General features: G+C 46.0%; 5 protein-coding genes across 9 annotated transcripts; all 5 read right to left on the bottom strand.

The window, feature by feature from the left end:
* Positions 1-14,415: 14,415 nt before the first annotated feature.
* Positions 14,416-16,197, bottom strand: LOC125537906 (F-box/LRR-repeat protein At4g14103-like). Its single transcript, XM_048701231.1, has one exon. The coding sequence runs from the start codon at positions 15,991-15,993 to the stop codon at positions 14,416-14,418; it is 1,578 nt and encodes a 525-aa protein (XP_048557188.1). The 5' UTR covers positions 15,994-16,197.
* Positions 16,198-18,404: 2,207 nt separating this feature from the next.
* LOC125534115 (phospholipid scramblase family protein C343.06c-like) lies at positions 18,405-22,538 on the bottom strand. Its single transcript, XM_048697411.1, has 11 exons — positions 22,033-22,538; positions 21,538-21,624; positions 21,369-21,416; positions 21,209-21,253; positions 19,991-20,056; positions 19,847-19,903; positions 19,712-19,773; positions 19,479-19,596; positions 19,042-19,134; positions 18,843-18,955; positions 18,405-18,682 (listed from the first exon to the last, which is right to left on the bottom strand). The coding sequence occupies exons 1-11, from the start codon at positions 22,393-22,395 to the stop codon at positions 18,658-18,660; spliced, it is 1,077 nt and encodes a 358-aa protein (XP_048553368.1). The 5' UTR covers positions 22,396-22,538; the 3' UTR covers positions 18,405-18,657.
* Positions 22,539-25,812: 3,274 nt separating this feature from the next.
* LOC125539764 lies at positions 25,813-31,571 on the bottom strand. Of its 5 annotated transcripts, XR_007297012.1 has the most exons (4): positions 31,330-31,411; positions 26,574-28,851; positions 26,037-26,153; positions 25,813-25,964 (listed from the first exon to the last, which is right to left on the bottom strand). XR_007297012.1 is itself a non-coding variant. In XM_048703274.1 (3 exons), exons 1-3 carry the CDS (start codon positions 31,337-31,339, stop codon positions 26,126-26,128), a joined length of 2,316 nt encoding a protein of 771 aa, XP_048559231.1. In that variant the 5' UTR covers positions 31,340-31,411; the 3' UTR covers positions 25,813-26,125. The 5 variants fall into 5 exon arrangements, 4 of the variants coding, with proteins under 4 accessions (XP_048559231.1, XP_048559234.1, XP_048559233.1 ...); XM_048703274.1 differs by having other exon boundaries at positions 25,813-26,153; XM_048703277.1 differs by having other exon boundaries at positions 25,813-26,167.
* Positions 31,572-45,790: 14,219 nt separating this feature from the next.
* LOC125539765 (starch synthase 3, chloroplastic/amyloplastic-like) lies at positions 45,791-55,533 on the bottom strand. Its single transcript, XM_048703278.1, has 16 exons — positions 55,365-55,533; positions 54,858-54,921; positions 52,967-54,769; positions 52,493-52,707; positions 50,092-50,362; positions 49,462-49,637; positions 49,279-49,386; positions 48,739-48,848; positions 48,045-48,147; positions 47,656-47,826; positions 47,421-47,549; positions 47,109-47,291; positions 46,888-47,019; positions 46,693-46,804; positions 46,484-46,607; positions 45,791-46,365 (listed from the first exon to the last, which is right to left on the bottom strand). Exons 1-16 carry the CDS (start codon positions 55,452-55,454, stop codon positions 46,233-46,235), a joined length of 3,924 nt encoding a protein of 1,307 aa, XP_048559235.1. The 5' UTR covers positions 55,455-55,533; the 3' UTR covers positions 45,791-46,232.
* A 4,657-nt stretch (positions 55,534-60,190) lies between these two features.
* Positions 60,191-60,842, bottom strand: LOC125539766 (leucine-rich repeat extensin-like protein 5). The gene has a single exon (XM_048703279.1). The coding sequence runs from the start codon at positions 60,769-60,771 to the stop codon at positions 60,364-60,366; it is 408 nt and encodes a 135-aa protein (XP_048559236.1). The 5' UTR covers positions 60,772-60,842; the 3' UTR covers positions 60,191-60,363.
* Between the last annotated feature and the right edge of the window lie 10,347 nt (positions 60,843-71,189).

Below are 71,189 nucleotides of genomic sequence, written 5' to 3' on the forward strand. Positions count from 1 at the left end.
CAAGACTATTTGCTAGGTCTTCAAAGCCAAAGTTCTCAGATGCTGCACTCAGACTCATTGCTTCGAAGCCACCCGTGAAGATGTGGGTGGCTAAGAAAGCTTAACTCTCTTTTGCAGGGAAGGGTCTCCAGCCAAAAATCAAATTCGTCTGAAGCTATTGCTGGGGACCTTAAACATCTTGTAGGGCGCAAGATCAAATGCCCAAATGGTCTTATTATGTATTTTGTTCCCGAGTCGCTTGCTACTTGCCCTATTAGTCCTAACCTCGATCTAAGCTTTCATAATCCACTTGCTCGTCAAATGTTTATGCTTCTTCGTGAAGCCTATCCCCCTAACTGCACTGTAGGGTATGACACCAGCTGCTTCAGAATTGATTATTGATTGTGGGTGTACTAATCACATGACTGGCAAGCGAAGTCTTCTCATGGACTCAACTTTACGTCCATCTGACAAGAGTCACATCACATTTGCTGATACGGGTAAAAGCAAGGTATTGGGTCTAGGTAGAGTTGCAATCTCAAGGGATCAACACATGGATAGAGTGATGCTTGCTGAATCCCTTGGTTTCAACTTAATGTCTGTCTCAATGCTTTGCGATTTAAACATGATTGTGATATTTGGAAAATATCGTTGCCTTGTTCTAATGGAATCTGACAAGTCTCTAGTCTTTGAAGGGTATCGGAAAGATGATTTGTACGTGGTAGATTTCTCAGTAGGACCACAGCTTGCCGTATGTCTTCTAGCAAAAGCTTCAGAATGCTGGCTCTGGCATCGGAGGCTAGGGCATGCTGGCATGAGTAACTTGCACACTCTTGCAAGAAAAAGCATATCATAGGCATCGAGGGCGTCAAGTTCAAGAAAGATCACCTATGCGGTGCCTGTGAAGCTGGAAAGATGACGAGGGCCAAGCATCCCTCGAAGACAATCATGACAACGACTCAACCCTTCGAACTTCTACACATGGACCTCTTCGGTCCCACTCACTACTCAACTCTTACCACTACTGCTTGTCTCTATGGCTTCGTCATTGTTGATGATTATTCAAGATATACATGGGTGCATATAATCCTCTACAAGACTGAAGTGCAGGATGTCTTCAGACGCTTCGCCAATCGAGCCATGAACAACTATGGGGTCAAGATCAAGCACATCAAAAGTGACAATGGCACTGAATTCAAGAACACTGGCCTCGACACTTATCTTGATACTTTGGGCATCACTCATGAGTTCTCAGCTCCGTACATGCCGCAGCAGAATGGCGTCGTGGAACGCAAGAACAGAACACTTATTGAGATGGCCCGAACGATGCTCGATGAATACAAGACTCCAAGAAACTTCAGGCCTGAAGCCATTGATACTGCATGCCATATTATCAATCGTGTTTATCTTCACAAGCTTCTAAACAAAACATCCTATGAGCTCCTCACTGGTAAGAAGCCAAATGTCAGTTACTTCAGAGTATTTGGTGCCAGGTGCTGGATCAAGGATCCACATCAGACTTCAAAATTTGCACCGAAAGCACATGAAGGTTTTATGCTTGGATACAGAAAGGATTCGCACTCCTACAGAGTCTTCAACCTCTTTCACTATAAAGTGGTTGAAACTATGGATGTGCGGTTCGATGAGACTAACGGCTCACAAAAAGAGCACCTGCCAAATGTGCTAGATGAAGTTCCATCAAGTGAAACCATCAAGCTTATGGGAACTGGAGAAATCATACCGTCTGAAGCTCAGCCTGAAGAGGAATTCATCATCTCTGCACCTGATCAACCTGAAGACAATGCTCAGCCTGAAGACAATCCTTCTAACGATGAGAATGATCGGCAAGAGCAAAATCTTCGTTCTGTTCATGGAGCCTGAGTGAATTCAAGCAATGCAAGAAGAGATTCAACAAGTTGAGCTGAATAATGTGTGGGAACTGGTCAAGCGTCCTGATCCTCATAAGCACAATATCATAGGCACTAAATGGATATATCGCAACAAGCAAGATGAGCATGGTCAAGTTGTCAGAAACAAAGCTCGTCTCGTTGCTCCAGGATACACTCAAGTTGAAGGAATTGACTTCGATGAAACATTTGCTCCTGTGGCTAGGCTTGAAGCTATACGCATACTGCTGGCCTATGCAAATCATCATAACATTCTTCTGTATCAAATGGATGTGAAGAGCAATTTTCTCAATGGCAAGATTGAAGAAGAAGTGTATGTTGCACAACCGCCTGGCTTTGAAGATGCAAAACATCCTGACATGGTTTATAAGCTCAACAAGGCACTGTATGGCCTCAAACAAGCCCCTCGTGCTTGGTATGACACACTCAAGGACTTCCTGAAGAGCAAAAGCTTCAAACCTGGTTCTTTGGATCCCACACTCTTCACGAAGACATATGATGGTGAACTGTTTGTGTGCCAAATATATGTGGATGACATTATCTTCGGCTGCACCAACCAGAAATACAGTGATGAGTTTGGATATATGATGCAAGAGCAATATCAGATGTCCATGATGGGTGAACTGAAGTTCTTCCATGGTCTTCAAATACGACAGCAACGCAACGGCATCTTCATATCTCAAGAGAAATACCTCAAAGATTGCCTGAAGAAGTTTGGAATGCAAGACTGCAAAGGTTACACTACGCCAATGCCAGCTAAACACCATCTGGGTCCCGACGACAATGGTAAAGAGTTCGATCAAAAGGTATACCGCTCCATGATTGGTTCTTTGCTTTATTTATGTGCATCTAGGCCAGATATCATGCTTAGTGTTTGCATGTGTGCCCGATTCCAAGCGGCACCAAAGGAATCACATCACCTAGCTGTGAAGCGAATTCCTCGATATTTGGCTCACACCCCAACACTAGGATTATGGTATCCAAAGGGCTCAGAGTTTGATCTAGTTGGATTCTCAGATGTTGATTATGCTGGTGACAAGGTGGATAGCAAGTCTACATCAGGCACATGTCACTTTCTGGGACGATCACTTGTATGTTGGTCTTCAAAGAAGCAGAACTGTGTATCTCTCTCCATTGCTGAATCTGAATACATTGCTACTGGATCTTGTTGCGCTTAGGTTCTATGGATGAAGCAAACACTCAAAGACTATGGCATTCATCTGAAGCAAGTGCCACTCTACTGCGACAACGAAAGCGCCATCAAGATTGATAATAACCCAGTTCAGCACTCGAAGACAAAGCACATTGAAATTCGTCATCACTTTCTCAGAGATCATGTCATGAAGGAAGATATTGATATCATACACGTCAACACTGAAGAGCAACTGGCAGATATCTTCACAAAGCCCTTGGATGAGAAGAGGTTTTGCAAGTTACGGTGTGAGCTAAATATCTTGGAATCCTCAAATATCCTGTGATCAGGCACACATCCTAACACTTATGCATGTTGATGACTTAGATGTGCAACACACGAAGTAAAGTATGCCTTCAATCAATGAAGACTTACATTCTGAGTGTGAATACATTAACGTGGAATTTGACTTCGGAGCGCCACGCTAATTGTGCGCCATGTCTGGGTCTAATACTTCCTATACGGTGGGTAATGCCACCACCAAATTCTTCCCTTAGAAGTGTTTTTCACATGGCGTTACATTTGCAAAGTCTTCGCATTTTGTTTGTCTTCGATGATTAACATAGCCTCATGTTTATCTTCAATTTAGTTTCTGTCCTCTACAGCATTCACTTATAGCTATGTCTTCACGTTGAATCTTTTGAACCAAGTGAATGTGATCGGACCCTAACCTCTCTATGCTTTCGCCTTAAGTCCCTCTATCCAAATCATATGCATTCTATTGAAACTGTCAAAACGTCTTCTCTGCGTCCTTGTCAGCAGAAGACACAGAGACAAACATTAATCTGTTTTCAATGCTCAATCCTTTTTGCCTGAAACCTGGAGAAGTGGGCACGACCACCCGACAATCCAGGTGTGCGTGGGAACACGGAACAACCTCTCATGTGTTGCATGATCGCCACGTGTCCTTCAGATGCGAATCGCCAGGGGCACCTGTGTAATAACACTGTGCCGTCCTTGTCCCTATAAATACACGCCTCACCCCAGTCATTATCTCTTCTTCCACTCTTGCACAAACCCTAGCGCCACCGCTAGCCCTCGACGACGCCGGTGATGAAGCGCTTAGCTGCCGCGACCTCACCGACGCCGTCCTCACGCCGGCCGCGGACATCGTCTTCTCCGCCGTCGCCGTAGGTGTCCTCCGTCGCCAAGTTAGGGCACGGAAGATCGAACTGCTCGGCCTCCTCTCCCACTCTGTCTAGCAGTTCCTCATGTGGTAAATAAAACCTCCTTTTTACAGTCTTTTTGATCCGATAGATTCATCCTTTTCCACCGCAAGTAGTTTCTGTTCACACAAGTTGGATCTATCTCATACTGCATCTCATAACATGCCTAGTATGTTCACTTATGCTTCACAAAGTAGTTAGATTCCTCACTTGTACTTATTCGTGGATTCGTACAAATCTGGAACCAACTCTCTACCTATGAGTGAATGTCTTCGCACTATGAGGTCAATGTCTTCTAAACTGATTTATCTTCAAAATCTTCTGAGAATGCATATGACCTCTTCCCCTTCCCTCGCACCTTTAATGCTGTCACAGGTACATGTCCGTGGGAGAATCCCTTGGTTCTCATAGTCTGCATTCATTTGCAGAGTTCATACAGCATCATATAAATTCTCCTGAAGCCGGTTCTTGTCTGACCAGTAGACGGAAGACTTTGACAGTTTTGAAGCCTTTCAGTCTAAACTTCATGGCAACAGAGAAATCTGCAAGGTAGGGTGGCAGACAGCGACGTGGAAACACCTCAAGAGATTTGCCTCCTGACCTCTATGAGTTGTACAAGACAGATCCAGAGGAGGACTACAATCAGCGGAAAACTCGAATCCAATGGATTCGAAGATATTGGGAAGAACAATGGTACAAGTACAGGTTCGTGACCCAGGAATATGCTGAGAAGAATGCCATCAAGCGACCGTGGGGAGACATCTTGTACAGAAATCTTCAACCCAGGTCCAGAGCTAAAGCCATTGAACAAGGCTTCTATCCTTGCATGGTCCGTGGACCACGGCCTGCAGATGCAGACCCATCTTCATTACTATGGTGCCGTGACGATAATCTGTTCAAGTGCAACTTCCAGTTTGCCAAGAACTCGGCCAAAGAAAACAAGAAGTCACGGGGATTAGACTTCAATCCAGGTCCCTCTGCTCCTCGTGCCGATGGCACTCGCGAAGCTGAACCCAATCTTGTTGGGCCCTTCTACAACCTAGATGGTCTCATCTCTCATATTATGGTTCAAGGGGCAGTCGTGAATCAACCTGCAGACGACGCTGATTCTGACGAAGCGCCTGCACCACCGAAGCCAAAGAAGCTGAAGAAACCTAAAGCTTCGAAGCCTTCCCCTGTACTAAAGGTTTCACGGGCGAAGCCTCTGGCCACTGCACCTCCTGAAGACAGTGTGCAGTCTGAAGATCTTTCACGCATCTCTAAGCCCGCCCAAGGGAAGAAGCCCATGCAACCCACTGGTTAAGCACTGACCCCTGCTGCTGTTTTGCGAAATGAAAATGACGCCATTGATCTGTCCAGCGACGACGATCTTGGCGATGACGCTCTTGAGCAGTTGATCAAGAGCAAGCAAGAGGCGGAAATCTTCAATGACCTTCCTCTCTTTGATGTGGAAATCTTAAACAAGTTCATTGATGAGTGGTTTGACAGCCCAAATGTCAGCTTTGATGATCTTCAGCTTCCCATTGGCTGCAGCGTCGCCTTCCACGGAGCCATTGCTGCTGAGCTGGCTCTAGCTCAGAAAATTGTTGAGCTGAAGCATAAGATAGATTATGAAAAGGCTCAGTTCAAGAAGCATATGGCCAAGCTCAATGTTGAAGACATTCAGAACTTCCAGGTCATGATGCATGAGCTCAAGGAAGCATTCCGCATGAAACGCGAAGAAGTCAAAGGTTCTCGTGAGCGCATGAAGGATCTTGCTGCTAAATGTGTTCAGGGATACAATGAAGCTGAAAAGCGCAAGGCTTTGGGGCGTCCAGGCATCGACTCCCGAATGGCGGCCAAGAAGAAGAAGAAGCCATCTGTGGCAGAACCAGAAGCGTCAAGGCAGGAAGAACCTCGCATTGTCTTCCCAGCCAGTATGACAGACTCGAAGCCTAAGGTCCCCACAGTGGCTTCAGAACTCAAGAAAACGAGGACAGCTGAAGCCGAAGCCAGAAAACGCAAGACCAAAGCCACCACTGATGATGCTCCCCCAACCAAGAAACGGAAGACCAAGAAGAGAGATCGGGCTGCTCCCACAGAGCCCCTTGAGGTCGAGCCAATCTCTGTGGCTCGTCCTGCGTCCAAACACCGAGAGCGCCAGTTGATAGTTCATGAGCCTACTTCCACAGAGGCTCCTGAAGCTGAAGACAATCTAGCTGTTGACCCCACCACAGCTGAAGACATTGGTCCTCATGACAATGTTGAAGATGATGAAGTCCTTCCTCAGATCGAGCACAATTTGGTATCATCGCCTGTGCTCACGCACAGCGAACTCATCAGCATTGGTCGTCCTCTGACGCCAACTGCTCAGGATGCATCGTGGGCTGATCACCCACAACACCAAGACACCCCAAGTGCTCCCCAACCACAAGATGATGATGACTTTGAGGCCCGGCCGACTCCATCTCCACAAGCGTCGCCAGCATTCTGCAGGCTTCGCAAAGGCTCAAGGCCCCAAGTCCCTCCAACTGTGCACGTCTCTGAGTCTGAAGCCAAAATGGCTGAAGACATTCCGGCTGCATCAGCCAATGAAGAAGAAGAACCAAGAGTTGAAGTAGAAAGAGTTGCTACACCCCCGTCCCACCAAGACGTTGTTCTCGAGGAGAACGTGTCCGACCCTCCAGCTCCTGATGTGGAGGTTAACAATCCTGAGGCAGCCACCAACATCAACACTGAAGCCAATGACGTTGTCATGGCTGAAGCTAATGTGGTGCCTGAAGCTCATGTGGTGCCAGAAGTGCATGCACCTGAAGCCACTGCAACGCCCGAAGCCAATACTGACGCACCTGAAGCCAATGTGGTCGTTGAAGCCCATGTCAACGCCAATGCCAATGCTCCTGTACCCCCTCCAAGACCTCATACAATTGAGCTGGCATTTGATCGTGGTCAGCCTGTTATGGTCTGATGGCCCATTCTGGTTCCTCCACCTGCTGTGGGTCCATAATTTGACTATCATGTCGAGCACAGACCTCAAGTCCAGAAGCCCAAGCCAAGACTTCCAAGATTCCCAGGCACTGCAACTTCACCTGGGGTCTTCAATGTGAATGGCTTCGTGGCACATAACACCTTCTTCAACAGCGCCAAGAACCCTTACACCAAACCCCATATTTCCTCAGATCGGTTCTGGAGCTATCAGCAGCGCAGCTACTATTCCTGCGTCTTATACAATCAAGGGCGCATATTTCCCCATATGCGTCTTGACACTGAAGCTATAGCTGGCCTGCCCTGTCTAGAAGAAGCGTTGGATTGCTTCAGAGACGCTGGACTCCTGCAGTTTGTCACAGACAAGGAACACTGGAATGAAGAGCTTCTGTTACAGTTCTATGCAACTCTTCACATTCGCGGCTAAAACAGAGATCCAAAGACTTGGGTCCTTGAGTGGATGACAGGCAATGTCCATAATGAAGCCAAAGCTCTTGATATCATTGAGCTCACACGCCTGCCCACTCCTGGTGAATACTATGAACCAGGTTGTCAACAACACCAGAATGCTTTGAAGAGCATTTTTCAGAAGCCAGAACCCAACATGAGCCAAATGTTGAGCATGATGAAGCCTTTGCCTCACGATGTTGACTACCCATCTGAATTTTTTATTGAAGACCTAGAGTATTTGCCTCGCACCATTTATCATATCATCAGAAAAACTCTATGGCCTGTCAAAGGATATTCATCTGCAGCGAAGCTTGAAGGAGCAATGAAGACTTTGGTTTTCTATATCTTTAATGGCATCAGCTTCAATGCTCAAGACTTCTTCATCAGGCAGTTGGCCGCATCTGGCTCCGACATTTTTGGTCTGAAGTTCTATGCTCCATGGGTAATGCGCCTTATCAAGCTTCACTCTGCCATCAACTATCAGCCGTATGCGCGCAATCATCTTGTATTCTTGCCAGAGGTTGATCTGTCTGTTGAAGCTATTTACCCAAAGCCTACTAAGGATCCCATTTATCTTCACAATGTTGATCACCAAAGCTTCACCCAGCCCATTGAAGGAGTTCAGGCAGTCTCGCGTGTTTATCCCTTGGCTGGCAATACACGTGCCCCTCGCGCTCAAACTGACGCCACTGGAAGCACCATTGCCCAAAGACCTCGGATGCGATCTCGTGTTCTCAATGACCGACAGCTTCTCGTCGCGCTTCATCAGAAATAGGACAAGCATCACAACTGGCTTAAGCGTCAGATGCAAAGCCTCTTGGTGGATGTCAATCGCATTCGCAATCTTGCCACCAAGAATGCCTTTGTTACTCATGAAACTTGTCGGAGGTCTTGGAAGAGTTTGACATTGCTTCGTGCTAAAGCTGATCTGCAGGACGATGGCTTCACCAAAAGATTCAAGTTTGACTCAACTCCTCCAAGGAATGCTCACTTGCGTCGGACTTCCTCACCTGAAGACTCTGACTATTCATCCTCAGCTGCGACAGTGAATGCCAGAGTCATCGATGACCAAGATGATGCAACTTCACCTCCTCCAACTTCAGCGTGTGTCGACACTGCACCAAGTTCTTCTGCACCACCGGACCTCAACGATGACCCTGCTGCCTCGCCTGCACCTCATGGGAACGAGTAGGCGCTCTATGTCTTCAAACCTTTTTGGTCCTTACTGACAAAAGGGGGAGAAGCATATGAGTTGATAGTCTTCAAGCGGGTCCACATGGGTGGTTGCTTTACTTTTTGCTACTTTTGCCAAGTGCTTACAACTCTCGCTTTTCGATACATTTGGTTCTTTGAGTTGTAACACTTAAACTCGATTGGTCGTCTCCTACTTATTTGCTATTCTGTGATGCGATGATAAATTCCGCATGTGCGATGATAACTTCCGCACTTAGGTCATTTTGCAGACGTCCATTTTTCATTATGCATGTCATTATCTTCGTTACATCAAATCATGCATGATGAATTGTCATCATAAGTTGAAGAGGATCTCCACAAGTACAACCTGCCATGTGCATTTGCATTCCAAAAGCAAACTACTTATATGCACATCTTCATGGGGAGCCTTTGCCACTTATGAAGACAATACCCTATCCTTTACAATTTCACATATTTTATTCCCCGCTGAAAACTTCAACCAGTTTGTCATCAATCACCAAAAAGGGGGAGATTGTAAGTGCATCTAGTGCCACCCCTAGTTGGTTTTGGAGTAGTGATGACAAACCTGGTTGAGGGACTAATGTGTTTGTGAGAATTGCAGGATAACACAGGTAGAAGTCCCTCATTGATTCGGCTTTCCTACCAGAGATGACCCCCACAAATGTATGAAGACATTGAAGTCAAAGGTGGTATGTGAAGACATTCACATTGATGACTATGACAAGAGAAGACATCGCGTGAAGACTATGGAGCGCGAAGACTTAGTTGTTTCGTCGTTCTTTTTCTTCTTTGTTGAGTCATAGGAACCACCGTACTGTTAAGTGGGGTCCAAGTGAACCAGTCAGAATGACTGAAGTGATGTTAACCAAAATCCTATGTCTTTGAGCGAAGACAATGAGAGTAAATCTTATCCAGAGCTGGATAAGTCAGCTTTGCTTGTAGCCCAAGTAAAGTTGACGTGTGTGTTTGAAATCTAACCGTTGGAACACGTGTCAGTTCCTTAGTGACCCAGGGTCATTTCGGACAAATCAGGTCGGTTGCCTAGTGGCTATAAATAGCCCACCCCCTACAACCATAAATGGTTAGCTGCTCAGAGTTAGTGTACGGCTTTTGTCATTTGAGAGCAACCCACCTCGAAGCCTTTGAGAGAGAATTCCTTGCGAGGACAAAGCCCTAAACACCTAGAGCCAAAGAGTGTTAGGCATCACTGAAGTCTTCCTGTCTATGTGATCTGAAGACTTATTACACTTGAGGACTGTGAATCCTCCAGCCGGTTAGGCGTCGCGTTCTGAGCATCCAAGAGTCATTGTGGATCGCCGGTGAACGAAGTCTGTGAAGGTTTGGAAGTCTACCTTGAAGACTTACCAGAGTGATTGGGCGAGGACTGGGTGTCCTTAACTCAAGGGGAATAAGGTGAAGACGCGGTCTACTGAGTTGAATCTCAGCCTCCCTAACCAGACGTACAGTTGTCACAACAACTGGAACTGGCCCAACAAATCATTGTCTTCAACGAGTCACTAGTTCCATTCTTCCCATCTCTTTATTTGCAGATTGGTCCTTGTGAAGTCATTGCCTGTTTGCATTATCTATTTGTCTTCACTGTGTGACTGCTTGTTCTGTTTGGCTTCGTACTATCTTCCATCCTGATCTATACTGCCTAGCTGCTATTAGTCTTCGTGCTTTCATCTCATTGAATACTTGACTATGGCTTGCTTAGTGTAGTCTACCTTCCGCTGCATGGTAATAGACTTGTTTCTATCGTTTGTCTTTGAAACTTCCAAGTTTTGAAGACTTTCATAAAAATCACCTATTCACCCTCCCCCCCCTCTAGTCGATTACTAGCACTTTCAGGTTTGTCTTCTTCACTTGTGGTGTCATGATGACATTCACAGGAAGATTCTTCAGACACCTTTTCGGCACCCAGAGTTTCTTCATAGGTGGCTCATTCCTGCAGTTAGTACCAATATACCTGGCAAACACTTCACCATTCTGATTCTTAAACAGTTTATAGTTTGCATCAAAGGATTCATCAATAACAATGGGATTAGCACAAGTGAAGCCAGATAGGGTGGATGGATCCACTGAAGGTTCCGTTGCAGCAACCCATGTAGTTTTGGGGTACTGCTCAGGTTTCCAGTAAGAGCCATCAGCATTCATTCTCCTTTCGAACCCAACACCCTCTTTCCTAGGGTTTCGGTTCAGGATCTACCTTTTGAGGACATCACATAGTGTCTGATGTCCTTTGAGACTTTTGTACATCTCTGTTTCAAGCAATGTCTTCAACCTAGCATTTTCATCAGCAATAGCAGTGGCATCCTCAGCAGAGGGGTTAGTTACCACATCAACAGTTGAGGATATTGCAACAGTAGCAGCAGTAGAACATCCAGCAACAGAAGTAGCATTGTAATGCTCAATGCATTTAAGACATGGTGGTTCAAATCCTTCTTGAGCGGAACTGATCTGTTTGGCGCGAAGTGACTCGTTTTCCTTTTGAAGATCTTCATGAGCCGCTCTCAATTTCTCAAGATCTTGCTTCCTTTGAAGATAATCATAGGAAAGCTTTTCATGAGTTGTTGAGAGCGTTTCATGACGACTTTCAAGTTCCTCATACTTAACGTGAAGATTTTTTATGTCTTCAATTAAGGACTAAGATTGTGTCATTTCAGCGTCTAACAGGTCATCGCTTTTGTCTAACAGTTTTTGAATATGTTCCATAGCTTTCTGTTGTTCAGTTGCAATTTTAGCAAGTGTTTTGTAGCTGGGTTTGGAACCACAATCAGAGTCATCTTCACCGGATGTTTGATAGTGAGTAGTGCGTGAGTTTACCTTGGCACCGCGTGCCATGAAGCAGTAGGTGGGAGCGGAGTCGTCCTGGTCATTAGCATCGGCGTCGGTGATGGAGTCATTGTCTTCAATGTTGAAGATGGACTTGGCAACGTAGGCTGTAGCCAGACTTGCAATGCCAGAATTGGACTCCTCCTCAGACTCCACCTCCGCCTCCTTAGAAGCAGACTCCTCCTCTGAATCCATTTCCTTGCCAACAAACGCACGAGCCTTGCCAGATGAGCTCTTCTTGTGTGATGAAGACTTTGATGAAGACTTGGAAGAAGACTTTGAGTATTTCTTCTTCTTCTTGTCGTCAGAATCATATTCCTTGCTCTTCTTCTTCTTGTTGTTCTCATTGTCCCACTGCGGACACTCAGAGATGTAGTGGCCAGGTTTCTTGCACTTGTGATATGTTCTCTTCTTGTAGTCATGAGCAGAAGCTTCATCATTCCTTGAGCTAGATCTTGAGGACTTTCTGAAGCCTTTCTTCTTGGTGAATTTCTGGAACTTCTTCACAAGCATAGCAAGCTCCTTTCCAATGTCTTCAGGATCATCAGAACTGCAATCAGAGTCTTCTTCAGATGAGGAAACAGCTTTTGCCTTCAAAGCATGAGTTCACCCATAGTTGGGACCGTAGATATCTCTTTTCTCAGAAAGCTGAAACTCATGTGTGTTGAGCCTTTCAAGTATGTTAGACGGATCGAGTGTCTTGAAGTCAGGGCATTCTTGAATCATCGGGGCTAGGGTGTCAAACGAGCTGTCAAGTGATCTCAGGAGTGTCTTGACGACTTCATTCTTGGTGATCTCAGTAGCGCCGAGGGCTTGAAGCTCATTTGTGATGTCAGTGAGTCAATCAAACGTGAGCTGAACATTCTCATTGTCGTTTCTCTTGAAGCGGTTGAAGAGGTTGCGAAGGACACTGATTCTTTGATCTCCTTGGGTTGAGACGCCTTCGTTGACCTTGGAGAGCCTGTCCCAGACTAGCTTGGATGTTTCCAAAGCACTAACACGGCCATAATGTCCTTTGGTCAGATGACCACAGATGATGTTCTTGGCAGTGGAATCCAGTTGAACGAACTTCTTGACATCAGCAGCGGTGACACCTTCACCAGCCTTGGGGACGCCATTCTTGACGACATACCAGAGGTCGACATCAATGGCTTCAAGATGCATGCGCATCTTATTCTACCAGTAGGGATATTCAGTTCCATCAAAGACTGGGCACGCAGCGGAGACTTTGATTATCCCTGCAGTCGACATAGCTAAAACTCCAGGTGGTTAAACCGAATCACACAGAACAAAGGAGTACCTTGCTCTGATACCAATTGAAAGTGCTAGTGATCGACTAGAGGGGGGGTGAATAGGCGATTTTTATGAAAGTCTTCAAAACATGGAAGTTTCGAAGACAAGCGATAGAAACAGACCTATTACCATGCAGCGGAAGGTAGACTACACTAAGCAAGCCATAGTCAAGTATTCAATGAGATGAAAGCACAAAGACTAATAGCAGCTAGGCAGTATAGATCAGGATGGAAGATAATACGAAGCCAAACAGAACAAGTAGTCACACAGTGAAGACAAATAGATAATGCAAACAGGCAATGACTTCACAAGGACCAATCTGCAATTAAAGAGATGGGAAGAATGGAACTAGTGGCTCGTTGAAGACAATGATTTGTTGGACCAGTTCCAGTTACTGTGATAACTGTACGTCTGGTTAGGGAGGCTGATATTCAACTCAGAAGACCGCGTCTTCACCTTATTCCCCTTGAGCTAAGGACACCCAGTCCTCGCCCAATCACTTTGGTAAGTCTTCAAGGTAGACTTCCAAACCTTCACAGACTTCGTTCACCGGCGATCCACAATGACTCTTGGATGCTCAGAACGCGATGCCTAACCGGCTGGAGGATTCACAATCCTCAAGTGTAATAAGTCTTCAGATCACACAGACAGGAAGACTTCAGTGATGCCTAACACTCTTTGGCTCTGGGTGTTTAGGGCTTTGTCCTCGCAAGGAATTCTCTCTCAAAGGCTTCGAGGTGGGTTGCTCTCAAACGACAAAAGCCGTACACTAACTCTGAGCAGCCAACCGTTTATGGTTGTAGGGGGTGGTCTATTTATAGCCACTAGGCAACCCGACCTGATTTGTCCGAAATGACCCTGGGTCACTAAGAAACTGACACGTGTTCCAATGGTTAGATTTCAAACACACACGACAACTTTACTTGGGCTACAAGCAAAGCTGACTTATCCAGCTCTAGATAAGATTTGCTCTCATTGTCTTCGCTCGAAGACATAGGATTTTGGTTAAGCACACTTCGGTCATTCTGACTGGTTCACTTGGACCCCACTTAACAGTACAGTGGTTCCTATGACTCAACAAAGAAGAAAAAGAACGAGAAAACAACTAAGTCTTTGCGCTCCATAGTCTTCACGTGATGTCTTTTTTGTCATAGTCTTCAATGTGAATGTCTTCACATACCACCTTTGACTTCAATGTCTTCATACATTTTTAGGGGTCATCTCTGGTAGGAAAACTGAATCAATGAGGGACTTCTACCTGTGTTGTCCTACAATTCTCACAAACACATTAGTCCCTCAACCAGGTTTGTCGTCAATACTCCAAAACCAACTAGGGGTGGCACTAGATGCACTTACAGATGATGTTGCGAAAAGAACTTCTGCAACATGGATTCTGAGATTGTTTCATCGGAGATCACAGGAAAACCTTTTCTGCATCGGCCACCAGCCAGCTCTCGATCTCGTTCTTGAGCTTAGACTGCAATGCCAACGTCCCCTTCACGAGGACGACGCACATTCTCTCAAGCACAAGCGCGTTGCCGAACAGCAGCCTGGCCATCATCCTCTGTGTCTCGTCGCCCACGTAGTGCACCATGTTGATCTCCTTCACTCGGTGCCGCAGACATGGCATCGAGAAGCTCGACTCGTCAAGAACCATGGCCTCCTCATCGGGAGCTACCGACGAACCATCCGCGTCATTCTCCTTCTCCACTGCGTCATCCTCATCATCTTCCTTGCCCATGGACAGGTCCATGCCCATGGTAACATCTTTCTTTTTCGTGTACACGACATGCTCCTCCATGTACAGCGACAGGACCTCCGGGTTCGGGGTCTGCTCCAGGATTCTACCCACCGAGACGACGGTGGCGCAATTCACGAGTGGGCCTTGCAACACGAGCCTCGTCAGGATTGAGAACAAAGGGAAACCTGAGAAGAACCTTCCCTCCAGTTTACGATGGTGCAGATGGAGGTGCTTGGCATCACAGATTTTTTGCATGAACACCCTAAACCCCGTAAACCCTGCATCCTCGGGGAGCACTTTGCAAAAGTCCACCGTGCACGAAGGGACTCCCGGCAAGCCGTGCAAGGACAAGAGCGGCTCAGTCGGTACCGTGCCGCAGTAGTCCAGCGACCTCAGCTCCGACGCGTCGATGTCGATAGACTTCATGTTGTGACAACAGCGGAGGGCGAATCTCCCGAGGCGTTGGTCGAGCATGGATACTCGCTTCAGGCGGTGGACAGCTTCCAGCGTCAGGTCGACGAGGCGGGGGCAGCCGGAGATCAGCCGCTGGATGCTCCTCCCACCATCGCTGTGGGGAGCCGTGATGCTCAAGGTCTCGAGGAGCGGCAGGCTGGCGGCCGCCGGCAGCTTCAGCCGGCAATAGGCGACGCATAGCGTCCGTATTACCCGGCAGGTGAAGAGCCTTGTCGGGAGGACGTATACCCACCGCCTCCTCAGCTTGGAGGACTCGTCCTCGTCGTCGGTGTTGTCGGTGCCGCTGTCCACGGCCTCGTCGTCGCAGATCGAGGCCATGGAGAAGCGCAGGTCGAGGTGGAGCTCCTGGTGGCCGTGCCGCAGCATGTAGACGAGCCATTGGTCGACGTGCACGAAGTTCCAGTGGTGGCACTGGTCGAAGGCGAAGCGGAAGCTGCGCAGCGGCACGTGGTGGCCGGCGGTCCGGTGGCGGCAGAGGAGCGCGGAGCAGACATCATCGAGGAGCGCCCCGCTGCAGCTCTTCTTCTCCTCCGCCTCGTGGTAGAAGGTGACCCAGTCGTTGGCCCTGGCGCCCCAGCGCTCCCCGAAGGAGACGGCATGGACGTTGCAGAAGACGCCGCGCCACCGCCGGGACAGCCCCGCGGCGCGGCCGGCCTCCTTGTTCGGGAGGAAGGAGAGGACGTGGCCCAGCAGGGTGTCCGGGAGGTCGCTCAGGCGATCTCTGCTCGCCGGCCTACCCATCATTTCCTTTTGCGGCGACGACGACGGCGAAGCCATGCCGATCCGATCCGTTCCGGCAATCAAGCCATCGATCTCGGAAAGATGGCCGCCGTTTGCAAAGACTTTAGGGTTTATATAAGAGCATGTCTAGTAGAACCCTCAAAGCCTTAAAGCAGTTTTAAGGGTTGAGAAGTGCCAGCTTTTGTCACTTTTTAGGGTTGAAAAACAGGGGCTAAGACTAAACCCTCAAACCCAACCCTTAAACTGCTTTAAGGGTTGAGTTTGAGGGTTCTATTCTTTGCCTCAACCCCAACCTTTAAATCTATCATTTGACATCTCACAATTTATGACTACAAGAACACAATCAACCTCAAACAAACTACCAAATGACAATCATTGATGCATGGTTTAATAGTTTACATCACAAAATCATCATCTTCCCCCTCTCATCGGCACCATCACCAAAAAGTTGCACCTCGGCGCCATCTCCTAGACCACATTCGGGCTCCATCAAGCATCTCCATAGGCGCCGGCGGAGTCGTCCACACCGCCATCGCCACAACTACTCATCGGAGTGTCACCTCGAAAAGTAGAGGACGCACCACGGAACATCCTCTTCCTCTCCGTGATGTCCTCCTTGTAGTCCTTCCACCATTGCAATTGGTCTTGATCCATGTCCTTCTTGGACATCATCATGTGCTCCTTCTCTTCCACCATGAGTTCCTTCCATAACTTTGCCTCTTTGAGCTTGATCATCCTCTCCTCCAAGTCGGCCTTGCGCTTTGCTTCTTCACACTTTGCTTCAACTTGTGCAAGCTTGACCTCTTTCTTTTTCTCGGTGATAAGAAGCTTCGTCTCCAATGTCTTCGTTGTCAATTCCTCTCTTGCCTTCATCATGTGCTCCATCTTCTCCCTTAGGCTTGACACCTCTCCTTCCATCTTCACCCTTAGCTTGCCCTTCTTGTTTCCCTCGGGCTTGCCCAAGTTCCTCTCCTCCTCATCTTCACTATCATCCATCCTAAGCATTGCCGACTTCTTGGGTGCGGTCTCTTGATCCCTCAACTTCCACTTGTCAAAGGTTTAAAGAATTGCCCAAGCATGCTTAAACGGGAATGGCTTGCCCTTGGAAGCGGCCATCTCCTTGTACCTCATGCCGGCAATTGTCTCCTATCAACCACACATAATCACATAAGAACCCACCAATAGCATAGTACACACACATAATCAAAATAGTGAAGAGATATGTACTCACATAGTCACTCTCCACGGTTCCACTAGGTGGTGCATCCCTCACTTGGTCCATGGCCGCACTCCAACGAGCACAAGCGGGCTTCATCAACTCCCACCGGCCTTGAAGCGACCGGTAAGTGCGAGAGATGAACCCACTATTCTTCGGCTTGATCCTACAATAGGTGTCCTCGATCCTTTGCCAATACCGTTTACCGGTTTGATCGGCGCCGGTGCTTCCCGACAGCTGCCCAAGCACAAACCAAGAGGATATCTTCCGCCTCGGTGTAGTTTGTCGACCGCGCGTGTGGGCGGGAAGCGGTGGTGAATGCCTCCTCCACTATCTCGGCCACCTCCTCCTCGTCATCCCCGTCATCTTCCTCATCTTCCTCATCTTCCTCCAAGTCGTCACCAACCCTAAAGGGGTCTAGAGGCGGAGCTCCAAGGTCCACCTCCGCGTTTTGGAGGAGGTCCATGAACAAGGATGGGGTTGCCATTTCCTCGAACACCTCGTGCGCGGCGGGAGGAGGTTCGGCGACGGTGGTGGGCGGGGCCGCGGGCTTCTTCCGCGCCACGGGCTTCTTCCGCGGCTTGTTCACGGCCGGGGACGAGCCGGCGACCTTGGAGGCTGCCCCTCGCGGCCCATGTGAGGCCGCCTTCGGCCGGCTCTTCTTGGGGGCGGGCGCGGCGACGGGGGCGGGCGCCGGGGCGGGGACGGGGGCCGGGGCGGGAGCCGGGGAGGCGGGAGGAGGCGGGGCGAGGCCCGCCCGCCGCCGCTTGGCCCCGACGTGGGTCGCCGCCACCACGTCGGCCACGATCGGGGCGGGGGCGGGGGCGGGGCCCGAGTCGGGCGCGGCGGCGGAGGCCTCCATGGCCGGCACCGGGCGAGACGGCGGGAGGAGCCGGGGAGGCGGGATGAAACTTCCCTCCCGCGCGAAAAGAAAGAGGAGTGCGGGTTGGGGGGGAGTTTTTCCTCTCAACCCTCACTTCTACAGGTTGGGAAACAGTTTGAGGGTTAGACCTCTAAATTTTTTTACAGGTTTGAGGGTTTAGAGGTTCTAGTCTACGGCTTTTTCTCGACGAAAACTGTAAAAAAAAGCAATTATTTTTAGGGGTTTGAGGGTTTGAGGGCTCTACTAGACTTGCTCTAAGTGGACCAAACCTCATGACGTGACCGACTAATCACGCACCGTTTTTTCGGGTTATATGTTTGTTGGCAGCCGACTAAAATCAGAACTGGATTTGCTGGCAACCGACTAATCACGCATGTTTTTTTTTAGCAAGAACATTCACAATACCGTTGAGATCAGTTCCAGAAGCATCAGCAGGGCACAATTCTACGTCTGCCATGTACAAAAAGAATGATTGAAAGGGCAACAGATGCAGGGAAACACTAACTGGAAAAACATTGTTCCACCCAGAAGGCAGTTCCCTGAATCTTGGGATCCGATGATCGCCTCTCTGCCCCGACAGCGGGTGTTTTCTGCAATTCCCTCATGCTCCTAAAAGGCGAAGAACCCTGAAAGGAACAAGCATTTGAGTTAATTCTATAGCAACAGGATGTGAACATCCGCATTACATATCAGCAATCCACAGGACATAACTTTGACTTAAGCAATCATTTCTCGAAACAAAAAAGTTGGCTAAGCAATCCTGAAACTAGGGGAGTACACACATACCAGCCCAATCGTCTCCTGGAGAAGCAGTCATGGTCCAGAGACACTGCAAGAGCAAGAGCCACAGCCCTCTCGGGTAAATCCAGCGGGAGAAACACGCGAAGGTCGTTCTGGATCTGGAAGCACCAATGAAATTTGATCTTCAAATCAGCTTAACAATCAGGCAGAAGCTTTTAAACACTCATCAAGGAAGAACACTTACATCTTTAGCGAAACAAAAAACTTTATCGGTGCCTTTTCCAGCATCACCAAACCGAACTTCATACTGGGAAGCATTCGTGAAGTGCTGCATGCACTGAGCATGAAACCAAAGTTATGCTCATCAGTCCTTACTCACTAGTACTCGCAATCCATTCTTTCTACATTGATAATAGCTTAACAAACAGAAAAAATTAGCAAAAGATATGGGATGCAAAAGATATGTATCACAAGCACAAAGTGGACTCATCCTAAACCAAAATCGTATCATTCTCAAGTGGATGTGCATGTGACATATCCCCGCGCGCAGAAGCAGTGTCAAGCAATAACATCATAGCGCGTATATGCACGGGTCACATCACAGCATGGGGTATCCTCTAAATATCATAAATATTGTAAACTGCATACTAATATTTGGTTGTCCAGTCAAAAGGACATTACCTCCCAACCAACTCCCCTAACCTTGCGGTCAATTATGGCTACTAAATTATCATCCTCATCAAGCAGGGTAAAGGACCAGCTCCAAAATCCAGGATTCTCCACAGCAAACTGCCTATTCCTGATGAACAGAAATGTTGGCAAATTAAAATGTCAGTCAGTATAGCAAGACTAGCGCCTGCAAAAAAACCAAGAAAATTGACTAAATCAGAGTTAAGGGAAGAAGATCATGTTACCCTAAGTACAAGTCATAATTTCTACGCCAAAGATGCCAACGACTGTGGACTACACCTACCTCCTGGCCAAAGAGAAATCATAATCACAACCATTGCTGTATATCCATAACAATCAAGTAACAAATATCTCTGTACCTTGCCATCCACTTCTGCATAAATGGAGCTGTTGATCCACCTAAAAGGCCGGCGAACCTAAATCCAACAAAAAAATTGAACTTAATCTAATGTATATTGAGCGTATTCACAATGGTACAAAGCAATGGGTTACTGAGATCTTACCGTGAATATCTCATTACCCTTGGCATCAGTAAATTCTGCAACGAATGGTCGCCTTGTCCAAAGTAGCTGAAACATCAGCAAAAAGTATCTGGTAGTCAATTATATTACAAGGCAGTCATTTACATCAAGAGAACAATGAATAAATAAATACGAAAGATAATAAAATACATCCCCACTCAGGAAAAGAAGAAGATAACAAAGACCTTTGCTTATGAGGTTTCATATTTTTCCTTGAGAAGGAATAGTACTAATTTCATGATTGTGTACAGTTATTTTTTTCGTGTTTGGATCACCAAAATATTTTAGTCGCCACTAGCTAGCAAGTGTCACAATCCTTCCACTTTCTCATGTTTGGCACAACTAGTTGCTTGCTCACTGTGAGTCTGTGATACATATAACATGTGACTTCACATTTGAGAGGTGCTAAAAACTAGTCGGTGATTTAACTCGCTAGTAGTACTAGTAGCATGCCAAAAGTTCCCTTGAGAAGAGGGAAGTGAGAACATATGCAAGAACTACATACATGGGCAGTTGTGGCCGAATTGCTCAACTCATGGTGACCATTTTTTATGGACTTCAGCGAAAAAAACTTGATCATGAGGTTTTCTAGTACTGGTGGGAGTAAGTTAGATTCTCTAACCTTTATGCCATACCACAGTTAGTACCACGTGGATGGAACACATCGTACATACCAAATTCTGCATGAGAACTAATATTTTTTCTATTGAGGAAACCTCCATTGAATCAAAACAGAAACAGAGTACAATAATATAGTCATTTCAAAGCATCCCAATAACTAGTCAATACGGTAACATACTTATTCCCCACCAACACCCCTGTCCAGCCAACAAAAAATAATGTAATGGTCCTCTAATGAAGAAAAAAGTTCAGTTATCTGTCGAACTGATGAAACATATGACCAGTACACATGATGCATGGTCCCATGATGATGATTTATATGGAGAAAAACAATGCAGGGAGTATAGGGACTACTCCAGTTAAATAGATTGTGTCATACAACAGAATACAGCAGTCAGCAGCATAACTAAAACTGAGAAGTCCAACTATTATGACACAACTTATTTGGTATTTGGAACAGTGCATTATATGTAAAAGATATCATGTGACCACCAAAATTTCTGATCTCAGAACAGAATCTTTAAAATCAGTATGATGCGGTACAAATATAGTTAGAACCAACTGAATGCACAAAAGTACCTGCCTAAGGATGACGTTGCTTTTCTCTCGAATTAAACCCACAGGCTGGCATTGGAAGAATAAACAAGCCAACCGTTACGGCCTAGAAAACGGAGCAAAAATAGTACAGGATAGTACATGAATGGAACCTCTGGTGCAGTCAGGAAAGAGAGACACTCACAGTTTTTCTCCGAGGAGTGCGTGGATCCTTTATGATGTATCTAGTCTCCTGAGGTTCAGATGACAATAGTGATAACTGAGTAAGTTGACTGAGAGAAGAAAAATACAGGGAGCACGACTTGGGGAATTCTCTTGGGCTATGCAGGTGAAGTGGGTTACAGATACATCACCTGCGCGTATGCAAACATGATACTTGCCCATTCTACTTTCCTGGTAATGATTAGTCTGGCCCTTGAGAGCAGAGGCTTCAGTTTGGCCTATAAATATGCACACAGAGAAGCAATCTCGATCATTCCAACAGCTATGTATGTACACATTGATATATTGAAACAGCTACATCACTACAGCAGGATGAAGCATCAACCATCAAGTAGACCTTTTAACTGAGTGGCCAGTATCCTACTATTATCCCCACCAAAATGGTGTACATTTCACACTCTGCCTTCAGCATTTTCCCCACCAAATGTTGTACATTTTACACTCTCTTCAGCATTTTCCCCACCAAAATCGTTGTGCAACACGGCCTTTACCACCATTTCCAAGCAAAGCTCACGATTCCTCGAGCTCATCAAGTACTCTCTTTGATAGACTAGTTTTAACAATTAGACAGCGTCAGACCAAACCGGGCATAGGAAGTTGCGGTGGGAAACTGAGAATCCGCTTGCCTGTACGCGCGCGGTGTCGAGGTCTTGATGCAGGCAGATCCCCGACGGCGCGTCCTCCTCGCCGGCCGTTCCCCCGCCGCTCTCCAGCGCTGCCACATTGGGGTCGACGAACGAGGGAGCGGCGTCGCCGGGAGAGACCTTGCCGTCGCCCTCGGCCGCGCGCCTCCCCGGCCTCTTCGCGGCGCCCCGCTGCTTCTTCGGCTCTCCGTGCCACAGCCCCCGCAGCCACGCCCACGACCACGGCTGGGGCGCCGCGGGCCTACGTCCGCGGCGGCCGCCGCCGGCGCTCGCGAACCCGCGGCTGGCGGTGGTCCTCGCCGAGACCCTCCCGGCCGCGGCCGCCGCCGCGTGGTTCCAGCTCATCGGAGAGGGAGGGGAGGTGGGGAGAAGTGCGGAGGTGCTTGGTCGAGCTCACCGGCGGGGCGGCGCCGCTGGGGAGGGTTTTTGCCGTTTTGGGCAGCAAAGGTGGTGCGGCGGCCCTCGTACGTGAGCAAAGTTGCTGCATTTTGGGTGCTCCCCAAAATGTTGAGAACCCGCTCCGCTCTTTCGATTTTCCTGGACCCGCGCAAAATCGCGAAACCAGCTCCGGGCCGTACGGATGGATGATAGGCCGGCCTGTTTGGATGGGCTTTCAGCCCAGTTCGGTACGAGACAATAAATACTCCCTCCGTGAGCGTTCACAGATCACTAAAGTAGTGATCTATCTTTTCTTAAAAAAGAAGTAGTGATCTATCTCTCACAAAAAACTAAAGTACTTCCACCGTACCTCTCTAAAACGGAAAAAACATGTTTTCTTTTTTTTCTTTCGCAAGAAGCACGTTTTTGCTTCCGCGAGAGACATGGCCGTGCCTCTCGAAAACGAAAAAAATGTGATTCTTTTTTTTCTTTCATGAGAGGCATGTTTTTTCTTCCGTTAGAGGCATGAATTTACTTCCGCGAGTCTCGGAAACGGAAAAAAACATTTTTTTCTTTCACGAGAGGTATGGGTTTACTTCTCGTGGAGGCATGAATTTGCTTCCGTGAGAGGCATAGTCGTGTCTCTTTCAGAAAGGAAAAAAGATGTGCTCTCGGTTTGTTTTTTCCTGTAAAAAAAGTTCGTCAGAATATATCAATATGGTATCTAATTTTGAAGATCTCGACGCGAGGAAACCAACAGTGAAAACAATTCAAGATTTGGACACATGGTTTAACAGACAAAACATTTTAAATAAATGGATCTACGAACAAAGGGAAACTCTTAGGTTGTGAAAGTGACTCACATACAGTGTGCAACTTATCGCAACCTGAGAATGTGGGCGTGACTTTTGCAAGGAATACTCCTTAAACTTTTGCAAGGAATACTCCTTAAGAGTCTGGCTGGATCTCAATCGACTGAGACTTAAGCAAGTCTCAGTCAAGTAACACAACATATAAAAGAAAGAAATAAAAAAATTAAAGAAATTTTTAGACAGAGACTTCATTAAGTTTCAGTTGACTGGGATTTAGCAACCCCATTTTTTAATTAGTGATTTCAAGTGATCTAATAGCATCTACAGCCGGGCGCCCCAACCCCATCTCAAACACGCAGGCGGACGACCCAATCACTAAGAGCAAGGCCAACGCGTAGCCCCAAACCAGATGCCCCGCAGGCCAGCTAGGTTCGGACTCCACCGTGGAGCAAAACCAGCAGCCTCGCAGGTGTCAGTGCTGCTTCTGCAATAGGCGGGTTGTCAAGGGAGAAAGAGCAGTGGTCCTCCATGCAAAAGTGAGGAAAGGCAAAAAGGGAGAGACAGAAATTGCTTGGTTACTCGTCATGGGAGAGGCAGCACGTCGGAGGTACATGGGGTAGCTTCAGATTTTAGCAATGGGGGATGAAAACTCCATACCATAGCCTCACTCCTTTTGGTCTAGCTGGATGCACGGGGCATCACCTTAGTGCTGCCCCCATTGTACATGCTCTAACCGGTCACAACAAGGCGACCCAGACGGGCCTCAAACACCCAGATTGATTAGCACCCCTCATATTCAGCCCAAACGCCTGCACGCTTCCGCTATGTCGAACCCGACAACCCCACCCTTTTTGAAATTGCACCAAATCTATCCCGCTCGCCCTGCCGGATCCATTTGCACTCGTAGTCCGACGAGCTCGTCCTAGGCACGGTCTTCAAGAAGTTGTACCCACGCGCCATTCCGTAGGCACTGGTCCCATCGACGATGATGCTCTTGATATTGCCCTCATAGTCCACCACCGGGGCCCCAGCATGCTCCCTGGCGCTGAAATACGAACTTGATCGCTGACTGCATAAGCATATAATCCAAGCTCGGGTGAATGAAATGCAAGAAGATAAGTTAGGGTTTCTGTCTCTCGTCGATGCCGCTGCAGGTCCACCTTCTCTCCGGTGGCCCTAGGGCCATGAGGACGTGGTGGATCTCAGCAAGGGCTGGCGAAAGGGCTCTGTTTTTAGTTGTTTCTTTCAGTATTGCTAGGGTTTGTGTCTTGCTCAGGTAGACGAGACGGCCGTGGCTTCCTGGCGATGGAATAAAGGTCTCCCCGCCTAGCCCTCGTTCCGGCGCTGCGTCTAGCACCGTTGGTGGGCGTGTGGAGGTTTGTCTCCGGCGAATCTATCTTTGATGGATTTGTTCGGATCTCGTCGTTGTTTGTCTACGTTCGTGCGTCTTCAGATTGGATCTTTCTGATCTACGTTATTCTTCATCTGCGGCGGTTGCTGTTCTGGTGTGCTGGTCCTACGGCGCCTTAGCACGACGACTTCCCGACTGTCTACTACAACAAGTTGTGTCCGACTCCGGCGATGGAGGGGTGATGACGGTGGCGCGCCTTCGGCTCGCTTCAATGCTGATAGTCGTTGCTAGGTGGTCTATGGATCTAGATGTAATTTCTATTATTTTTTGTATTCGTTGTACTGGCATGATTGAAGATGAATAGATCAGAAATTTTCTCGTAAAAAAAGAGTTTTTTTTTCAAAGGGCAAGAAGAGTTTTTAACAGTCTTTTCGTTATTGTTTACTCCCTCCTATGTTCCGAGGAATAAGACATATTTTGTTTCGGTAAGACAAGATTTTGACCAACAATTACTTTCTCAATATTTAACTTATGTGATGATAGTATCACTATCATAACAAAGTATTTTTAACCCATGCAAAAAATGCATTTCTTAACGAAACAACATATGCCTCACTTTAGGAACGGAGGCAGTACTTTTTTGCGCCAGAAGTAGTTGTCTTTCGCTACTATCCTCATCGCAGATCCACCGTATTGCTACGGCGACGCGCATTTAGCGGCATGCACATGCAGTGATGACATTGCATTTTTTTCATTGTAAAGGAAACAACATTAACAGGTGCTGGCTGACAAGTTGCACATATGCACTGCTTCTCCATTCGAGATCAATGCTGTACTGCTATGTTCAGTACATTTTTCGGTAAAAGGAAAAAAAATGACTCAAATCGTCGCATCAAGATAATACAGCCGCATCGAGTACAAAACGCGGCCTCTGCATGATAACATGCACACATACAATTACAAACAAGTGCATCAAACAAAGAGAAAACGAGTTTGTGAGGAGGTATGGCAAAAAGAGTTTGCGCAGTTAATACTCCCTCCGTTCGGAATTACTTGTTGCGGAAATGGATGTATCTAGATGTATACGTCCATTTCCGCAACAAGTAATTCCGAACGGAGGGAGTATAACTCAGCAGTTTCTCTAACATTTATAATAATACCAAGCTATATGGGAAAAATGATTCAACTTCTGGTAAGCAAAGGAATTGTATGCAATGTTGATGACGAAGTTGTGGTACCTAGTAAATGTCATGCCCGGGAGATGCACAGCTTCTTAAAACAGCACTACAAAGGAATGCAAGATGTTTTCTGTGTGATGTACTAAAATGCACGTTGTTCTGATGGCTCTAAACACCCGTCGTTCAGTTTTCCTCCTGGCCAGCATAAGGTTTTGTTTTATCACCAAAGAAAACAAACTTCAGAGAGATCTTATCATGGGCTGTTACCTGTCTTGGCTTGGGGTCCTCGACAGAGCACGACGCCGTGCGCCGCTCGGCGGGAGTGAGTTTTCTCTTTTTCCCTTGCTCTGGAAGCATCATGGCTCCTGAAATCTGATGCTCCCTCTGATCCATATTACCTGTCACAGCTTTAGTACAACTCTCCGATACTTTAGTACAACTTCAAAGTTGTACAAGCTGCGACAATTAACATGGATTGGGGGGAGTACAAAATCTATTTTGTGGTATTATTAGAACTTGAATAGAATACACATCCATGGCCTTTTTTCTTTAGCTCAAGGTGGACTTTATATAAGCATAAAGGAAATCGGGAGGAGGCTTGTATGTATGACTGACAGATCATAGCAAACTGTGTCTTTAGAACTTTAAGACTCTATTTACTAGCTGATTGCAAATTTGGAATATATCCCTTTCTGTAGTTAACGATGATGAGAGAACTTTATCATGCCCATGACCAGTGGATACCAAATCAATGGTCGCCAAATGATAGAGAGCAATCAGTCCACCGGATATAGCGTAGCATACCTTCTACTCCTCTCACGATGCGGCCGTGGCGGACAAGGCTCCACTTTTGGGGGGGTTTCAATGTCCATCGGCAGCGGAAATGGGACCGGACGCGGCGTCGGCGGTGGACGAGGTTCCTCCTTTTTGGGTTGTTCGACCATCGGCGGTGGCGGTGGCGGAATCACTATGCTCCACCACGGCGGTCTCTCCTGCGTATAAATGGGTCGCGGCGGCAGTGGCGGCGGCGGACAAGGTTCCTGTTTTTTATTATCTGGGCCGCGTTGGCCGATCTGAAATGGGCCAGCATGTTCTGCCAGAATCCACACGATGGTCGTGAGCTCACCGCCACGGCTGAGCTGCCTAGCATGGGATTCCCGGCTGCATCGGGTGCCCGCATACAGCAGCTTGTCCACCCACACGTTGAAGACGAGTTCCAGCAGTTCCGGCATCTCTGACTCATCGGCGCTGAGCAGCACCATGGCAATCTTAGCTCCGTCAGAGACCAGACGAGTTTTATCATGCTCAAAACCCCACTCACTGTCTGCGTCCTTCTTGTCACGGAGGATTCTGGCAAGCTTCTCTTCTCTGCCGCTCACCGTCAAACCGGAACCTTGAATGGAACTGGTCCCAACCTCATCACGCCATACATCCTGCAAGGACTCCTTGGTTACTTCGTACAGGCTGCGGAGAACAAGGCCCGGTAGCATGTGACGGCGCACGGCAACGAGGAACATGAGGTACTCTGACAGCGCCTTGATCGCCTTGGCATGCTTTGTCTCTGCATACAACTTGCCATCATCACTCGTGAGGAAAACTTGCGTGGCGATGTGCCACACAAGGATGTCCTCCTGGAACTCACGGCCAAATGCCAGCCGGAATCTCTGCAGTTTCCTCCGACGCATCTTGACTGCCACCTGACCCCAGAATGTCGTAACGTCATTCATGGAATATGCAGCCTCCTCATCCTTGTCGACCTCATATGTTGATTTGAGTATCGTCCGTACACGTTCGAACACCAACTTCTTGACATCTTCTGAAAGCTTAAGACCTTCAGACTCAGAGTGCCGGTGTTCGTTCCAACCCTCTTCCAATCCAATTTTCTTGGCTGCTCTCCCGCACAGAGTTGCCGTGTCACAGGTACGGGTGCACTCGTGCAGCAGGCTGTACTGCCCAATGGTGCCCGACCACATTCTGTAGCTGCTCGGCGCCATGAGAAGGGCTAGCCGGCCACGGCGCAGAGACACGATGACACGGCGGAGGCGACGCCATATCCCAGACCCAGAGCACAAAACATTGTGGTGAAGCCAGCACCGTGGCCGAGCCTGCAGGAACATGTGCATCCAGGTAGACCCAACTGCCCCAAACAGCCATCTCACGTCCAGGATGAAGGTAGCTACCAGCAAGGTGTAGGTGATGACCAGATCTTCTCTCCTCTGGCCGTCTTTGCTGTAGAACAGAAACAGAACAAATGCCGTGACGGTGGCGATTGGCGAAAGAAAACGGATCAAGTAGCCGCCCCAGGTGTGGACCATGGCTGCCTTGGTGTAGAGGATGTCGTACATGAGAGAAAGCTCCATCTCCACCACCTTGCACATACTCTCCCACCCAAAAGAGAACATTTCTCTGCTTGCATCAAGGTCAGGTGAATCCATGTTGACAGAAGAATCAGTCATTGCACGCTGGCAGAACGGGAACATGTTGTGGGCAACCATCAGGGCTTGCTCATTGTCCAGCACAGTTCCCTTTCTGGAGCCCGAGACATCAGTGAATCTGCTTAGTTTCTTCTTCTTGTTTGAGCTCCGGATGTTGCCCAAGTTGCCTCGCCGTAGTGCGAACACCCTCTCCACATACTTGGCAACACCGACGGTGAGAATGATGATGGATGCCCGAAGCAAAGCTCTGTCGCCACCGCCAAGGTATATGTGCTTGTACACGACATAAATGGCTCCCCCGACCTGCACAAAGGCATTGAGTGCTTGCCGCCCTGACAGCACATTGTCCTCCAGGGAGTAGGCGCTAATGTTGTCCGGGCCGCCGAGATGCTGCAAGAGGAATGGCGCCCAGAACGCGACCAGCTGCGGCTGCTCCTGCAACCTGCTGCCGAAGGACAGGTTACCAAGGGCATACGCCGCGGCCCAGTTGGCCAGCTGGTACGCCAGCCACAGAAGGAGCATCCGCCCACCGGAGGCTGTACGCCGACGAATCCCAGCAAGGAGGATGAGAACAAGATGTGCAGCAAAGCTTGAAAGGACCGCTATCCGGATCATCCCCATCTGGTTCAGCCATCCTTCCATTTCTCCTGCACTGAAACCAAAATTAGATGATAATATCTCATAGGCAATTAAGCTCATACCGGTAATGGAAACAAAGAAAACAAATCTGTAGCTTCAACAGGACAAGAAGGCAGTCACCACATCCCCCGTCCCCCGTGCCGCTCCCGCGAGCGGCCCGGGTGGAACCCTAGATCGCCGCCGCCGCTCCCTTCCTTCGCCTTCCTTCTCCCTCGCCGCCGCCAGGGGACGCCGCCGGGCAAAGCCCGCGCGTGCGCCGGCGGCGGCGGGGCTCCCTCCCTCCTCGCGAGGCTCCTGGGCGGCGCGGGACGGCCGGCCCTCGCGGCGGCGCTCGGCTCGGCGGCAGGTCGTGTCGCCGGCGGATCTGCGGGGCTCCCCTTTGGTGGCGCTGCGGCAATGGCGGCGGCGTGGTCTGCGCGGGGCGGCGAGGCGCGGGCTCTTCCTCCTCCCGATCTGATGGCGCCGCGGTGGCGCCGGCGCTCGGGCGTGCGGCGGGGTCCGCGAGGGTGGTCGGCGCGCGACGTCTCCCTCCCTGATCTGATGGCTCCACGGTGGCGCCAGTGCTCGGGCGGCGGTTGGCTTCGGCAAGCAGTGGCGGGCGCTGGGATCTCGGCGGCGCTCCGGCGTGTGCAGGCGGCGGCGGTCCCTGTGCGCGGTCAGCAGCTCCGTCTCTGACCCGGACGGCGCGGGGGATGGCGGCGGCCCGGCGTGGCCGGCGATCTGGATGCGGTGGTGCCGGTGGCTCGCTGATTGCCGGTACTCCAGGGTCTGCCTGGTGGTGCTGGTGGTGACGGCGGCCCGTGCACGAGAGTTGGATTCCTTCGAACTAATCTGGGTGAAAACTTGCCTTCGGCTTCTGCTAAGGCCGGCGGTGGCGGCGCTATCTGCGTCGTTCCCTTCTTGAAGGCATCGCCGTGGAGAAGTTCAAGGCCACTCTCTGCTATCTCTGGGGAAAACCCTAGATCGGATGATCGGATGACGGCGGCGCTCTGGTGTCGTTCCTCCCTTGGGGGCGTCATTTTTGGAGGTACACACGTGATCGAGGGACCAGTGGACGGATTCTTTGATGGAGCGGTGCTTCATCCTACACACTGATGTCGCTGTGGGAGGATGGACTCGCGTAGGAGGACGACGCTGTCGGGCGTCGTGGTGGCGTCGACGGCAGAAAGACCTGGCACAGTACATGCAACAGTACAGCTCTGAAGATGGATTTGTGGCAGGTGACTGCGGCGGCCTCATACCCGGCAGGCGTCCTGGTTGAGGAGTGCGCCGGACTGGTAGGTGCCCCATACCCGGCAGGCGTCCTGGTTGGGACCTCAGGTCTTAGATGTTTAGATTTGGCTGCGATGTCTGTTTGGTATTAGGCCCAGACTATCTGCGCCCCTTCATCATTTGGATAGGTGTAGCGACAGATGTTGCTTAGACGGTGGCTTTAGTCTTGCTGTTGTATGGCTTTGTAAGGTTTTGTGATAATAATTAATAAAGTAGCCGTATGCATCGACCAGATGCAGAGGCCGGGGGTCATCCTCCTTTTTTTTAAAAAAGCTCATACCGGTAATACTGTTGTGATGTTTCGTTAAGCATCATGGTCTAGTAAATTCTGCTAACCGAATTCCAGTTTATTTATTGTATCCTTCCCATGGCACTGATTGACTCACTCTAATTATGGACTCTCTGTTCATTTTTCATGTGACTACTTTCCAATCGGTGGGCTATTATGCATGAAGCAAACCGAATCTACGATTTTACTTTTGGTACGGGAGAACTCTTATGGAAGCAACACAATTTCATTCTGCGCGTGATAGCAAATTAATGGTGGTGCTGTACTAGTGTAAAATAAAAACAGGGGATGCAGCTTGTAAAACTAGTATGGCAGGACAGGACATGTCAACATCTTAACAAAATGGAAGTGATGCCCTAATGGTTATGCACATCGGTTGGCTGCTTAGCTACATCAAACATCACCAGAATTACCTCAATGTTAATTAAAATTTACTATTTCAGAAAAAGAAATCAATAAACTCTGCTCATCTCATCCTGACCAAACCAAGATTTAGCTTATCTTCTCCCTTCTCCAGGAACCCCCAATCACATATATCAAACTAAACCGAATCATTGGCAGCGCAGCAGGTGAAACAAGAAATTTTCGACGGCCAATTAAATCATCATCACAATGACCTTAATTTCTGTAAAAAAAAACTCTTCCAAAAAAAACAATTAAATCTCTGCTCGTCTCATCCTGACCAACCAATATTTTGCTTATCCTCTCGCTTCTCCACGGATCCCCAATCACTTCTCATCCAAAAACCTAAACCAAATCACTGGTTGCGCAGCAGATTAGAACTAGAAATTCTCGACCGGCTGGTAAAATTAAGGGCTAAAAAGAAGGAGAAGAAGAAAAGATCCTCCTAGGCATAACACAGCCAGTCACGAGCTTGGAAGAATCAGGAACGCGATGGTGGGGAACAGAGATCAAGAACCCTAACCGGAGCCCATCAAATCAAAACTGCGATTTACTGAAGAAGAACGGACGCCACAGGCCGTAGTCTTGGATTTGGCGGTTACCTGTGCTGGCCTTTTGGACGGCGGGCGATCCTTCAGCTGCCTATCTCGTCCTCGTCTGTGGCCTGAGTAGCGCTGACATGACGCACTGACAGCAGTAGTCGTCCACGCCGCGTGATACTTTTTTGGGCGGGTTACCCCCCGCGTGGACTGGAGACAGGGAGAGTGGGGACGGAGGAGAGCGACACTCCATTTTAGAGCATGGCTAAGAGCATCTGCACCCGCGATGTGCAAATCTGCCCCCTCAAACATTCACGTTTAGGGATATAAGGGATATCAGTCAGTCCGAACGTTTGAGATCCGTTTAAAGCGTCCGGCTGAGTCGAAATTTCGTGACCAGGCAGCCCGTCCGGGCATTTGAGAAGGGTTTAGGGTGCCCGACTATAGATACTCTAACATCACAGCCAGCCGGCTCCTCACTACGGGCATGTTTGGTAGCCCGTATACATCTTAAATTAGACGAGTTAAGCCAAAAAACATGTTTGATTGTATACAGGGTGGGTTGGCTTGCATCGGCATGAACCTTAAAGCAGCCCAGAGCCTTGCTCGTTAGAAACCCTCAAATCGGCAGTTTCAACAAGCTAGACTAAGTGTAGTGCAAAAGGGATGCAACTTGGACATTAACTCCAACAAAACGCTATTAGGCGAGAGTGAAGAATATCTTCATATATTTGTCCGATACTAAAGACCTTGGTTTATTATGTCAGAATAATCAAGACATGGCCCTAGTTGGTTATACTAACGCTTGATGTCTTTTTGATCCCCATATGCCAGATCACAAATTGTGTTTGTATTTTTATACAGTGGAACTACTATTTCATGGAAGTCAACAAAACAGACTTTAGTAGCAACTTCCACTAACCACTCTGGAATAATTGCATTATATGAAGCCTCACAAGAGTGTATGACTTCATAGAGTGATTAACCATATTCAAACATCACACAGTATTGGTTCATTAGATTCATCAACCTATTATCTATGAGGATAATGGTGTATGTGTTTCTCAAATGCATATGGGGTATCTTTAAAGTAATATCACAAAATATATTGCTCCAAAACTCTTCTTTCCTCATCAAATACAGAAAAATAGAGAACTTGATATTCTGCCAACAAAATCTTGTGGCAATCTTACATATTTGTTCACTGAGTCTTTACCAATAGCTGTATTTTAAAAATGCAATCATGGCATTGGCATGAGACGACTACGAGATTGGCAAAGTTTAGGGGAATAAAACTCCTAGAACTAAACTTATTAATTATCATTTGATAATTAAAATTGTACTCTTTTCTTTATGAGTTTTCCAACGGATTTCTCATGTAGGCCTGAATGAGACAATTAATTATACTAACAATATATCAAATTCTTGTTGTTCTCCCAATATTTATTTTTTGGAATACATATGCAGTACAAGATCAAAGATTTTTAAAGTTTTCAAGATTAAGAATTACTCCCTCCGTCCCATAATATAAGAGTGTTTTTTACACTATCATGGGACGTAGGGAGTATTAAGAAAATGCAAGACTTTCCAGCACTCAAGATATATAAAGATTCTCAAGACAATGAAGCTTAGAAACAACATTGTCCAAGGGGGAGTGTTAGGAGTCAATTAGCGTTAGATTTAGGGTAATTGGGCAGTCAACAGATTCTTTAGTATATCTTGTAACTAGGATCTTGCGTTCTCCCGATGTTGTGTATAGCGAACCGTTGTTGCGTCTCTTGTAAATGATGCCACTATTTGTAATCGATATTGTAAGCGCCTATTCAGGAATATAAATACCTAAATCAATCTGCAATGAAGACACCCGATTCACTTCAATCTTTCTCTATATCTCTTCACAAAGGCGAGGACTTGTGTGTCCTTAGAGTGGTGGATCAACCTCTCCAACCAAGATGTAGAACTGTCGCCAACAATTTGAATTTGGGTAAACAAATCATCATGTCTTCACCAAGCTTACGGGTTCTATTCTTCGATAGCTTTACTTTCAGCACTTTGTCGTGTTTCAAAGAACTTCTCCCTCTATCCTTCTTATGTGACTGTTGTGAAGACATTTTAAGTACTTGTCATTTTGTTCCTTATTTCTGTTAAGCGTTGTACTCGTTATTTCGTGTGAAGGCTTTATCATTATTCTATTGTCCAGTTCCATTGCATTTCATTGCTTTTTTTATTGCTTACTAATGTCTACTACACACTTCTATTTTTGTAGACTCTGTTAGGCCTCCAAGCATAGAGTTTTCTAGGACAACAATAAATTTCCCTCAAATGGATGACCTAAGATTTATCAACCAACAAGAGGTGTAGGACAATTGTATTCTCTTCTCAATCAACACTGCAATAAGATACAAGTAATAGTTTGTGTCCCCAACACACGTAGTACAATTTTCATTGTATCGGTGCACTCGTTCGGCAAAGAGATTGATAAATTTGATGGTAGATAGATAATTTGGATGGTTTTTTTGGTATTTTATGAACATTTAAAATAGCAAGGTAATAAGATGGAAACCCAAAATGAGGTTTGCAATTGTTGGAAACAAGGTCTGGGGTTCTTAGGTTTCACTAGTGTGTCAACTCTCAGCCTGATAACTTTGTTAAAATAATGATGTAACCTCACAAAGTTGTAGGAGATATGCCCTAGAGGAAATAATAAATGCCATTACTTATCTCCATGTTCATAATTATGTTTATGTTCCATGCTATAACTGCTATGGTTCTCGAGTCTGCAATAACACGAGGCTCGGAGGAAGACTCATATGCACGTGTGGAATAATAAAAGGTAAGAAGTATTCCTAGTCTGGCCTCTAAGACTAGCTCAAGTGTTGCATGATGATTCTGTTTTCCTGATCATGGGCATGTCTATGCCAGCAACTTTGAGGGCACAATGTTAAGAGAACATTTGTGTTGAATCGACCCGGATTGATGTTATGCTATGAGATTCGTTCGTCACAAGTTAATGGTACATAACACAGAGATGGTTAACGTTTGCATAATTCCTTAGACCATGAGAGTATCGAGTTTCTTCTTACTTGCTTCATGAACTATGGGGTTTGTTAAACATCATCCGTAAATGGGTGGCTATTACGGCGGCTTACGGGTTCATGGAAAAGTGTGTCAAGTAACTTGATAGCTCAAGATTGGGATTTGCTCCTCCGACGATGGAGAGATATTCTCGGGCCCTCTCGGTGTTACGGTATCCATCATCGTCTGGCCAGACACAGTGTGATTTGATCACAGGGATGCCGCAACACGGAAACGAGAAAAAAGAACAAAACCAGTAACGAGGTAACTAGCATAGTGGACAAGTCGTTGATCCATAGGGATGCAAGTAAATCTCACCTCGGGTATTTGTAACATATCACAAAGCAACAGGAATAGCACACGACAACTGGAGGTTCACTCGAATATTCATTCGTGTGGATATAGGGGTCAATATGGGTGTCCACGGCTCCGATGTTGATCACTGATCGAAAGGGGTTCCAGGTCATGTCTATACTTCACCGAACATATAGGGTCACACGCTTAAGGGTCATCTATCTGTTGAATACAAGACAGGGAGTCTGAGAGAAAGTCACTGATACGTCTCCAACGTATCTATAATTTTTTATTGCTCCATGCTATATTACCTACTGTTTTGGACTATATTGGGCTTTATTTTCCACTTTTATATTATTTTTGGGACTAACCTATTAACCAGAGGCCCAGCCCAGAATTGCTGTTTTTTTTGCCTATTTCAGTGTTTCGGAGAAACAGAATATCAAACGGAGTCCAAACGGAATGAAACCTTCGGGAACGCGATTTTCTCATCAGATAAGACCCAGGAGACTTGGACCCTCCGTCAAGAAAGCCACGATGCGGTCACGAGGGTGGAGGGCGCCCCTCCCTAGGGTGCGCCCCCTGCCTCGTGGGCCCCTTGAAGCTCCACCGACGTACTCCTTCCTCCTATATATACCTACGTACCCCCAAACGATCAGATACGGAGCCAAAAACCTAATTCCACCGTCACAACTTTCTGTATCCACGAGATCCCATCTTGGGGCCTGTTCTGGAGCTCCGTCGGAGGGGCATCGATCACGGAGGGCTTCTACATCATCATCCAAGCCCCTTCGATGAAGTGTGAGTAGTTTACTTCAGACCTACGGGTCCATAGTTAGTAGCTAGATGGCTTCTTCTCTCTTTTTGGATCTCAATACAATGTTCTCCCCCTCTCTCGTGGAGATCTATTCGATGTAATCTTCTTTTTGCAGTGTGTTTGTTGAGACCGATGAATTGTGGATTTATGATCCAGTCTATCTATGAATAATATTTGAATCTTCTCTGAATTCTTTTATGTATGATTGGTTATCTTTGCAAGTCTCTTCGAATTATCAGTTTGGTTTGGCCTACTAGATTGGTTTTTCTTGCCATGGGAGAGTGCTTAGCTTTGGGTTCGATCTTGCGGTGTCCTTTCCCAGTGACAGAAGGGGCAGCAAGGCACGTATTGTATTGCTGCCATCGAGGATAACAAGATGGGGTTTTTATCATATTGCATGAAATTATCCCTCTACATCATGTCATCTTGCTTAAGGCGTTACTCTTTTTTAACTTAATACTCTAGATGCATACTGGATAGCGGCCGATGAGTGGAGTAATAGTAGTAGATGCAGGCAGGAGTCGGTCTACTTGTCTCGGACGTGATGCCTATATACATGATCATACCTAGATATTCTCATAACTATGCTCAATTCTGTCAATTGCTCAACAGTAATTTGTTCACCCACCGTAGAATGCTTATGCTCTTGAGAGAAGCCACTAGTGAAACCTATGGCCCCCGGGTCTCTTTCTCATCATATCAATCTCCATCACTTTATTATTGCTTTGCTTTTTTACTTTGCCCTTTTACTTTTTACTTTGCATCTCTATACCAAAAATACCAAAAATATTATCTATCATCTCTATCAGATCTCACTTTCGTAAGTGACTGTGAAGGGATTGACAACTCCTAAGCGTGTTGGTTGCGTTGAGCTATTGTTTTTGTGTAGGTACGAGGGACTCACGCGTAGCCTCCTACTGGATTGATACCTTGGTTCTCAAAAACTGAGGGAAATACTTATGCTACTTTGCTGCATCATCCTCTCCTCTTTGGCGAAATCCAACGCAGTGCTCAAGAGGTAGCAAGAAGAATTTCTGGCGCCGTTGCTGGGGAGTCTGCGCAAAAGTCAACATACCAAGTACCCATCACAATCCTTATCTCCCGCATTACATTATTTGCCAATTTGCCTCTCGTTTTCCTCTCCCCCACTTCACCCTTGTCGTTTTATTCGCCCTCTCTCTCTATCCCCCCTCTCTTTCTCTATTTGCCTCTTTTTGCCCGTTTGCCTTTTGTTTGCTCGTGTGTTGGATTGCTTGTTTGTCGCGATGGCTCTTCCTAGATTCGGTGATCTTCACCTTAAAAGGTTAGAGGAGATCGGAAACAACGTCAGGAAGTTTATGGTTTTGCAATTTGAGCATAATAATTTCTTTAGAAATGAGCTTAAGGAACAAAAAGGTTTTATGAGTTATATGAATAAAGAGCTCGATGATATGTCTAAAGAATTTGATGGTATAAGATCCCAAATTGCTCGTCTTGAAAAATTAACTGTTGAAATTTTGGATATGCAAGCTACCTTAGTCAATAAGATGGCCGCTAAACCGCATTCCTATGAAAATCAAGATGAAGATCTAAAAGTTATTGATGTGTCTCCTATTAAATCTTTGTTTTGCAATATTAATCTTGATAATGATGGGACTGGATATGATCCACCTTTACCTAGAAGGCGTTCTAAAAATTCGGAGTATTTAGATCTTGATGGTGAAATTGATAAAAGTGGGATTAAAAGAAATAAAACCCTAGATGATGCTAAACCCACTATATTGGATTTCAAGGAATTTAATTATGAAAATTTCTCTTTAATTGATTGTATTTCCTTGTTGCAATCCGTGCTAAATTCTCCTCGTGCTTATAGTCAAAATAAAGCCTTTACCGAACATATCGTTGATGCCTTGATGCAATCTTATGAAGAAAAACTTGAGTTGAAAGTTTCTATCCCTAGAAAACTTTATGATGAGTGGGAACCTACTATTAAAATTAAAATTAAAGATTATGAATTTTATGCTTTGTGTGATTTGGGTGCTGGTGTCTCTACTATTCCCAAAACTTTGTGTGATTTGCTAGATTTCCGTGATTTTGATGATTGCTCTCTAAACTTGCATCTTGCGGATTCCACTATTAAGAAACCTATGGGAAGAATTAATGATGTTCTTATTGTTGCAAATAGGAATTATGTGCCCGTAGATTTTATTGTTCTTGATATAGATTGCAATCCTTCTTGCCCTATTATTCTCGGTAGACCTTTCCTTAGAACGGTTGGTGCAATTATTGATATGAAGGAAGGGAATATTAGATTTCAATTTCCATTAAAAAAGGGCATGGAACACTTCCCTAGAAAGAAAATAAAATTACCATATGAATCTATCATGAGAGCCACTTATGGATTGCCTACCAAAGATGGCAATACCTAGATCTATTCTTGCTTGTTATGCCTAGCTAGGGGCGTTAAACGATAGCGCTTGTTGGGAGGCAACCCAATTTTATTTTTATTCCTTGATTTTTGCTCCTGTTTAGTAATAAATAAATTATTTATCCTCTGTTTTGGTTGTGTTTTTTGTGTTTAATTAGTGTTTGTGCCAAGTAGAACCGTTGGGAAGACTTGGGGAAAGTCTTGTTGAACTTGCTGTAAAAAACAGAAACTTTAGCGCTCACGAGAACTGCTGTAATTTTTATTTGGAGAGTGATATTTAGTTAATTATTTTTACAGATGATTAATAGATAAATTCCTCACGTCCAGAAATTTATTTTAGAATTTTTGGGGTTCCAGATCTTGCGGTAGCTACATATTACTACAGACTGTTCTGTTTTTGATAGATTCTGTTTTTCGTGTGTTGTTTGCTTATTTTGATGAATCTATGGCTAGTAAAATAGTTTATAAACCATAGAGAAGTTGGAATACAGTGGGTTTAACACCAATATAAATAAAGAATGATTTCATTACAGTACCTTGAAGTGGTCTTTTGTTGTCTTTCGCTAACGGAGCTGACGAGATTTTCTACTTTAAGTTTTGTGTTGTGGAGTTTTCAAGTTTTGGGTAAAGATTTGATGGATTATGGAACAAAGAGTGGCAAGAGCCTAAGCTTGGGGATGACCATGGCACCCCCAAGATAATCTAAGGACACCTAAAAGCCAAAGCTTGGGGATGCCCCGGAAGGCATCCCCTCTTTCGTCTACTTCTATCGGTAACTTTACTTGGAGCTATATTTTTATTCACCACATGATATGTGTTTTGCTTGGAGCGTCTTTTATGATTTGAGTATTTTCTTGTTAGTCTACCCCAATCATCCTTGATGTACACACCTTTTGAGAGAGCCATACATAATTTGGAATTTGATAGAATACTCTATGTGCTTCATTTATATCTTTTGAGCTCTATAGTTTTAGTCTAGTGCTTCACTTATATCTTTTGAGTTTTATAGTTTTACTCTAGTGCTTCACTTATATCTTTTAGAGCATGGTGGTGGATTTGTTTTATAGAAACTATTGATCTCTCATGCTTCACTTAGATTATTTTGAGAGTCTTAATAGCATGGTAATTTGCTTAATAATAATATGCTTGGTATTCAAGATTTGTAAAACTTTCTTTTGAGTGCGTTGAATACTAAGAAAAAAATTGATGCTTGATAATTGTTTTGAGATATGAGGATGGTGATATTAGAGTCATGCTAGTTTAGTAGTTGTGAATTTGAGAAATGCCTGTGTTAAAGTTTGTGATTCCCGTAGCATGCACGTATGGTGAACCGTTATGTGATGAAGTCGGAGCATGATTTATTTATTGATTGTCTTCCTTATGAGTGGCGGTCGGGGACGAGCGATGGTCTTTTCCTACCAATATATCCCCCTAGGAGCATGCGCGTAATACTTTGCTTTGATAACTTCTAGATTTTTGCAATAAGTATATGAGTTCTTTATGACTAATGTTGAGTCCATGGATTATACGCACTTTCCTTCCTTCCACCATTGCTAGCCTCTCTAATACCGCACACTTTTCGCCGGTATCATACACCCACCAAATACCTTCCTCAAAACAGCCACCATACCTACCTATCATGGCATTTCCATAGCCATTCCGAGATATATTGCCATGCAACTTTCCACCGTTCTGTTCATTATGACATGCTCCATCATTGTCATATTGCTAGCATGATCATGTAATTGACATCGTATTTGCGGCAAAGCCACCGTTCATAATTCTTTCATACATGTCACTCTTGATTCATTGCATATCCCGGTACACCGCCGGAGGCATTCATATAGAGTCATATTTTGTTCTAAGTATTGAGTTGTAAGAAAAATAAAAAATGTGATGATCATCATTTTTAGAGCATTGTCCCAAGTGAGGAAAGGATGATGGAGACTATGATTCCCCCACAAGTCGGGATGAGACTCCGGACGAAAAATAAAAAAAGACCATAAAAAAAGAGAAAAGGCCCAAAAAATGAGAGAAAAAGAGATAAGGGACAATGTTACTATCCTTTTACCACACTTGTGCTTCAAAGTAGCACCATGATCTTCATGATAGAGAGTCTCTCATTCTGTCACTTTCATATACTAGTGGGAATTTTTCATTATAGAACTTGGCTTGTATATTCCAATGATGGGCTTTCTCAAAATGCCCTAGGTCTTCGTGAGCAAGCGAGTTGGATGCACACCCACTTAGTTTCTTTTGTTGAGCTTTCATATACTTATAGCTCTAGTGCATCCGTTGCATTGCAATCCCTACTCACTCACATTGATATCTATTGATGGGCATCTCCATAGCTTGTTGATACGCCTAGTTGATGTGAGAGTATCTTCCCCTCTTTTTGTCTTCTCCACAACCATCATTCTATTCCACATATAGTGATATATCCATGGCTCACGCTCATGTATTGCGTGAAGATCGAAAAAGTTTTGAAAATGTCAAAAGTATGAAACAATTGCTTGGCTTGTCATCGGGGTTGTGCATGATTTAAATACTTTGTGTGGTGAAGATAGAGCATAGCCAGACTATATGATTTTGTAGGGATAGCTTTCTTTGGCCATGTTATTTTGAGAAGACATAATTGCTTTGTTAGTATGCTTGAAGTATTATTATTTTTATGTCAACATGAACTTTTGTCTTGAATCTTTTGAATCCGAATATTCATACCACAATTAAGAAGATTTACATTGAAATTATGCCAAGTAGCACTTCGCATCAAAAATTCTGTTTTTATCATTTACCTACTCGAGGACGAGCAGGAATTAAGCTTGGGGATGCTTGATACGTCTCCAACGTATCTATAATTTTTGATTGCTCCATGCTATATTACCTACTGTTTTGGACTATATTGGGCTTTATTTTCCACTTTTATATTATTTTTGGGACTAACCTATTAACCGGAGGCTCGGCCCAGAATTATTGTTTTTTGCCTATTTCAGTGTTTCAGAGAAACAGAATATCAAACGGAGTCCAAACGGAATGAAACCTTCGGGAACGCGATCTTCTCATCAGATAAGACCCAGGAGACTTGGACCCTCCGTCAAGAAAGCCACGAGGCGGTCACGAGGGTGGAGGGCGCGCCCCTTGCCTCGTGGGCCCCTCGAAGCTCCAGCGATGTACTCCTTCCTCCTATATATACCTACGTACCCCCAAACGATCAGATACGGAGCCAAAAACCTAATTCCACCGCCGTAACTTTCTGTATCCACGAGATCCCATCTTGGGGCCTGCTCCGGAGCTCCGCCGGAGGGGGCATCGATCATGGAGGGCTTCTACATCATCATCCAAGCCCCTCCGATGAAGTGCGAGTAGTTTACTTCAGACCTACGGGTCCATAGCTAGTAGCTAGATGGCTTCTTCTCTCTTTTTGGATCTCAATACAATGTTCTCCCCCTCTCTCGTGGAGATCTATTCGATGTAATCTTCTTTTTGCGGTGTGTTTTTTGAGACCGATGAATTGTGGGTTTATGATCCAGTCTATCTATGAATAATATTTGAATCTTCTCTGAATTCTTTTATGTATGATTGGTTATCTTTGCAAGTCTCTTCGAATTATCAGTTTGGTTTGGCCTACTAGATTGGTTTTTCTTGCCATGGGAGAAGTGCTTAGCTTTGGTTTCGATCTTGCGGTGTCCTTTCCCAGTGACAGAAGGGGCAGCAAGGCACGTATTGTATTGTTGCCATCGAGGATAACAAGATGGTTTTTTTTATCATATTGCATGAAACTATCCCTCTATATCATGTCATCTTGCTTAAGGCGTTACTCTGTTTTTAACTTAATACTCTAGATGCATGATGGATAGCGGTCGATGAGTGGAGTAATAGTAGTAGATGCAGGCATGAGTCGGTCTACTTGTCTCGGACGTGATGTCTATATACATGATCATATCTAGATATTCTCATAACTATGCTCAATTCTGTCAATTGCTCAACAGTAATTTGTTCACCCACCGTAGAATACTTATGCTCTTGAGAGAAGCCACTAGTGAAACCTATGGCCCCCGGGTCGCTTTCTCATCATATCAATCTCCATCACTTTATTATTGCTTTGATTTTTACTTTTTACTTTGCATCTCTATACAAAAAATACCAAAAATATTATCTATCATCTCTATCAGATCTCACTTTCGTAAGTGACCGTGAAGGGATTGACAACCCCTAAGCGCGTTGGTTGCGTTGAGCTATTGTTTTTGTGTAGGTACGAGGGACTCGCGCGTAGCCTCCTACTCGATTGATACCTTGGTTCTAAAAAAATGAGGGAAATACTTAAGCTACTTTGCTGCGTCATCCTCTCCTCTTCGGAGAAATCCAACGCAGTGCTCAAGAGGTAGCAGTTACCGGAAAAGTTTCGGAGACAACGGAAGAGTTCCGGAGAGAGAACACCGAAAGAGTTTCGGTAAAACCGAAAAGTTGTTTTGGAATATATTATTAGGTCAAAATGGTTTCGGCGGTCGCCTGGAAATTCTTAGAGGGCCTAGAATTGGTCTGGGAACTTTTGGGAATTTTCGGAGAGAAAAACCGAAAATGTTCCGGAGCTGCCGTAACCGCCGTTGTTGCTTTTCGCTGATAAAAATCACCACACTGGAATTGTTTTGGATCGTGCCCATAATAATTTTAGAGGCTGCCGGAAATGTTCTGGGACCTTCCGGAATTTTCCAGAAAAAATGTTTCACGGAAAACATCTTGTCTCAGCATGAGGGGACAAGATCCCACGAATCGGGGATTACATTTTTGGTGGCTTTTTGTCTATGGAGCACCCATGTTTCTAGGAGACATGTTGGTGGCTTGTTGCCCCCCCATGGGAGGGGGCAAGGTTGTGGCTGGCCAAGGGGGTGCCTCCATGGTGTCCCCTTGGTGCCCCACTTGAGTTACCATTTCATCCTTCATGTGGGACATGTAGCATGGGTGTTTTGGTATTTCCTCCACCACCCCACCCCTTGCCTTGGCCTATAAAAGGAGGAGGGCTGCCATTCTCCTCATCCCTTCTCACATACAAGTGCCATGCAATGATCTGGCTTCTCTCTCCCTCCCCGCGAAATAGTTTCGTAGAGCCGAAAGGCTGTCTGGGTTCCGACAGGAACTAGTTCTGGACGGGGAAGCCCTGCCGGATAGATGACAACGTATGTGTGCAACTCTGTAGAGAGATCATAGTTTCGGTCTTAATTCGTGAGTGCCTCCTGGAGGGCTGTCCGTGTGACCGTCCGAGTTTCAAAGGTCCTCCCGAAGGGCTGTTCGAGTTTTGAAGGTCCTTCCGAAGGGCTGTCCGCGACACCGTCCGGGGGGCTATTCGACTGCCTCCCGGAGGGCTGTCTGAGGAGCAGATGAGGGTATACATACTCGCGGTTGGGAGGTTGTAAATCCTAGCTGCGGGGATCTGCACCGCCGATCGTCATCGACTCTACTTCCCGCTGCGCTACGAGTCGGTAACAAAAAAGATCGAACCATGTATGCAATCTCCATAGTGGTCCTGGGCTGGTGCGTAGATCGATTTTTTTTCTGCTACGTTACCCTACAAAAGTTTCTTTTGATTGGATCAATTTTGGAAGAGATCTCATAGGTGCGCAAATAGCAACCACCTCAAAGTTCTCTTTCTAAATTTAATATATTAAGCCACCCCAAATGTCACCCTGGTAGCCCCAGTGATTTTACTACACAGACACCATATGATCTAGCTGTTCAGTCTGTCTAATGAGTCACCCAATGTCTCATGGGTGTCTCCAGGGATTATACTAGACATGCATTTGTAATCTCATTAACTCCTTAAGTTCAAGAATATAACATGAACAAGATTTGATCCATAAAGGTACTTGTCACAAGTGGTACTATACCATACAATTCAATTAATCATCAATGCCCAAGATCGCAATCATGGTGGCAATGAGAGTGTGTGTGTGTGTGTGTAACGCCCCGGACACACCCGCCGGTGGTCGTTACTCCTGACGGGATCTAGACTGGCCCCATAGATCAATACTAGTCTTTTCTGCGTACTTAGTCCTCACTCGTGCGCACCCGGGAGCAAGTTTCCGGCCGGTCACCCATCCTGAAACTACTCCAAGCTGAGCACACTTAACTTTGGAATTCTTTCCGAATAGGCTCCTGGAAAAGAAGGAATTCCTTATTGATATGAATAGTCTATCATTCCTAATAAGCCAGACTATCACATACACCACCACTCAGAGGAACCGACGTCCTCGTCGGGGCACAGAAACGTTCCCTCTTGGCACATACGTCTGTGTATTCAGTCCGGTACATGTGCCATATCGTGTGCCACGACGGGTCACAAATGTCATGAACAACATGACCGCGCACCTGTCCGTAAACATCCGTGTAACCGCGAGGGTCGGCTCTGATACCAACTTGTAACGCCCCGAACACACCCGTCGGTGGTCGTTACTCCTGGCGGAATCTAGACTGGCCCCACAGATCAATGCTAGTCTTTTCTGCGTACTTTGTCCTTACTCGTGCGCATCCGGGAGCAAGTTCTCGGTCGGTCACCCATCCTGAAACTACTCCAAGCTGAGCACGCTTAACTTTGGAGTTCTTTCCGAATGGGCTCCCGGAAAAGAAGGAATTCCTTATTGATATGAGTGGTCTACCATCCCTGATAAGCCAGACCATCACACACACACACACAGAGAGAGATGGCACATCTCTACACCACAAACCCTCGTCCTCGAAGCTGGACTACTCCCAGATCGCCATGGGAGTGGCAAGGGTTGATGTAGAGGTTGAAGATGAAGATTCTACCCTTTAGCAAAGTGCCAGGCTAGGGCAAAAACCGAAGATGGCCTCGGAACGCGAAGTGGACAGGGAAATAAAACATGTTATTTCCCTGTTCACATAGATCACACCTCAATTTTGCAATTCTAGCACAAATTAAGTAGCATAAACTAGAAAATTTTGTCATGTCCTATGCAACTACCTCGTAGGCTCATACTGGCATCCCAAAATTCACCTTCTTCCAAACATGTTGTATTGGGCGCTGGCCATGCCCATAAGCCTCCGACACTTTGTCCTGGATGCCATCGTGCTGCTGACCCAAGATAAAGCAAGGCAATCCACCTCCAGTAGTGCATCAGTCACTTACAATCAAAATCGAACCAAATCAAACGAAATTCTATCCGTAGCACAACATGCCACCAGTAGTCCTGGCTATGGGAAGCCCGACCCGACGCTACTCCCGGGCCAGGCTCGGGCCTAGATTTTGAACCCGATGGCCGGGCTTGTTGATTTTGCCATTTTTTGAAGGGGCCTGGCCCAAGGCCCGCCGGGCTTGGGCCTAAAAACCAGGCCCGGGCTTGGGTTTTTTGTCTCGGGCTTGGCCCGGCCCGGCCCAAAGCCTGGCCCAAGGTTTGGCCAGGTATAGCCACCACCGATGCCAGATTCGCGCATGAGCCGTGGTCGACGGAACCGCTGCTCATTTCATGGAAACTCCCACAGCCACCGACGCACATCACGGAGAGGGGACATACGGCAAAGGATCCGTCGAGTAAAGAAGGGCTCCACAAAGACGGTGGCGAGGTTCGGCGTATACGTCTTGATGGACAACATCAGGGCAGACGACAACAAGATTGTCGTCGTGTCAAGGTGCTGCTGCGGCGGCGAGCTGATCACTGTCGGCGGCGGCACCGGCACCGGCTATGCCAAGTCAAAGCTGCTTGTCTCATTCCAATTCTTTCATTTCGTAATTAGATGTGCGCGGCGCATGCAGCAGAATCAGAACAGAGAGCTCAGCTTCCCCATGCTCAATTGCTGCCGAATGTAACACATGCTTTCGAGTTTTGAGATGCCAAGGTGATATACTACACCATTTGATATGCACTTTATTATTCAGAAGACGAGGCAGAAAATAATACTACTACTACACTGAGCGTCGGCCCTAAGAATCTAACTGCCAGCTTACAAAATATGTACATCTTCAAGGACTACATAACCGTAAAATGAACATATTTGCATTGGTACATGTTTGCAAAAACTGAAGACTCCCGCTAGAACGAACTTTGCCGTGTGCCACATTTGACGTCTGCGTGTCACATGCTGCGATATCATGATCAATGGATAAAGTAAACAGCTCACATCTCAGCCTATCGCAGAGGGATGCAGAAGCCCAATACTTCTTCTCAGAGCCCAAAGAATGGCTTCCGGAGAACGGCATATGGAGTGAGACATTGGCATGTCGCAAAACCTGGCAAACCCACTCCCGGAACTTCATCTGTTCTTCTCCCTGCCAGCTTAAAGTCTCAGTTCTTGCGCGCGGAATGGTACAGTTCCATGTAGTCCAGAGCAGGCCGGTTCCAGGACCAATCCTGCTCCATGACCCGCTTGCAGAGGGAGTGAAACCAGTCGCGAGCGTCGTACCATGTGGTGATCGCCCTGAAATGGAGCAGGGGGGACAGGAGGCATGAATTACGCTTTGTGTGCCGTTACAGTGCATGTAACTCTGCTGGGTTATACTTTTCTTTTCGAAAGAGGACTGATAGGTTATACTTGCCTGTCGAGAGCATAATCTACGCCATTGCTGTCAGCTCCTTCGAAGCTGAATCCGTTCGGCTCAAGGCCTTGTTCACAGGCCCGATCCTTATCATCGTCCACGTCAAAAACGGTATCATAAAGGCCTGCACACAATGCATTGCATGTCTTTTACTGCTAACAGGCGATGCAACACAACACAATGTCATGGAGTCAAGACATTATAAATACCTCCAGTTTTCCGAACAATTGGGATGGATCCATATCGCATAGCAGTAAGCTGTGTTAAACCACAAGGTTCGAAAATGGAAGGCACGAGAATGAAGTCGGCGCCAGCATATATCTACAACAGGATCATGAATTTTATTTAGTAAAGATAATCCAGTTCTAATATGTGGGGCCACTGAAAGAGGACCTGAGACTTACTAAATGTGATAGTGGCTCGTCATAAGTTAAACAAAGCTTCACGCGACCATCAAATTCACCATGCAGTTTAGCAGCTAAGTTGCTAAAATCACCTTGTATGCGATGATCTGGAGCTGAGCCTAGTAAAACCACCTGAAGAAAGAACGCATAACAAGCTTGCAATTAAACATTTGGGGGGGGGGGGGGGGGGGGGGGTTATCTCTATAAGCGAAAGACAAGACCTGTCCATTGCGTTCAAGAGTTCGATAAATTGCATGTTTGATAAGGTGAATTCCCTTCTGCGCTGTAAGCCGACTGATGATTCCAACTAGAGGGGAATCAGTTTGATGTAATCCAAGCTTTTCCTGCAATGCCCTTTTTGCAGAACTCTTGCCCTCAACAACATTCTCAGAAGTATAATGGACCTGAAAAAGAATGACAGAAAAGGTTGAGCTAGCAATATCCACAACAGTACTAGACAGAGCTCTCACATTAAGTCCAAGCTGATGGTAAATGCATGGTTATGGAATATGATGAATATAGTCGAATGATACCGGGATATAGTTGTCATTATATGGATCCCAAATATCAGAATCAATTCCGTTGCGGATTCCATGGAATTTGAAATAATGAGGAGCAATAGAACCATGTCCAGACACTTCCTTTGAATATGTGTACGAGACCTGCAAAGGGTGGCCAAAACAGTATTAAACAGACAAGAAATACAATTTAAGGATATGTTGAAGGATCTGCTTTATCACAGGGATAAAGCAAAACACAGGCACTCACAGTTGTAGCCTTATCACAATGTGCCATTGCTTTGCCAATGTGATTGACTCCAAATTCAAGATTGTGGATCGTAAATACAACCCGACCATTTGGCAGCCCATTATGAACATAATGTTGCTTGTACAACCAAGCAACTGGAGCACTTGACCAATCATGACAATGTATGATATCCTGTAAGGATGACAACACTTGAGAAATATAAGAAGTCAAGAGGGGGGGGGGGGGGGGGGGGGGGGGGATACAAGCAAGAAAGTAACAGCATGGAATGGCTTGATGATGTACTTGCACAGTCTACAGACTGGCTAAAACGCCACAGGAGAAATCTATATAAGTAATATAAACCCCAATACTGTGATAGATAATGATATGGGGCACAGCTTTGTACTTACTGGAGAGGAGCCACTCTGGAGAAGAAACTCCAGGGCAGAATGACAAAAGAAGCCAAATCTACTTTCATCGTTCCTTCCATAGACACATCCAACCCAAAACATCCTGTAACAAGAAATGACAAAACAATCCTATGTTATTACGTTTTTACTTGAATGAAACTGCAAAGGTTATTCCCAGATTTACAGTTCACATTGATGAAATTTCATTCAATTACTAACAGAAGTGAATATGTATGTTTTGCCTAAAGCCTCTACACATCTCGTCTATCTGTGTACTAGCATTGCAACTTGCAACAATTTAATTTTGAACACAAGTTAAAAAGAACAACTTAATTAAGATGGATACTAACTCAATAGCCATGCTCAACTCATTGGAATAACCAGTAAAACAAAGAGAAGAACATCAATACAAGACAATAACTAAGGTGTGAGTAAAAGAAGCAATCAAACAACCTAGCAAAAATGGAAGTTCTTCATGTCATAGTTAGTGTGACAAGCATGTATTTTGCTGTAAGATCTAAGTGGTATCTGTCAGGTCTTAAAATGTAAGGACAGAGCTTAAGATGAGGTCAAACACGGGATACTCATGAGTCATGATAAAACAAGGATCCATCAACAATGCAGAGTATGAAATGTAAACAAAATAACAACTGATAGAAAGTATATATTGGTCAAATATGGAGTATACGCATACCCATTCTGCGGTTCCAAGAAATAAACAGAGATCCCTTCAACCTTTCCAAACCATACTTTTATCTCTGTACCACCCCAAGTAAAACTTTGACGGCAATGTAAATCCTTCACCTGCAACAAAAGAAAGGCAGCTTAGTGATGAAACATAACTATACTAACAAACACCACCCCCACCTATCAAGCAGCACATAAAATACTGAACAAAGACAAAAATAGTAGTAAAACTAAAAACTGCTACAGGTAAATATACAGCAAACAAAGAAAAATACATCATGTTTCGACAAGAGGTACTTCGGTGCTCTATTCAGAAATGAGAGAGAAAATGTTAAAGAATGTTGGGATTGGCAACCACCAATTGAGTTACTAACAATTCAGTTTATGGGAAATCTTTGAGACTCCAAAATCTCTGGTACAATTATGAAAAGGACATACCATAGTGCCACGGTATAATTGTGTGCTATTAGACTAGTGTAACTTGGTAACAGGGCCACTATAAGACCAAAAAGAAAGACGCCAGAATAAAGTGCAGTGTACAACTTACATTGCTTAGGTTTAAGCAGTCATACTTTGGAAAAATAACCTCAACCTTGTGGCCTAAATCTTGAATAGCTCGTGAAAGACTAGTAACAACATCGCCAAGGCCCCCAACCTGTGACAACATTGGTCATTGTTGAACATGTCATCATTCTGTGTACCAAAAGAAGATGATAAGAAGTACGATTACCTTTGCAATAGGAGCCATTTCTACTGCAATGTGCACAATATGCATAGGTGGTTCCTTTGCCATGGAATCAGACACAGGAATATGATAGTCCATCCCATCCCGGTTGTCATATATCCCACCTTCTTCCGACTCAGAGAAAACAAAGTCCATCATATATGCATCCAAAGGAACCCTAACTGGAAAATGGACAGAACAGTTAAAAGAGATGCAAAAGGAGAAAATTCCATGATAATACAAAAATTATTTATGGGTTAAATGAAAGCGCAGATTGAACTACTATCATAAATACTGGCAACAAAACAATAGTCCAAAAACAAGTTGTGAAAAGAAGCGGCACTAAGTTTCACATAAATTTGATAAGTTGGAAGAGGCTCTGTTTTACTTATATCAGGATCTGCATCTGTATGAGATTTTTTTTCCTGGTAAATGAGGAGCAAGTAGTAGTTTGAGCTCTTCTGGCATAAGTCTAGAGAGATTTATAGGAGCATATCCGCTATAAAAGTACGAATCAACACCACATAATACGAATCCAGCAAGTAGCTTTGGCAGAAAATATTATGGAGGATGGATCTGACGGTACTTGATTGTGTATTAATAAAATGCATCAAAGAAAGGCCACTGAATCCACACCTGTAGCTTGTAAGTGTGAACCATTTTCTGCATTCACCATCTTTTGGGGCGGCAAAGGACCACTTGGATGAGTCCAACGGTTAAAGGAACATCTGAACCAAACTTCTGGACTTCCATTCAGCACTGTGTTAGAAGGATTGTATAGAACATCAACTGTGGTCCCTGCACGTACTTCAAGTGGCTCAGTATACACAATGTGTTTCTGTGAGAGAAGAAACTCTCTCATAGTCTTCTCCTTCATCTCAGCTTTCATCCTTGCAGTTATCTCAGCCTATTGAAACCAAACAAAAGGTAAATACCACAAGATCTTCTGTCGAAAGATCCTCTCTTTTTTTGCTTAATAAGTAGTCAAGTAGAAATTGGTATGATGCTGTTAGAGTACGTAATGGGCCTAATGGGCCCGTTAGTATTAGGGTTAATTAGAGATAAGAGTCGCTTGCTTAGGGGTCAAGTAAGCCTTGCTTGGGAGTCAAGTAAACCTCTCTATATAAAAAGAGGAGATGTATCAATCTAATCAAGCAAGAATTAAGAAGGAAATCCCTTCCCTCTTGCCCGGCCGTGGGCAAAAAGGCCCCCGGCCGGCCCTCTCGCACCCTCCTTCTAGCAGCGCCATAACAATTTGGTATCAGGTAGCTCAGTTCTGATCATGTCTTCGTCGCCTCCCACCCCGTCGCTTCCGCTGCCGACTGTCACCACCGCGCCGCTGGCCATCTACACCGCGCCGCTGCCCTCCCCGTCCGCGCCGCTGGTCGCATCCTCCGGCGCCGCCACCGCCCAGATGTCGGCGCCCTCCACGGCATCACCGTCCGCCGTCTACACCCCGGAGGAGATCACCGGGGTCCTCCACGACCTCATCACAGCCGTCCAGGGGATCCGGCTGTACCTGGCCAGCCCCTACGGGCCGCCGCCACCCCTGCCGCTGACCGCCACCGCCGGGCTGCCGGCCCTGCCGTGGTACTCGCCGCATCCAGGGGCCTCGGCGGCATTCGCTGGGACGCTACTGCCCCAGCTGCAGCTGTCGCCCACCGCCGCCCCGCAGTGGCCGCAGTGGCCGGGGCCGGCTCCTGCCGCGCCTCCAGCGCCCATCGCCGCCCCCGCGCCGCCGTGGTTGCCGTGGCAGCCACCACACCAGGCGGCCTTCGCCGCGCTCGCCGGGCCACTGCAGCTGCCATCCATCGCCACCACTGCCCAGCCCTGGCTGCACTGGCAGCCGCCGCTCCTGCCGGCCTCCGCCGCGCCCGGCGCTCCGCCGCAGCAGCCGCTGCCGCTGCCCGGTGCGCCACCGCCGCAGCCGCTGCAGCAGCCACCGCCGGTTAGCTCCGGCCCCGCATCGACCGTGCCGGCGGGAGTCCCGCTCCACCAAGTCCAGTCTCCGCCGTCGCCGTCACCGCTTCCGTCTTGGATCGCTACCCGCCACGTGTCGGCGGCGGTGAGGCTGCAGGCTACTGCGCGCGGCCTCCTAGCGCGTCGGCGTGTGCGGGAGATGCGTGGTCTGCAGCTGCCGCTCCTCCAAGTTGCCCTTCGCTGCGCAAAGGACCTCGATCTCATCCGCTGCGCCGGGGATCTTGGGCATGCGGTTTCCCCCACGGGCAGCGGGCATGATGTTTTCCCCACGGGCAACGACCTCCAAGTCTGCGACATTGGCGGTTGGGGGGGCGCACCCCTCCTCGTCATTCTCCATCGCAAGCCCCCCACTCTTCCCTGTGCGGTGCAGACCAACAGCCGTCCGGCAGGAAGAAGGCATGGTGTCACCGACAACAGCGCACCACGTAGCACCACTGCATTCCGTCACCGGGCGCCGCAAGGGCGCCTCTGCTGGTCACTCTTGCGACCACTTCCAGGTGGTCCTACACATGCACTCCTTTTGTCCAGATGGTGTCCATGGGATCCAGGTGGCTGTACACGTGCATGTCCGACGTGCGGATGGTGTCGACTTTTTGTTAAGGGGTCCAAAATAAAGCGTCCCAGTCCATTTCAGGTTGAGAATAATAAAACAAGCCGAGATGTAAAAGGCTTGTTTTTAGGTGTTAGGTTTGGGTTGCGTCGAGTCATGGTTATAAGTTGGTTAGGCTGCAGCTTGAGGACAAGACAAGCTGCATGTCCAGGTGGGGTGTAGTGTTAGAGTACGTAATGGGCCTAATGGGCCCGTTAGTCTTAGGGTTAATTAGAGATAAGAGTCGCTTGCTTAGGGGTCAAGTAAGCCTTGCTTGGGAGTCAAGTAAACCTCTCTATATAAAAAGAGGAGATGTATCAATCTAATCAAGCAAGAATTAAGAAGGAAATCCCTTCCCTCTTGCCCGGCCGTGGGCAAAAAGGCCCCCGGCCGGCCCTCTCGCGCCCTCCTTCTAGCAGCGCCATAACAGATGCTCCTACATATATGCATTGATTCTCTTGAACTAACCTTTCTCCGACCAGCATCCTCCTTCTCTGTTCTTTCTCGCTGAAGCCTTTCAAATATCCTACGTTCTTCTTCCACCCAAAATAAGTCATCGGATATGCTCTTTGAAACGGCAGCATGAAAATCTTGCTTCCCATTGTTATCATACTTGCTTGCATTCCCAGGTGATCCATCAGCAAAAACCCAGTCCAACACCAATGCGCTTTCAGGTAGAGTAACTATACAGGGAGTAAAGTAAAGTGTAAGCTATATGTATGATAAGAAAAAAGAGCAAGTAAAGAAACATATGAAATTGGATCTTAAAACTCATTTACGAGAAAACATGTATTTAAGGAAAGAAACATTAGTATGTAATTTAGAGGGATAAACAATGCCCAAGTTACCATGCTCGTTTTATGTCAATGTCATGATAAAATGGCTGTGTTCGGATAATATGAATCCTAATTCCTAAGAGATAAAATGTGTGAATTAACGTACCATTTGCATACCACCAATCACCATCCTTTTCTTCAGATTTGACTAGCCTCTCAACAATAGAGGGCCCATCAGTCCAGTTATTGTAACCCCCATGCAACCAAATCTCATTTTTATGCTTTAGTGGTCTCGAGCTTCGATTATAGTATAATCTGACCCTATCCCCTCCTTTGTATGTGCTAGGCTGTATATACCATAGATTATCGGCATATCTGCAGGCTAAACCCAAGACATGCTGCAATTTATTCCTCGTCATCTCAACCTCAGCCTTTGCCTGTGCCCTGTCAGCCTCCATTGCGGCCCTTTCTTCCTCCTTCCGGCGCTCCTCCTCGGCTTGTCTTTCCCTTTCAGCTTCTTCTGCAGCAAGCCTTTCAAGTTCCCTTTGCTTTTCTTCAAGCAAGAAGTCCTCAAATGAGTGTTCATCAATGTCACTTTCTATATGCAGGACGAAATCATTATAACTGTTGTTTTCATAGACGGTGTCACCATTAAAGAACACAAAGTCTAATCTGTATGCCTGCTTGGGTATGTAGAGCTTACAACACCACCAATCCCCTGTTAATTCACTTCTACGCAATTTTTCAGTGAAATGGTTCCATCTCCAACCATTGAATGCCCCTTTGATAAGAATATCAGGCTCACTTGCTAAGGCCGACATGCTACGATTTAAGTACAGATCAATAACTGAATCAGCTTCCACTAATTGAGGAAAAACAAAACACTTATTCCCAATCGAATAATTTTCATCTGCAAGCTCTTCAAGCCTTCGCTTTAGTGCTTGAGGATCAACATCCATCTGTACCTGTTCTTGCATCTCTGGTTCACGTTGTTCTTCATCCTCTGTTATCCTCAGTTCATCACCAGCAACCAATGGCTCTTCATTGGCATCTTTACTTGCCCCGACGCCATCTTCTGATGAAGAATGCTTTCTTGCCATGAGATTCTTGCTGGTGGTTTGTTCTGTTGGATCTTCTCTGGTGACACCAACAACTGACTGGCTTTGTTGAGGAACATCAACAGCTGATATGTCTTGCTCATCAGAAGTAATTACCGATTTGTCTTGTCCATGAAAACCAATACTCGATTGGTCCTTTCCTCGAGTGCTTGCACCCACCAGTGCACTTATTCTGACACGGTACTCCTCAAGTTCTCTGTCAATTGACTCAGAATCCATGGAGGTGGAAGCCAATGCTGATGACTGCTTCTGGTCAGCCTCTTCTTCAGTCTCAGACTCATCCACTACCTCCAGCACCACGCTGCTAGAAACATTTCCTGAGAAGTCAACCTCAGATGATTCATCTGCGGTACTTGTCTGCTCTGTTGCTTCATTAACTGACTCAACACCCATGGATGTGGAAGCCAATGCAGGAGGCTGCTTCTGGCCGGCCTCTTCTTCAGTCCCGACCTCGTTCACACCCTTCAGCTCGGTGCTGCTAGAAACATTTCCTGAGAAGTCCACCTCAGATGATTCGTCTGTCGACTCAACATCCATGGATGTGGAAGACAATGCAGGAGGCTGCTTTTGGTCAACCTCTTCCTCGCTCACACCCTTCAGCTCCACGCTGCTAGAAACATTTCCTGAGAATTCCACCTCATACTCTTCTTCTGCGGTACTTGTCTGCTCTGTTGCCTCGCTACTGAGCGTCCCATTGCTTGTGCCGAGATCAGCGTCTTCATCAGCGCTGCTATGCTCAGTCTTCTTCGTGGAGGTCCAAGATTCGGTAGAAGGTCTTGGAGCATATCCTCTAGAGGCAGTGCCCTTGGGCTTTGGAGCTGATGATCTCCTCGGATTCCTCTTGGGATAATCTGAATAATGCAACGTTATGAGAAGATGAGCAAAGCTGTATGGCCAGAGTACTCATACGCTGACTTGTAACAAAATCAATCCTCGAACCTGAGCTTGCCACCATGCATCGAACCAGCCTGCTTCTTGCAAATCTGCTGCACTTGACGATAGGCTGGAAAAGAGGAGAGAAGGGTGTGGAACTGTAAATAAAGATGACTTGACTGAAATGTTGTAATAGCACATTATTTATCACTGAACAAACTGGCCGGCCGTAGCAAGCACCCCCAACAAATGCCCCAGGTTAAGAACCCCTCCCTCGCCTCGATTGCAGCTAGCATAGCAGACCAGCCAAACCAAGAAATTGCTTGACAGAAGCGCAAAACTGGCATAAAGAACACCACCCAGATGTAGAGATGGCACAACACCCGCAGAAACGAAGTGCGCGCACAAATAACGCCTCAGATACCAGGCAATGGCAAGACGCACGGCAGGCCGGCCTGAACACCAATCGGATTTCTCCAGACCAAAAATGGGGCACCCCCAGAAAAACGCGAGCCAGCACGGACCAGAACAGCTCCAGGGGGCGCAGAGAAGAGAAGAGAAGAGAAGACGGACCTGCGCGAGGCCAGGGACGGCGGGCCGCACGAGGAGCACCGGGCGGCTCCGGGAGCAGAGCGGGCTCTGCGCCCGGAGAGCCATCTCCATTGCCCAGGGAAAAATCAAAACCCGACCCCCTCCGCTGATCTCTCCCCCCTCTCTCCCTCCCTCCCTCCTCCCTCCCTGGTGCTGCACGAAGCTGACCGACCCCTCTTCCTTGTTTCTTTTTCCTGGCCTCTAAAATCTCGCGTCGGAATGCGCAGCCGTACTGGCTGTCTGCACGCACGCACCCTCGATCGAAAGCGATAGTGTGCTTTCCCGTGTGTGCGCTTTGTGTGTGGCCAAAAATTACGCCTCGTATAGAGTATTATTTTCGTGCGGGAAATACATGTGGACGCACGGAGATTGGGGTTTCTTGGATCGGCTGCGCGGGGCCGTCCCCACACGAGCTCTGTGGGCCCGGAGCCCGTGGCGTGGACGGCTGTTATTTGTGAGGAGGGCAACGTGGTTCACGGATGGACGGGCGAATGACTCGTGTAGCTTCTGCGTCTGCCTTCTCACCTCTGGAACATTCGCTCGGTGTTTTCTCTTCTTTTTTTTTGCCTGAGAAATCTTTTCGAACGATGGGCCGCATGTGAAGCTGTCGCCAAAATGACAATCTTCTTGATTAAGCTGGAGGCGTCTAAGCTTTATTAATGGCAAACGCCCCATTACTCCACCGATCCAGCCTACGCATCACTCGCTGCTTTAAGAATCGACAAAAAACCAGGCATGTGGACTCCACCGTGCAAGCATGTCCTAACCCCTCCCTGTCTGTGTGCAACGAGGCACATGGATTTATGGATGGATACACGCGACACGACCCAGCACTAAACCCGCAGCAGACGTACCATGCAACATTGTACGAATCGTTACTAATAACAGGCTGCGTGCTGTGATGCTAGCGGCTTTATCATGTTAGAAGAAAGGGAAACGTGTCTGAGTTGCTCGTCGCTCCGATGACTCACCTTTGTTCTCATCCGGAGTCCCAGGGCCGTCCGTGATCCGCGCGTCATTCTTCACTTTTTCCGGGAGCTGTGGTCGGTTAATCCATTGTGCCTGCGCATTTCGCTTGGTTAACTGATTGACCTTATCCTCTCCAATTATTAATAGTAGTAAAAATGGGTTGCATGCGAGGTGAACCTGAGGAAAACATCGCAGCGTCAACAACTCAGCAGTCAAAATGTCAAATACTCCTTCCTTGGCCTCGCAGCGCCACAGAGCCTTGCCCATCAGTAACTATGTAGAGATCTGAACAGAAAAATGCAGACTAAAAAGATATGGTGAACGAAACATACATTGAGATGCAGTCAATACTGGCCCATATTGCTTAAGCGATTCTCAGTTTCACATCAAGTGCGCAACGCATGCAGTTCAACGCTAGTTATTTGCGATCGACCCACTTACATCCCTACTATCATTGGTAGATTCTCATTAGATGGTGCCAAGGGGGATGCAGGTTGCTGGTCCTGCTCCTACATGCAAACTGGATTTTAAGTAAGACAACAGGGCGTCAACAATTAACGGTTGCTGGTTCTCGCTATTGTTACTAACAATAGTGGGGGAAAAGTTGTTTGCTGATCCCATCTAATCAACAGGGCATCAACAAATTTACGCATATCAGCAAACAAATTACAATCTGGAACTAACAACTTAACTGGTGTGCATACTTAAAATTTTGTTTGCTGATCTCATCGCATCAACAGGGCATCAACAACTGTTTCTTCGCTATTGTTAGTTCCAGAATGCAAAATCACTTGATACACGAAACAAGCAGATGGGCCATGAAACTTCTTTCAGAACATGCAACTTTTTAGCTATATAGGGTTGCAGGGTAATAAGACTGATTAACATGCTATATAGGCCTTCATAACTTAGCAGATACGCTAACAAGAAAGTTAGGATAAATTTGTATCAAGTGGAGATCAGGGCAGAAAAATGCACAAAATGGTCAGGTCACATCATGCTATATAGGCCTTCATAACTTAGCAGATACGCTAACAAGAAAGTTAGGATAAATTTGTATCAAGTGGAGATCAGGGCAGAAAAATGCACAAAATGGTCAGGTCACATCATGGAGCAAGCACAAAATGGCTAGGTTAGGATGCCCAGGTATTTATGAAGTACAAATCACAGCAAAATAAATGAGTGAAAATAATACTCCCTCCTCCCAAAATAAGTGTCTCAACTTTGTACTAACTTTAGTACAAAGTTGTACACTAAGGTTAAGACACTTATTTTGGAACGGAGGGAGTGGTACAGTATTCCAATTAGGAACCATGAATTCAGCATGAACAATATGCTTGAGATCACAGTTCAAGGGCATAACTGTATATGTGGTCCACGAGTACTAACAACATCAGAACAAGGAATTGTAAAAGCACTCAACTATAGCACATAAATTCTCATGACAGTTTCATGACATCCCTGTTCTAACATTTTCAAGAAGCTATATGAAAACTGATACTTCAAATTTGTTGATATTTTCATATTGCAGACATTACTTTCAGGCATTATTCTCACAACATGATCAGTGCCACTCATAGTATGTGGTATAGGCTACCAGCAGTGCAGCATAGGAAAAAAAATACTAACTGAAATTAGATAGGCATGAAGCAGTTCGTATTTCGTACCAGAGAGATGGCCAAATTTCAATACGTTTCACCTCAAAGAATGTCTCTTAGGAATGATGCCAATAATCAAAGACCAGTTTCCAACAAGAAGTAGCAAGTGTCGAGTAATTCAAATAGACTAGTATGACAGGTAAATGGACATCATTCAGAAGGTGCAGAAGTTTCTGGATATCTTTGTCAGCCAAAATAAGCAGAAATGGAACAGTAAAACCAATTAACTGATAGCGTGATATGCTATTATTTTAAAACTTGCTGGTCACTGCTTTAGTCAACTATAAACTGAATAGGATGCAAAAATAAACGCCATCAAGGATATGAGTTATGGAGGTATAGGAAAACCACACAACACGTAATCCAACATGATTAGCGAGTGAAACGTTTGTCATGTATGTTCGGATCAAGCATGATAGCTTTTAATGATGATTGCAATTGAAGATGTTCGAAGCTGAGCAAATATGCCTAGATGAAAGGTACATCTATTACATAAAAAGAAGATAAACCGCACAATAATGTCACAAATAAGGAAGTGTTGGCCAATTAAGAAGATGCTGAATCCAGCAACATAAGGAAATTAAGATGTAGTGTTTCTTAACCAATACTGTTGGCATTAACTGTTGAATTTAGCATAAGCCAGAATAGGATGCTACTGAACTGCCAACAACAAGATTCATGTAATGCAAACTCAACGAAGTTGAACTAGAGTAGATAGGGAACTTCCCATTTCTGAAAGGGCAATAACATTATAACTGCTCCATTGATCAATGAAATCACAGTCGAGAAGTAATTGAATTCCCTAGTAACGCATACATATGCCAGTTAAAAAGCTCAGAACAAAATATCCTAAATTCACAAATACTCCAATACTACAACATAGTAGGAAAGCACAACAAATTGACACTTATCTTCCCCCTCTGTGCAGTTATTCAGCAATAAAAGAACAGTGTCTGGCAACATAGGAAATTAAGATGTTAAGTGTATTTCTTAACATATACTAATTGAAAACATAACCCTGTGCAGTAATGGAACATAATTAGAGATACAAGTCAGAGGGGTATATGTTAAGTGTATTTCTCAACATATAATGATTGAAAACATATTCCTGTGCAGTAATGAAACATAATTAGAGATTAGGGGTACAGGACAGGCATAATTCAACATGATTAGCAAGAGATGTGTTAATCACCTTTGTTCAGACATCAAGCATGACAACTTGGTTATCAAGAGATGTGTTAGCCACCTTTGTTCAGACATCAAGCATGACAACTTGGTTATCAAGAGATGTGTTAGTCAGCTTTGTTCAGACATCAAGCATGACAACTTGGTTATCAAGAGATGTTGAATTATGATTGTAGTAGAAGGTGCTGAAAGCAGAGCAAATATGACATGATGAACTGTGTTGCAGAAAAGGAGGATAAGGAAGGTAGTAATGTAACAACCCAGCAATTAGTGGGCAATACCAGAAGATGCCAATGTCCAAACCTAAGATGTATAGTGTTTCTTAACAAATACTGTCGGCATGAACTGTCAAAAATTACCATAAGCATCAATAGGTCAAAAATTTACCATAAGCAACCTAACTGTATTGCAGAAATGGCATGAACTGCTAACGGCAATATTCATGTCATCAAAATCAACCCAGTTGAACAAGAATTGAACTGCTAACAGTAAGATTCATGTAATCAACATCACCCAACTTGAACTAGAGTAGAACTGCTAACAGCAAGGTTTGTGTAATCAGAATCAACCAAGTTGAACAAGAGTTGAACTGCTAACAGCAAGATTCATGTAATCAACATCAACCAAGTTGAACCACTAACAACAAGATTCATATAATCTAAATCAACCAAGTTGAACTACTAACAGCATGTAATCTACATCAACCAAGTTGAACTAGTCTTTCTTAACCAATACTGTCTGCATGAACTGACAACTGCAAGATTCAAGTAATCTGAATCAACAAAATTGAACTAGAGTTGAGAAAATACATACCATTTCTAAAAGGATAACCAGATGCTGATGATGTCCATTGATAACTAGATACACATCTGACAAGAAATTGGATTCCCCTAGCACCGCATGTATGTGCCTATAAGCAAGCACAGAACAAAGTATCCTGAATGATCGTAGAAGGAAAGCATGACAAATTGGCACTTCTCCTCCACATTTTTGCAGTTACACAAAACTCTGCAGAACTATTGTTTATAGTATTTGTTTTTCACATCGATTTGGTACAGACAAACAAGGTAAACGATAAACTGTAAGACATGAAGCTAGATTGACAAGGAGGGGACTAGATCCCTGCATCTACAAGTATACCACGACTAATACAAGACGACGGGTCCCATCTAGTGGGCGGCGACGACCATATCCGGCGCGTTGAAGAACTCCATAACCGCCTCGAATGGCAGGTCCGGGCTGGGCATCGGCGGCGAGAAGAGCGGCACCACCTTCCCCGCCGTGAGCTTCTTCCGCTGCGGGCAGCGCGGCGCGAGGAATCTGGACCCGGGCACGACGTAGGGCACGAAGGGCCCGCTCTCACCGTCCCCGCCCGCCGCGGGCGCGGGAGGGGCAGAGGGGGACGGCTGTGGCTGTGGCTGCGGCGAGGCCGGGGCCGGGCGGGAGTAGGCCGGCTTGGAGCGGCGGCGGAGCCTGGCGTCGCGGAGGCGGGCGAGGGCGCCGGGGCGGAGGAAGCGGAGGTGGTCGCCGGCCGCGGCGGCGGCGGACGGGGATCGGGGCTTGCGCGTGGCTGCCATGTGGGGTCCGGGTGACGGCGGGGGGCGGACTGGGCCAATGGGACGGGTGGGATGCTGTGGAAGGAGGAGAGAGCGGCGGTATTTGAAGGGGGGTTGCGGTAGGGTTGGGCGGGAGGCGCGACCCGTGGGAGGGAAATGTTTTCGGGGGAAATTCGTATGTTCACTTCCAAATCGGTGATGGCGGTCCGTGGGCGTATGACGTGTGGGGCCGCGCGTCGTGGGTCCCGCGTGGCGGTGGGACGGTCTGCGCGTTCTTGCCAACAGGGGGAGCGGTTGCGTGGTGCGGTTGACGACGTTTTGAAACGGGACGGCGGCCGGTGGCGCGGGGCGCGGGGCGCGTGGCGTGGACGATGGGCGGGCGCTGTCATCGCGCCTACGGCAAAGGGTGGCTTTGGGTGGCCGTAATCATCGTGTGGGTTTCTAAAATTGGGCCACCTGCACTAGTAAGTTTTTTTTTTATTTTCGCGAATAAAAGTACGTACTACACTCCCTTTGTCCCAAATAAGTTGACGCTTAAACCGATGTATGAAGACCGGAAGGAGGAAGTAATATTCGTTTGGCATCGCGATGGAATATCTGTTATTTTGTTTCTTGACCCATTTTTGTCTTTTTTATATACTCTCTTTGTTCACAAAAATGAGATGTTTTGAATATTTTAATATGGATTATATACGGACTGAAATGTGTGAATAAGGCTTCTCCAACGCCGACTCTCAAACCGTCTGCGTCCGTCCGGACTCAGCTGTCCGGACCCCAGAAGCCATCCAACGCGATCCTGTATCGGTCCGCGGTGCGGTCCGCAACATGATTTCTCGCAAACCGGAACCAAACGGCGACGGTGCGGGAGTTCGGACATGAGAAATGTCGGATTCTACCCCCCTTGACCCACCAAAAGGAAGGCATGGCCCGTGCTTTTGTAGTAACCCACATTGTTTCTCATGCCAAAATCCCTCACTCTCTTCTTTCGCCCCCACCACTCTCCTCGCGCTCGCCCGAAAGATCAGCTCGGCTACGCATCAAAGCGAAGGCCGGAAAGGAGGAGAAGCTCAAAAAGCGGATGACTGTCGGTGGGCGTGGTGGTGGCATCAGGCGTGGTGGTCGTGGCAGACGTGGCGGATGTCACAGCGGAGGCCGTGGTGCCCAGACGGGCACGCCCACAGTACAGGCGGTGTTGTGGCTGGAGCATTACAAGCCTCCGTACTTCTACGCTGCCAAACAGCTTGGAACCCCTCCCGGGAAGGTGCCTTACATCATCGACGTAAATGTGGCACTGCTCTTCTCCTAGAGTTCTTCGCCACAGTTCGCCGGGGCGTGGACGGCGAGCGGGGAGCAGATGGGTGCCCGCACGTTTGTTCACTCCAATGCCTAGAGCGGGGGAGACGGCGTACGAGGACCCGGACAGGGAGATGCTCGACATCATCCACGACAGAGGCGAAGGAGGAGGATGTGGCTATGAGAACGGGCAGGTGGAAGACTTGGATCCCACCCAGTCCGACAACTACCCACAACAATAGTCCTAGATCCAGACGGGCAGACAACAGTCCTACACCTAGGTCAGCGTGGGCACACGAACAACAACAACATTGGGCCGTCGAACAGCAGCAGGAGGAGAAGGACATCGAAGATGATGATCCAGATGATACAACCGACGATCTGAAGAAGAAAGGTAGAGGAGAAAGCTTCAACGTGCGGACGACGAGTTGTTGTGTGATGCATGGTTGGCCACTAGCCTCCATCTGATCCATGGTATAGAGCAAAAGGGCGCAACATTTTGGATACAACATTCAGACCTGGTTCCATGAACACAAGCATTTCGCTCCCTACTCCAATGCGGCCATTTGCAACCAGGAATCGAAGTCCCTCAACCATCGATGATACACCATCCAAGAGGTCGTGTCGAAGTATTGCGGGAACTTGAAGAATCTCATCGCATTGTGGCCTAGCGGTGCACAAATCATTGAGCAAGTAAGTTGATCACTAGCCGGATATGCATTGTTGACGATGTTTCGCTTTGTAGCCTTCTCATGCTAGAAATTAGAGAAGAACAAATTCAGCGTCATGCATTTGTCGGTTGAAGTTGAATGGGCAACTGAAGTGGAACCTTTTCATAGCCAAGACCGCCGCCCAAGCCACCGAGGAAGAAACCGGTGGCCCTACCGACCCAACCCAAGATCCGCCGAAAAAGGTTAGAAGATTTTTACCGGGGGGAGGAGGAGAGGGCGAAGCGAGAAGGTGCGGCGGCCTGATGAGTCCAATTTACGTGATGTTTTTTTCCTTTATATTTTGTGCTTACGAGGTGAGCTTTGTGGAATTTTACCGCGTTCGCGCACTTCTTTTTGTTGATGATCCTTCAGATGACGTCTTTTGGAGTAATATTCATTTAATGGAGAAACACAGAAAAATGGTAGTGGAATCACTTATTAAAGGTGATAAACAATTTCAATAGAAAAATCAAGCAAGAAGGCCAAGGAAACAGTTGTTGTCACGCTTCCATAGCGAACGACGACGTTCCATGCGATCGTGCGCGCTCGCATGAGCGGTCGTTTGGGGCGGCGCCACCTCTAGGGGATCAGCTATTTTCATCCCGTCAAAACGAATCACGATGGGTGATACGTCCATTTTGCATCATGTTTTCTTACTGTTATTTATATTGTTTTTATCCATAATAATGCTTTTTGGAGTAATTCTAATGCATCTTCTCTCATAATTTGCAAGCTACACGCCAAGGGTGAGAATTCTGGCGGCTAGAAATCTGGACCTGGAAAAGCTACGTCAGGCTACCTATTCTGCATAACTCCAAACAAGCTAAAACCTCACGAGAATTTTGTATGAAATATTTAAGAATTATTGGAGCCAATAAGTACTAGAAGGGGCCCACCAGGTGGGCACAACCCACCTGGGCGCGTCAGACAGCCCAGGCGCCCCTGGTGGGTGGCGCTCCCCTCGGCCCACCTCCGGTGCCCATCTTTTGGTATATAAGTCATTTTGACCTAGAAAAGATAATAGGAGGACTTTCAGGACGAAGCGTCGCCGCCTCGAGGCGGAACTTGGGCAAGAGCACTTTTGCCCTCCAGCAGAGCGATTCCGCCGGGGGAACTTTCCTCCCGAAGGGGGAAATCATCGTCATCATCATCACCAACAACTCTCCCATCTTGGGGAGGGCAATCTCCATCAACATCTTCAACAGCACCATCTCCTCTCAAATCCTAGTTCATCTCTTGTGTTCAATCTTGTTACCGAAACTATAGATTGGTACTTGTGGGTGACTAGTAGTGTTGATTACATCTTGTAGTTGATTACTATATGGTTTATTTGGTGGAAGATTATATGTTCAGATCCAATATGCTATTTAATACTCCTTTGATCATGAGCATGTTTATCATTTGTGAGTAATTACCTTTGTTCTTGAGGTCACGGGAGAAATCATGTTGCAAGTAATCATGTGAATTTGATATGTGTTCGATATTTTGATAGTAGGTATGTTGTGATTCCCTTAGTGGTGTCATGTGAATGTCGACTACATGACACTTCATCATATTTTGGGCCTAAGGGAATTCATTGTGGAGTAGCAATTAGATGATGGGTTGCGAGAGTGACAGAAACTTAAACCCTAGTTTATGCGCTATTCCATAAGAGACCGATTGGATCCAAAAGTTTAATGTTATGGTTAGAATTTATTCTTAATACTTTTCTCGTAGTTGCGGATGCTTGCGGAGGGTTAATCATAAGTAGGAGGTTTGTTCAAGTAAGAATAGCACCTAAGCACTGGTCCACCCACATATCAAATTATCAAAGTACCGAACACGAATTAAACCAACATGATGAAAGTGACTAGATGAAATTCCCGTGTACCCTCAAGAACACGTTGCTATCATAAGAGACCGTTTTGGCCTGTCCTTCGCCTCGAAAGGATTGGGCTACCTTGGTGCACTTTTGTTACTACTATCGTTACTTGCTCGTTACAAATTATCTTGTTATCAAACTACCCTGTTACTTACAGTTCTAGCACTTGCAGACATTACCTTACTGAAAACCACTTGTCATCTCCTTCTGCTCCTCGTTGGGTTCGACACTCTTACTTATCGAAAAGAGCTACAATTGATCCCCTATACTTGTGGGTCATCAAGGCTATTTTCTGACGCCGTTGCCGGGGAGTGAAGCGCCTTTGGTAAGTGGAATTTGGTAAGGAAACATTTATATAGTGTGCCGAAATTTATTGTCACTTGTTACTATGGAAAACAATCCTTTGAGGGGTTTATTCGGGGTATCTTCACCTCGTCCGGAACCACAATTAGCTACCCCTCAACCTACTGCACCTACTAAAAATATTGAATATGAAATTTCTTCGGGTATGATAGAACAACTGCTAGCTAATCCTTATGCAGGAGATGGAACCAAACATCCTGATATGCACTTGATATATGTGGAACTAATTTGTGGATTGTTCAAGCTTACAGGTTTACCCAGAGATAAAGTTATGAAAAAGGTTTTCCCTTTATCTTTGAAGGGAAAAGCATTGGCATGGTATAGGCTATGCATGTTGGGGAACGCAGTAATTTCAAAAAAATTCCTATGCACACGCAAGATCATGGTGATGCATAGCAACGAGAGGGGGAGAGTGTTGTCCACGTACCCTCGTAGCCCGTAAGCGGAAGCGTTATGACGACACGGTTTATGTAGTCATACGTCTTCATGATCGACCGATCCTAGTACCGAAGTTACGGCACCTCCGCGATCTGCACACGTTCGGCTCGGTGACGTCCCACGAACTCATGATCCAGCAGAGTGTCGAGGGAGAGTTTCGTTAGCACGACGGCGTGATGATGGTGATGTTGATGCTACCGGAACAGGGCTTCGCCTAAGCACTGCTACGATATGACCAAGGTGGATTATGGTGGAGGGGGCACCGCACATGGCTAAGAGATCAATGATCAACTTGTGTGTCTATGGGGTGCCCCTCCCCGGTATATAAAGGAGTGGGGGAGGGGGAGGGCCGGCCCACCGGGAGTAGGATTCCCCCCTTCCCTAGTTGAACTATGAGTGGAAGGAAGGGGGTGAGAGGGGAAAGGAAAGGGGGGCCGTCCCCCACCCAATTCGGATTGGGCTTGAGGGGGCGCGCCCCCTTCTAGGCCTCCCTCTCTTCTCTCCCACTATGGCCCAATAAGGCCCATATACCTCCCGGGGGTTCCGGTAACCTCCCAGTGCTCCGGTATATGCCCGAACTCACCCGGAACCATTCCGACGTCCAAATATAGTCATCCAATATATCGATCTTTATGTCTTGACCATTTCGAGACTCCTCGTCATGTCCGTGATCATATCCGGGACTCTGAACTACCTTCGGTACATCGAAGCACATAAACTCATAATACTGATCGTCACCGAACGTTAAGCGTGCGGACCCTACGGGTTCGAGAACTATGTAGACATGACCGAGACACGTCTCCGGTTAATAACCAATAGCAGAACCTGGATGCTCATATTGGTTCCTATCTATTATACGAAGATCTTTATCGGTCAAACCGCATAACAACATACATTGTTCCCTTTGTCATTGGTATGTTACTTGCCCGAGATTCGATCGTCGGTATCTCAATACCTAGTTCAATCTCGTTTCCAGCAAGTCTCTTTACTTGTTGCATAATGCTACATCCCGTAACTAACTCATTAGCTACATTGCTTGCAAGGCTTATATTGATGTGCATTACCGAGAGGGCCCAGAGATACCTCTCTCCGACAATCGGAGTGACAAATCCTAATCTCAATCTATGCCAACTCAACGAACACCATTGAAGACACCTGTGGAGAACCTTTATAATCACCCAGTTACGTTGTGACATTTGGTAGCACACAAAGTGTTCCTCCGGTATTCGGGAGTTGCATGATCTCATAGTCATAGGAACATGTATAAGTTATGGAGAAAGCAATAGCAACAAACTAAACGATCATCGTGCTAAGCTAACGGATGGGTTAAGTCAATCACATCATTCTCTAATGATGTGATCCCGTTAATCAAATGACAACTCATGTCTATGGTTAGGAAACATAACCATCATTGATTCAATGAGCTAGTCAAGTAGAGGCAAACTAGTGACACTCTGTTTGTCTATGTATTCACACATGTACTAAGTTTCCGGTTAATACAATTCTAGCATGAATAATAAACATTTATCATGATATAAGGAAATATAAATAACAACTTTATTATTGCCTCTAGGGCATATTTCCTTCAGTCTCCCACTTGCACTAGAGTCAATAATCTAGATTACATTGTAATGATTCTAACACCCATGGAGTCTTGGTGCTGATCATGTTTTGCTCGTGAGAGAGGCTTAGTCAACGGGTCTGCAACATTCAGATCCGTATGTATCTTGAAAATCTCTATGTCTCCCTCTTTGACTTGATCGTGGATGGAATTGAAGCATCTCTTGATGTGCTTGGTTCTCTTGTGAAATCTGGATTCCTTTGCCAAGGCAATTGCACCAGTATTGTCACAAAAGATTTTCATTAGACCCAATGCACTAGGTATGACACCTAGATCGGATATGAACTCCTTCATCCAGACTCCTTCATTTGTTGCTTCCGAAGCAGCTATGTATTCCACTTCACACGTAGATCTCGCCACGATGCTCTGCCTGGAACTGCACCAATTGAAAGCTCCACCATTTAATAAAAATACATATCCGGTTTGTGACTTAGAGTCACCCGGATCAGTGTCAAAGGTTGCATCGACGTAACTGTTTATGATGAGCTCTTTGTCACCTCCATATACGAGAAACATATCCTTAGTCATTTTCAGGTATTTCAGGATATTCTTGACCGTTGTCCAGTGATCCACTCCTGGATTACTTTGGTACCTCCCTGCTAAACTGATAGCAAGGCACACATCAGGTCTGATACACAACATTGCATACATGATAGAGCCTATGGCTGAAGCATAGGGAACACCTTTCATTTTCTCTCTATCTTCTGCAGTGGTCGGGCATTGAGTCTGACTCAACTTCACACCTTCTAATACAGGCAAGAACCCTTTCTTTGCCTGATCCATTTTGAACTTCTTCAAAACTTTATCAAGGTATGTGCTTTGTGAAAGTCCAATTAAGCATCTAGATCTATCTCTATAGATCTTGATGCTCAATATATAAGTAGCTTCACCGAGGTCTTTCATTGAAAAATTCTTATTCAAGTATCCTTTTATGCTATTCAGAAATTCAGTATCATTTCCAATCAACAATATGTCATCTACATATAATATCAGAAATGCTACGGAGCTCCCACTCACTTGTAAATATAGGCTTCTCCAAAAGTCTGTATAAAACCATATGCTTTGATCATACTATCAAAGCGTATATTCCAACTCTGAGAGGCTTGCACCAGTCCGTAAATGGATCGCTGGAGCTTGCACACTTTGTTAGCACCTTTTGGATCAACAAAACCTTCTGGTTGCATCATATACAACTCTTCTTTAAGATGTCCATTAAGGAATGCAATTTTGACATCCATTTGCCAAATTTCATAATCATAAAATGCGGCAATTGCTATCATGATTCGGACGGACTTAAGCATCGCTACGGGTGAGAAGGTCTCATCGTAGTTAACTCCTTGAACTTGTTGAAAACCTTTTGCAACAAGTCGAGCTTTGTAGATAGTAATACTACCGTCAGCGTCAGTCTTATTCTTGAAGATCCATTTATTCTCTATGCCTTGCCGATCATCGAGCATGTCAACCAAAGTCCATACTTTGTTCTCATACATGGATCCCATCTCAGATTTCATGGCCTCAAGCCATTTTGCGGAATCTGGGCTCATCATCGCTTCCTCATAGTTCATAGGTTCATCATGGTCAAGTAACATGACTTCCAGAACAGGATTACCGTACCACTTTGGTGCGGATCTTACTCTGGTTGACCTACGAGGTTCGGCAGTAACTTGATCAGAAGTTTCATGATCATCATCATTAGCTTCCTCACTTACTGGTGTAGGAATCACTGGAACTAATTTCAGTGATGAACTACTTTCTAATAAGGGAGAAGGTACAATTACCTCGTCAAGTTCTACTTTCCTCCCACTCACTTCTTTCGAGAGAAACTCCTTCTCCAGAAAGGATCCATTCTTAGCAACAAATATCTTGCCTTCGGATCTGTGATAGAAGGTGTACCCAACAACCTCCTTTGGGTATCCTATGAAGACACATTTCTTCGATTTGGGTTCGAGCTTATCAGGTTGAAGCTTTTTCACATAAGCATCGCAGCCTCAAACATTAAGAAACGACAACTTGGGTTTCTTGCAAAACCACAGTTCATAAGGTGTCGTCTCGACGGATTTAGATGGTGCCCTATTTAACGTGAATGCAGCTGTCTCTAAAGCGTAACCCCAAAACGATAGCGGTAAATCAGTGAGAGACATCATAGATTGCATCATATCTAATAAAGTGTGGTTACGACGTTCGGACACACCATTACGTTGTGGTGTTCCAGGTGGCGTGAGTTGCGAAACTATTCTGCATTGTTTCAAATGAAGTCCAAATTCATAACTCAAATATTCACCTCCACGATCAGATTGTAGAAATTTGATTTTCTTGTTACGATGATTTTCCACTTCACTCTGAAATTCTTTGAAATTTTCAAATGTTTCAGACTTATGTTTCATTAAGTAGATATACCCATATCTTCTCAAATCATCTGTGAAGGTGAGAAAATAATGATATTCGCCACGAGCTTCAATGTTCATTGGACCACATACATCAGTATGTATGATTTCCAATAACTCTGTTGCTCGCTCCATTGTTCTGGAGAACGGAGTTTTAGTCATCTTGCCCATGAGGCATGGTTCGCAAGTACCAAGTGATTCATAATCAAGTGATTCCAGAAGTCCAACAGAATGGAGTTTCTTAATGCGCTTTACACCAATATAACCTAAACGGCAGTGCCACAAATAAGTTGTACTATCATTATCAACTCTGCATCTTTTGGCTTCAATACTATGAACATGTGTATCACTACTATCAAGATTTAGTAAAAATAGCCACTCATCAAGGGTGCATGACCATAAAAGATATTACTCATATAAATAGAACAACCATTATTCTTTGATTTAAATGAATAGCCGTCTCGCATTAAACATGATCCAGATATAATGTTCATGCTCAACGCTGGCACCAAATAACAATTATTTAGGTCTAAAACTAATCCCAAAGGTAGATGTAGAGGTAGCGTGCTGACGGCGATCACATTGACTTTGGAACCATTTCCCACGTGCATCGTCACCTCGTCCTTAGCCAATCTTCGCTTAATCCGTAGCCCCTGTTTCGAGTTGCAAATGTTAGCAACTGAACCAGTATCAAATACCCAGACACTACTGCGAGCATTAGTAAGGTACACATCAATAACATGTATATCAAATATACCTTTCACTTTGCCATCCTTATCTGCCAAATACTTGGGGCAGTTCCGCTTCCAGTGACCAGTTCCTTTGCAGTAGAAGCACTCAGTCTCAGGCTTAGGTCCAGACTTGGGTTTCTTCACTTGAGCAGCAACTGGCTTGTTGTTCTTCTTGAAGTTCCCCTTCTTCCCTTTACCCTTTTTCTTGAAACTAGTGGTCTTGTTGACCGTCAACACTTGATGCTCCTTCTTGATTTCTACCTCCGCAGCCTTTAGCATTGCGAAGAGCCCAGGAATCGTCTTATCCATCCCTTGCATATTATAGTTCATCACGAAGCTCTTGTAGCTTAGTGGCAGTGATTGAAGAACTCGGTTAATGACACTATCATCAGGAAGATTAACTCCCAGCTGAGTCAAGTGGTTGTGATACCCAGACATTCTGAGTATATGTTCACTGACAGAACTGTTCTCCTCCATTTTGCAGCTGTAGATTTTATTGGAGACTTCACATCTCTCAATCCGAGCATTTGCTTGAAATATTAACTTCAACTCCTGGAACATCTCATATGCTCAATGACGTTCAAAACGTCGTTGAAGTCCTGGTTCTAAGCCGTAAAGCATGGCACACTAAACTATTGAGTAGTCATCAACTTTCCTTTGCCATGTGTTCACAACATCTGGCGTTGCTCCTACAGTGGGTTTGTCACCTAGCAGTGCTTCCAGGACGTAATTCTTCTATGCAGCAATGAGGATAATCCTCAAGTTACGGACCCAGTCCGTGTAGTTGCTACCATCATCTTTCAACTTAGCTTTCTCTAGGAATGCATTAAAATTCAATGGAACAACAATACGGGCCATCTATCTACAACAACATAGACATGCAAAATACTATCAGGTACTAAGTTCATGATAAATTAAAGTTCAATTAATCAAATTACTTAAGAACTCCCACTTAGATAGACATCTCTCTAATCATCTAAGTGATCACGTGATCCATATCAACTAAACCATGTCCGATCATCATGTGAGATGGAGTAG

This window comes from Triticum urartu, chromosome 2 (genome assembly GCF_003073215.2).
Source record: "Triticum urartu cultivar G1812 chromosome 2, Tu2.1, whole genome shotgun sequence".
Lineage (NCBI taxonomy): Eukaryota > Viridiplantae > Streptophyta > Magnoliopsida > Poales > Poaceae > Triticum > Triticum urartu.

Bases quoted from the DNA above. Each gene is read 5' to 3' on its own strand.
- LOC125537906 (XM_048701231.1), bottom strand. From the start codon at position 15,993: ATGGCTTCGCCGTCGTCGTCGCCGCAAAAGGAAATGATGGGTAGGCCG.
- LOC125534115 (XM_048697411.1), bottom strand. From the start codon at position 22,395: ATGAGCTGGAACCACGCGGCGGCGGCCGCGGCCGGGAGGGTCTCGGCG. The intron at 20,057-21,208 runs GTACTTTTGTGC...CTGATGTTTCAG, and splicing joins GCAACGTCATCCTTAGGCAG to CTACTTTGGACAAGGCGACC. The intron at 19,904-19,990 runs GTAAGATCTCAG...TGTTGGATTTAG, and splicing joins AGGGTAATGAGATATTCACG to GTTCGCCGGCCTTTTAGGTG.
- LOC125539764 (XM_048703274.1), bottom strand. The intron at 26,154-26,573 runs GTATGCTACGCT...AATATGGATCAG, and splicing joins CATCGTGAGAGGAGTAGAAG to AGGGAGCATCAGATTTCAGG.
- LOC125539765 (XM_048703278.1), bottom strand. From the start codon at position 55,454: ATGGAGATGGCTCTCCGGGCGCAGAGCCCGCTCTGCTCCCGGAGCCGC. The intron at 47,827-48,044 runs GTAAGTACAAAG...TCATCCTTACAG, and splicing joins TCCAGAGTGGCTCCTCTCCA to GATATCATACATTGTCATGA. The intron at 47,550-47,655 runs GTGAGTGCCTGT...CACCCTTTGCAG, and splicing joins ATTGTGATAAGGCTACAACT to GTCTCGTACACATATTCAAA.
- LOC125539766 (XM_048703279.1), bottom strand. From the start codon at position 60,771: ATGGCAGCCACGCGCAAGCCCCGATCCCCGTCCGCCGCCGCCGCGGCC.